Raw genomic sequence first — 72,089 nt, forward strand, 5'->3', positions numbered from 1 at the left:
TCTTAATAGTTGTATACATAAAAATAATATTTTTTAACAAAACAAGAGCAACTTATTTTATGAATGACATATTTATATTGGACTAAAAAAATATTTGTTTCTCTAGTTAATGAATGTATTTATGATTTTTTACAATGATATTTATAAGTTATCATGTGTCATGTAGAGATCCATCTTAACCAACATTTGGTCATTTGTTGATTTACATATGGATTAATTATTAACAATATATAATATACATATTTTGCAAGACTAAATCCTATAATCACAAGTACTATACCAACAACATGACCTGTATCGTACAAATACATTTTACAACTAAATCTTATAATCACAAGTGCTATACCAACAACATGACCTATATTGTACAAATATGTTTTAAGACTATATCTTATAATCACAAGTACTATACCAATAATAGGACTAACGCAATTAGTGGCCCTTCTCCCTTATCTATTGTCACAAGTCACATCAAAGAAATAAGTGATCACGTGGTGAAACACAAAACAATTAGTAAATACACCTTGATGCACATATTTCAATCTAAACTTTTTTGAGTATTTTTGAATCGTTAAAGGAAAATGTATTAATGTACATGAATTTGAAATAACAACTCTAAACACTTAATTATATATTAAAAAAATACCTTAATATTTTTTACAAATATTAGATACACTATTAAAAATACAAAATTCAATTCAAAAATTCTTATCTTGAAAGTGCTTCCTTCACATTTTTTATGTTGTAATTTAAAAAATAAAATAATATATGCATTTTTCTATTAAACAAAACTTAAGACTAGAACAATTTCTTCGCACTCATTTGTGGTTTAGGTATATAATGAATTAAAAAACTTGGATTTAAAAAATATGGAGTTAAGAAAGGACTTGTAGTTTTGGTCCATCGCTTGATTGTGGATAGTGGCAGCAACAATTGTTTGATTTCGTATGTTTCGATTAATTAATTATTAATACTGCAAGTGTGGAGAAATGGCACTCTGTTCTGTTGCGCATCCCCTACTCAATGTAAATATTTGTACTGCAAAACCACCAAAACTTAGTACTAGTTTCTCTTTACGGCCAATTCATCCATTTCTGAAATGCAGACAACGGGCAGTTTCATCTATGCCGCGAGCTCTCCTTGTAAGTTTCCTGTTTTCAAGCTTCCAATTACTGTCTATGTTGGCTGTAAAATCTTCTGGTGTAAAAAGAAAGATATAGTCATGTTTATAGATAGCAACATAGTGTAATCCAGATAAAGGATTTTCGGTTTAAAAATAACAATGAAGTTCTATTGAGAGAGATAAGAATAGTACTGAAGGTTGGAGTTGCAGGGAGAAGCGGGGCGGAGGGGGTACACATCTGTGTTGATTGTACCCACGGGAGTGGGGGCCGCCATTGGGGGCTTTGCAGGGGATGCTCTTCCTGTTGCTCGAGCCATGGCTTCCGTTGTCGACTGTCTTATTTCACATCCAAACGTAAATTTTTCTTGCCACTGTCTTTCATTTACAAGCTTGGAATTAAATACCTGATTTTGTTTAAGAGAATTTAAAATTATCTGTATCCGGTTGTCTGTTTTTAGCTATTTGTAGATTGAGTAATTGTGTTATTTGCGAACGCAATTGTTACTGTAAATCTGCTGAACTGCTATACATTAGGTTTTCATAGATGGGTTGGTTTAATCTTATGACATTTATCTAGAATACATTTATATTCTTTCGAGTTATTTAGGGGAGGAGATCTAGTAGTTGAGCATCCTAATTTTACATTTCTCAAAATTTCATGTAGACATTTCAAATCACTTTCAATTTTTTTTGCAGTGGTTTACTTGGTAAGTCCCCTGCTTATAACTAAGATTTCAGACCCACATCATCTATGATGCCACATCAACATGGTTTTTTCGCCAAGGTGTTCGAAAAGGTCAAAAGAAAAAGTGAGACCTATACTTGTGCACTAAGTCATGTTTTATTGGTGCCATCACATGATTTGTTGCTTTTTAAATCTAAGGAATACATTTCATTCAATTGTGGGTAGTCATCTTAACACGAACAATGTTAAAGTCACAACCGTGGGTGCAATATTGACAAAAATATTGGACATGAAATCAGTAAGTGCAATTTTAGGCAACTCTCATACCTCTTAAAGAGGGCCTTAGGTTGTGTTGTGACGTTTTCACACATCGCCCCATTGCAAATGGGGACCCCCACTTTTTTCTGTTTTCTAGGTTAGTTGTAGAGTCTTTAGCTATTGACCTTGTGCTTGGAAGAGGTTTAATATCTTAGGTGGCCAGGAGGTGATCAAGTCATGTCTCTCTGTTTAGGATGAAGTGAGGTCAGTTAATTCTCAAGGCTTGCGAAATGAACATTTTCTTGATAATCATTCCATTTGATCATAATCATCATTTACTTGCAAAATGAGAGTTGAAGTGCTAAAATTTGGCTAAGGCAAGTTGATTTCAAGGGTCAATATTCTAAGGAAAGAAGGAGGTAGAGTTCAATTATCACGAGAAGCTTGGAACAAATGGATTAAGATAGCTAAGTTGCCATTTTTGGAGGACTTCTGATGAAGACCCAAAAGCACGAACTAAGACTTCCAGTGAGGCATCAAAATCACGAACTAAGCTTTGGGACTTCCTATGACCCCTTAAATCAGCAAACTAAGCTTTTTTCATTGCATTGTTTGAAATGAGATCATGATCTTGCTGGGTGCGTTGCTAGGAAGATATTGCAAGATTAAGTAATAGCAATTTAGGAAGGAAATTGATCACTTCCAATGAAGGCTCAAATCCACGAACTAAGGAATGATGACTTTCGATGAAGCCTCAAAAGCACGACCTAAGGATTTTCACTTCCAATGAAGGCTCAAATCCACGAACTAAGGAATGATGACTTCCAATGAAGCCTCAAAAGCACGACCTAAGGATTTTCACTTCCAATGAGGCCTTCAAAGCATGACCAAAGGAATGACTACTTCCGATGAAGACTCCAATCCATGAACTAAGCATTTCCACTTCCAATGAAGCCTATAATCAGCGACCTAAGGATTGATCATTTCCATTGAGGCCTTTAAAGAGTGAACTAAGGATTTCGACTTCCAATGAAGCCTCCAATCCACTAACTAAGGATTTTATCACTTCCAGTGAGGCCTTCAAAGCACAAACTAATCATTTGTTACTTCCTATCAACCCTCCAAAGGGCGACTTAAGGCATAAGTGTTGGCAACAATGCAACAAACTGAGAGGGGGGGGGGTGTGAATCAGTTTGCTCACAAACTCTACACAACTCACACTTAAATTCAGATTTGATGATTAGCAACGAAAGCACAAATCAACACCACATCAGTAACACACATAACACCAAGATTTTTGACGTGGAAAACCCGGTTAAGTGAAAAACCACGGTGGGAACCTACCCACAATGAGATAATACCCTATTAGGAGTAAATGAAATATTACATTGTGAAATGCACATGCATTTAGACACACTGCTCAAATCACAAAACAAAAAGGGCTACAACCCTTGGGAAGGCTCACTACCTTACAAAAACATTCAGATTACATTCAGAGGATCATGAACTGATGAAATAGCATCTCCTCATGTCTAGTTACAATTTCGGGTAAGCACATAACACAAACTCTGCTCTTTCGCACTTCTTCACACTTTTTCGCACTTCTCCTTTGCTATTGAAAGATAAAATCAATGTTCGCACAGGCAGATCATATCTCTCACATGATTATTACATATATTTATACAAATCATCAACCTATATTTCAAGGTCGACTCAACCCTTAACACAAATTACAAAATAATATCCATACGCGCTACATCAATACATGCGAACCAAAACAATGTTGGCTAAGACATAGTCTAGACCTAAATCAACACTTCGCACATGCAGCACCATCAAGAATTATGCCACGAACATCTGCAACATGATACACTCATCATGAATGTCACATAACACGAAGAAACACCATTGGATCAGGAAAATGATCAATAACACGCACAATGATCAATGCAGACCATCAACACAGATAACACACAATAACATCCACAAGCAACGTGAATCACCACAACAACAACCGCAACATCACCACTTACTAGAATCTTCATCATCATTATACCGAACCTCAAGAACATCAACTCAACTGACTGTCAAACTGAAAGATTCACTTGCGGACTTCCAAATCACAAACCATTTGGATTGAGGACACATATGAACGTCCCAAACACTCTGCCAAAACCGCAAACCAAGATATTGCGATTCTAGAGCAATGTGAAGCAGAATCCAGAACACTGAATAACACGAACAACTGAGAAACCAACCTCAATACCGGATCACATAACTCGATCAAATCACCATGTGGACCTTTGAGACTTCCGCCCATTAAACCACAACAACTCATCTGCAACACACTAGCCAAACCAACTCATCCAATTTGTCTGCAACACTAGAATACATAGAAGAATATGTTGATATCAATGACAACACATCATTCCAGCAAACTTCTCAACAATATCCAACAATAAGCACTTCTTTCCACTTCCACTTCCATTTCCTTCCTTCCACTTCCTTCACCACTTGAAACCTATGCAAATCAGGCCTGTCCCAGACCTGAAACCTATCAAATCAGGCATATAAAAGTGAGAAATCAGACATAAATCAGGTGTGAGACACAAAATCAGACTCAAATTGATGAGATTTAAGCAAAAAAAAAAGGGGGAAATCAGACTTAAAATCAGATGTTTGATGTTCAAAAAACTCATTTCTAGATTTAAAGAAGGTGGTAGGAAGCTTGATTAGGTACTTTTTACAATGTTTTGATTCAAGTTATGTTTGTTTTCAGGTTTGATGCTAGTGGGATGAACTAACAAAAGAATGTGAAGAAGGTCAAGACTTCATGGAGTGAAGGTCAAGACTTCATGCACATGTTTCTCACATACAACATCAAGATTTCACCTCATAAGCAAAGACAACAGCCCAAGTAAGACATTGCAACACTTCAAGTCTCAAGCTCATACAAGGCAGCTGATGGGATCATCATCACAGACTATAAGGCAAGAGTAGGAGTCATCTACATCAAGGGTGGGCACAAGAATGCTCTAGGCTTGGAATGAAGGATTGCCACCGCATGAAGAAGATAATATTATATAATGAAGATCAATGCATTCGAGGAAAGAAGGAAGCATCAAGCACAAACTTCCCAAGGTCTACATTCAATGCAGCACTAAGGTGGAACTCCCAAACAAGAAGATGAAGGATGAAATGACTATCAAGAGATATGCCTCATTCATTTACAACTTGTGATGAGTGACAAAGACCAAGCAAGATGAGGTGGCGCCAAGTCATCACCTATCCAATCATATTATTTCAAGCTAAGGCGTCCAGATTCAATGTACTTGACTCATCCATCAAAGAAGATAACTACCACATGTGGGCACAAAGTCCGATCCACCTATCGTCGTCATCTATTGACCAATTATTCAAGGAAGGACATGTCTCCCATCAAATGTAATTTTATCATTGATCAAGCATTAAATGCTTTGTAATGGGTGTAACAAATCCTAAGTAGGGTTTCTATCTTTTGATCTTGGCCATTGATTGTGAATCCATTTGAGCCACTCAATTGCAATGAGAGCACTATATGAGGCTCCACTCTTTCATTTGTAAAGGGGAATAGTAATAAAAAATAGTGAATAGTAAATAGATAATAGAAAATAGTAGATAGCAGTTAGAGTAGAGTAGGAAGAGAAGGCAAAGATTGTTGCCAAGACATTGTTGTGAGAAGCATGTAAACTTCATTGAAGATATGGTGAAATTCATATGTTGATTCAACAATTTGCATGGTTTCTACTTCTTGTTTGATTTTCATGTTGTTTAAATGAATGGAAGAACTTTGCGTATGATTAATGGTGAAATTCGTACATCCATACTACTAACACTTTGCTGATTGTAAAGTGTCTCGTGTAGTCAAGTGGATCCATCTTAGCCAAGCTTAACTTCAATTATGGCTCCTTTATTGATATGCTTCACCTTGAAGGTATCTATATGCTTGTAGTGGTGATTTCAAAATCGTCAAGCTATCCCTAGAAGATCACACTAGCCTTGTGGAGATGTTCGTTGCATGTCAAAGCAAAGCTTAGTTGAATTTCATTAAAGATTGTCCATTGCTCTTACATTCCTAGGATTAGAGTAGCTTCCTAAACCCTGTCCTTTTGCTCTTTTTTTTAGTCAAGTGAAATTTCAATGTTTCAACGATATTCAAAGCATTCAAGATTCAACGTAAGCCCACCTTGTGATTCCAGCAGTATCACATCATAGCAACTGAGTCTATCCAAGAGCACGCCAAGACCTGGCATTTAGAACCTTGGAGTCATCCCATTTGATCATGTAGCTTAGCATTTGGGAGGATTTTGTTCAAGAGATGATAGAATGCTCAGTATTTTATTTTGTGTTGCATAGTGCGTAAAAACACCATCAACAGGTTGGTCCTCGTAGAAGGCCCTTACTTACATAGCGAAGGTGTAAAGCCTACTGAGGGTCCTCCTAACAATGTTCTCATGGAATGGATGTACACATCTTTGAGGGTCCTCCTAACCATGCTTTCATGAAACGAGTATGCACATGTTGGTGAACCTATTTGCTTTGACAAAAAGACTGTCAGACCTACTCCATAACTTTGCCAAACCTTTAACAAAGTTCGTGGAGATGCTCATCTTTTTCCTTATCATTAAAGGGTGAAAGAAGATGCAGCCATGCCTTCGCACTCTTTATATACTATTTTTTTTGTATTCTATTGTAGTGAAATAGGGATAGTAGCGCCAAAAGGTTGTAGTTCAATTGGTTGAGTGTTTTTGGTGAGGGCGATGGTATGTTCTTTGAATATCTTTCGCTATGGTTGAAACCCTTGAATATATGGTATAAGGAATGAGGTTGGGATCATGTCTCAGATGACTTTGGCAGAATGGCTACCCCTTAGTCCTTGACTATTACTCAAAGAAGTATTAGATAGGCTTGTGCTCTTGTATTGGATAGCAAAAATGAACTCGTGGATGATATAAAATTCCCCATAAAAAATGATAAAAAGAAGGATAGCAAAGGGGGCATCTGTGCAAGAAAATAAAACAATATAAAATTACAAAATTAAGAAATTTAGAGATTAAAATAAATTTAACAAAGACAAATTAGATGTTGTCATTTTTTCTAATAAATGGCAGCAAACCAAAAGTTAAAATGATAATACGATTATCAATTTAATTTTTGGCATATACTTCCTCTCATAGATTAGTGAAGGAAGTGTACTTCACACCTTAGCTTCCTTCTATTTGATATCAAAGCATGATCACCTCAGGTCCTAGGTGTGAGGGACTAGGTTTTTTATCTAATCTTATTTGAATGGGACCTGTGTAGAAGGAGATCATGTTGCAAGACAATGCAAGCACATCAAGCATAGAGATGGTCAGGCGCATCGACACTAACTTTTGTGGAAGCTCAATATTGAGGATATGCTTGTAGAGAAATGCGTGGGTTGCTATGTCTAGATCCAAACCGACTATAATGTCACAGGCTGATTGGGATCTGTTGGATAGAAAAGTGAAGGACATCATTAGACTTTGCTTGGCAGATTTAGTGTTGTTGAATATACATGAAGAACCCACTACATAAGCTGCTAGAAGAAGTTGAGAGATTTGTACTAGGCTAAATCCCTAGTTAATAACTTTTTTCCTAAGAAAGATGTTCTATACCTTAAGAATGGATGATGGTGGTTCTATGGCTAAGCAATTGAATGTGTTCAATGTGATTGTGACCAAGTTGCATTTTGTTGGAGTGAAAATGGAGGAGGGTACTTTTATGACACTTATGTTTTTGTTAGACTCGTGGCTTCATGTAATGTCCCTTTCTTGAAATAAGATTTAATAATACATAAATAATAATAAAATTAAAATATAAAATAATAATAATAAAATATCATATAATATAATTACAAGTTAATTAATTTTAATGAAAGGTTAGGAGGCATGACATGAAGAGTTGTGACTCCCTCAAACATAAGATATAAAAGGGAGAAGAATTCATTTGAAAGAGGGGAGAGGAAGGAAGAGAGAATGGAGGACAGGAATAAAAGAAGGATAAATTGAAGAAGAAGAAATGAGGAGGCAATGAAGGGTTGCACACTTTCAAAGGGTGCTAATGGTGAAAGGTTGTGTCTCTTTTAGAGGACATAAACTATGAAGGGTTGTACTATTTCAAAGGGGGCAATTGTGAAGGATTGTGTCTTTTGCCAAAGGGCATACATGATGAAGAGGTGTGACCTCTCCCTTATTTGGGAGATATAAAAGGGAAGGGGATCAAATGGAATGAGGGAAAGGAAGTGGAATCGGAGGAGATCTAGAGCAAATTCATAGCATAAATATATGGAGGGATCTTAAATGAGTTTTGAGAAGGAAAGAAGAAAATAAGACATGTAGATCTAGAAGAGGAAGATATGCAGACCCTAAATGGGATATATGCAGATTTGAAAAGCAGTAAAGACAGATTTGAGAAGTGAGAGATAGGGGAAGATTAAATAAGTAAAAGAGCAACGGTTTTGTCAAACAGATGTATCTTTTCATAACCAAAAGATCTGACCCTTTGTCTCCATGAAGGGTGTAAAGTGAAGGAGACATCATTTGAAGAAGGCATCAAACCAAGAAGAAGATCAATCGATCCATTCAAGGGAGCATTGAACTTCATAACCGATTTCAGAATTCATAAAGAGAGGAAGCAAGCAGTTTTGATAATAATAAGGGCAAGATTTAGGGTAATCCCAGTAGGGGATTGTTGTGACGTATTCACACATCGCCCCATTGCAAATGGGGACCCTTGCTTTTTTGCTTTCTAGGGTTTGCTTTCTAGGTCTTTTAGGGTTTTGTTTGTTAGCCTTTGGAGGATGAGTGCTGTCGAGGGGATTATTGAATGGCAGGCTCTGCTTGAGCCAGGGTGAGTCTGCAGGGCCCCAGAATTAGGGTTTCCTTGAGAATCTTCCTTAGGGCTTGGTTTTGCTCTTGTTGTTAATTGTGTCTTGCTTGGTGAGCGAGTATCATTCTTGGAGGTCCGAGCTAGGTCAAGCTAGTGAGTGATAAAGTTTGGAATGTCATCCTGATCTTCAAATGCCCTGAAATTTGGCTGTCTAGAATGTCCTGATCCTGAAATTTGACTAAGTCTGGAAAACTGAAGAATCCTCCAAAAACTAGATTTTGCAATATAACTCCTGGAGGTCCGAAACCACTCTCAAACATCTTGAAAGTATATATGGAATATAACTTAAAGTATAAGACTTATACTTAAATGTTATATTCCATAAAATGATCCTGACGGAGAGTTCAAAAAGTCAAATTTCGCTCTTGACCCTTTCAAAGGGTCCAAAGCGAATTTCGCTCCTGACCCTTCCAAATGGTCCAGAGCGAAATTCTCCATAGGACATTCTACTTTGACCAAAACCTAGAGCTAACGCATTCCCAGGCTTGAATGAAGGTAAAAAACGCTTGTTTGAATGAAGAAATGTGAAAATGAAGTCAGGATCTTGGCCAAGAAAGAATTTTCGCTCCTGACCCTTCCAAAGGGTCCAGAGCGAAAATCTTTATAACTCTTGTTTTCCTCCTTATTTTGGCTAGGCGTTGGCTTGATGGGAGATGAATGGGTATGTTTTGCCTTGAGAGGGAGTTTGATTGATTTTGAAGAACAAGATTTTGGCCAAGAAAGAATTTTCGCTCTTGACCCTTCCAAAGGGTCCAGGGCGAAATTCCCAAAAGGCTCTTATTTTGCAATGAAGAAGGTCAAGTTTTTGACATGAAGGGAAGAAGAATAGCTTGTTTTTGCCTCTTGAAGAAGTTTCAACTTTGAAGGATGAAGGATTTTGCTTAAAACCTAATTTTCGCTCCTGACCCTTCCAAAGGGTCCAGAGCGAAAATCTCTATGAGGGATATTTCTTGCTTGGTTTGGTCAAATTGAGGAGTCTAAGGCATCATGAAAGGAAGAATGAGCATATTCAAACCCTTAGGCATGTTTAGAAGTCATGAAAATGAAGGATTTTGGCCAGGAAAGGCAATTTCGCTCCTGACCCTTCCAAAGGGTCCAGAGTGAAATTCCTTATAAACACATTTTTTAGCCTTTCTTGGACATGAAATTCTATTCCTAGCATAATGAAAGATGAAATCCCACTTGGCAAAGAGGTTTCAAGGTGAAAAATGAAGGATTTTGGTCAAGATTGAGAATTTCGCTCCTGACCCTTCCAAAGGGTCCAGAGCGAAATTCCTAAAAACACCTATTTTCTTTGCAAGGTCAAAACAATTTTTTGGTTTTTATGGCTTGAATGGGTGTGAGGAAGTGTGTTTTTTCCTTTTGAAGATGATTGAGGTTGAAAGGATGAAGGAATTGAGCCTAAGAGAGAAATTCGCTCCTGACCCTTCCAGAGGGTCCAGGGCGAAAATCCTAAAACCTATCTTTTCTTCCAAAGATTGGACTAGACCAAGCTTAGACATGGGTTTGAGAGGACTTTTGAATTGCCTTGAAGTGGAATTGGATTGCTAAGAATGAAACTTTTGAAGCCAAGAGGGAAATTCGCTCCTGACCCTTCCAAAGGGTCTAGAGCGAAATTTCCAAATTCTCCTTTTTTCGTGCAAATTTAAGACAAGATTTTGCTATTCATGACTTGGATGGGAGTGAGGCGTGATGTTCCATGCCTTGGAAATGATTTGAAGATGAAAGGATGAAGGAATTGCCCTAAAACCTAAAAATCGCTCCTGACCCTTCCAAAGGGTCCAGAGCGAAAAATCCAAAACCAGTGCATTCCTTTCAAGTTTGTGCTAAGACAAGGCTAAACCAAGCCGGAAATTGCCCTTGAGACCACCTTTGAGTGGATGTTTGTTCCAAAAAATGATGATTCTAGGTCAGAGAAGGATTTTCGCTCCTGACCCTTCCAAAGGGTCTAGGGCGAAAATCTCAAAATCCCCTATTTTGCCTTGCAGGAACAAACCAAGCTTGGATTGAGTGAATGAGGAAGACCATTGCCTAGTCTTGGGAGGTGGATTGAAGACAGAATGATGGAGGAGTAAGCCTAAGCAAGGAAAATCGCTCCTGACCCTTCCAAAGGGTCTAGGGCGAAAAACATCAAAGTCACCTTTTCCTCCAAAATTCAAGTGAAACTAGGCCTGGGCTATAGTAAAAGATGCCATTTGGAATGCCTTGAAGAAATTTAGACCTTCACAAAATGAGAATTTTGAGCTCAGGAGAGAATTTCGCTCCTGACCCTTCCAAAGGGTCCAGAGTGAAATTCCCAAAAATGCAATATTTCCTTCAAAGTTTTGATGAGCTAACCCAGTAATGGAGATAAATGAACCCTGGAGATTGCTTTGGAGGAGGTCAACAATCAAACTAAGGTGAATTTTGACCTAATAAGCAAAAATCGCTCCTGACCTTTCCAAAGGGTCCAGGGCGAAATTTACATTTTCACCTAATTTCCTCATGTGAAATGATAAAAGTTTGAAATGCAAGACTTTGATTAGGTCAAAGCAAACATAAGCTCGCCTTCCGAGAGATTTTGGAGTCGAGAAACAAGGTATTCAGGACCTAATTTGAAAAATTGCTCTTGACCCTTCCAAAGGGTCCAGGGCGAAATTCTTGAAAACACCTATTATTCACCTTGTTCAGGCTAAGTTGAAGGCAAAATGCAAAATTGTGATGGCAAACCTAGGTTGTGAAGATTTTGATTCATGAAGCAAACTAGCCTAGATGAGAATTCAAACAAGTCTTGAAATTATTTAGGCCTTCATCACTTTGGATATTTCAGTGCCTAAGAAGCAAAGAGCCTTCATAAGCCTTGATCAAACCTTGATATTCCTCAATTTTCACTAAATTAGCCAAATTCAAGACATTTGGGGAGTCTAAATCAAGTTCGCATGAATTAAGGCATTTGCAATTTAATTAATTAAATTCTAGGCCTTGAAATAATTGAAAAAATCCACCTTTGAGCTTTGGAATTAATTTAAAAAATTAAAAAATTATGCTTGAGCGCTCAAAAATCATTATTGTGCCTTTACAAACAAGTTGGCCATCTTTTGAGAGGAGTTTTATTTTATTTTATTCCCTATTTGCCAAGTCGGCCTTGAGGGAAATCAAGGTGAGCGCCCTATATAAGGGAGGTGTATTGTAGCATATTCAAATCATTCTTTCATTATCTCTCATGCGAACTTGAAGAGCATATTTGGAGGTGCGAAATTGAGCAAGTTGGAGGATAATTTCCAGATTTTGGAAGGTGTTTGAAGGCGAATTTCCAGATTTTGAGAAGCTAGTGGAAGGCGAAGCTTTTTGAAGGCTAATTGAGGCGTAATTCATCCAAAGGAAGACCACAATTCAATCCTTATCCAGCAAAATCTGATCTTCTTTCTTCATTTTTCAAGGTTCATAGTTAGGCTTCAAAGGAGAAGGTATGAAGAATCCTTTTTGAAGTTCTTATTCAAGACTTGTTTTGATTTCATAGCAGTCTTTTAAAGTTTAAGTCTTGAAAAATCTAATTTCTATTCATAATTAATTTGAAAATTTAGAATCTTTGAATTTATTTTGTCATTTTCAAATTAATGTCTAATATGTTCCCTTGAAAGGTCTTAGATCCTATGCTATAAGATATTATACTCAAAGACTAACTTTAATCTTTTGTGTAGGCATCAAATGATGACCCCCAAAGCTGGAGGATCAACTACTTGGCAGACCCTCATCAAAGAAGATCAAGTCAAGACAAGGACGATCTCCCCCAGTCCAGCATCATTAAGGACGACCTTCTCCATCTATCTTCCAGTCCAACATTTGAAGGAAGGCATCACCAAATTGGCATCAACCAAGTGTTTGACAAGGTGGCATCCCAGTCATCACTCCTCCATTCGGATTGGTCCACCTCAGCATGTCCAGATTCAATGTACCTGGCTCATTAAAGATGGCACAAACTCCGATGTACCTACCCCAGCTATCCATTGGTCGAATATTCCAGAGAAGACATGTGTCCAAATAATGCAATTATTTCATTGGTCAGAATTAAGTTTGTTGTAACAAACCCTAATTAGGGTTTCATTGTAGAATCTTGGCCATTGATCTCAAATTGATCTTAGCCATTGAATTGTTTCATGGGCACTATATAAGCCCTGGCTCCTCATTTGTAAAGGCTAATAGTTAGTCAGTAGTTAAAAGGTGAATAGTTAGCTAATAGTGAATAGTCAGTTGATAGAATAGCAATTAGAGTAGAATTGAAAGAGAAGGCAAAGATTGTTGCCAAGATGTTGTTGTAAAAGACTTGTAAACTTCATTGAAGAAATGGTGAAATCTATGGGTCGATTCAACAATTTGCATGGTCTCTATACTTCTCAGATTTGATTTCATGTTATTAGATGAGTGGAAGAAATGTGTTTGATTGATGGTGAAATTTGTATATCCATACTACTAGCAGTTTGTTGATTGTAGACTTGCCTTGTGTAGTCAACTGGAATCGTTCAGCTTAAGCTTAACTTCAATTGTCGCTTCTTCACTGATATGCATCAGCCTGATGGTGTCTATGCCTGTAGCGATGATCTGAACATCATAAAGCTTTTCCTCCGAAGATCGCACTAACCTTGTGGAGATGGTCCTGGGATGTCAAAACAAGACTTAGTTAGAATTTCATCAAAGGTTATTCATTGCTCCTACATTCTTAGTGTTAGAATTAGATCCTTTCCTCGCCCTAATCCTTTTTCTTTTTTTTCAAAATCTAGACTAGTGAAATCCTGTGTTCTAGTAACATTCAAAGCAAATCAGATGTTCAGTCATCAAGTGTAAGTCCCCTTGTGATTCCAGCAAAATCACATCATACCACAGAGAGCTTATCCATGAGTAGAGAAGCTACAACAAAGAACCTTGAAGTCATCCCGATTGATCCTTTTCGCGACATCTTCAGCATTCGGAGACTTTAATCAAGAGAGGATAAGGTACCTTTAGGTATTTTATTCTGTGTTTGGTCGTGTACAAAATACACATCAACAGGGACTTTACACATCACTTCATGTTAGCAATTGGGAGCACTACTTTGAAACTCAAAATGGATGAAACCGTGGTTGTTTTACTCTCAATGGAGATGCAACAAAAAGTTTTCGATCCTATTAAGGAGGTCCTAGCCATTCAAAGAAGAGTGAAGGAGAAAGATAAGATGAGCAAGAAGAAAGATAATTCTAGGTCCAAATTTTCTGCGAAGTCCAAGGCTTAGTGTTGGAATTGCAAAGAGGAGAAAAAGGAATAGAGAAGTGATTTTAATAATGAGTATAGAGTCTCAAGATGATGCAGATGCCTTTGTTGCAACCTTGACAACTCATGCATAAGGAGGTGCATGATTGATAAATTATGGAGCTTCCTTCCTTATGGCTTCCTATTGAGGGTGGCTTTCAAAGTACAAAAAATATGCTGGTGGAAAGGTGTACCTTGGTGAAAATTCTCATTTGAGAATAGCTGGCCATGTTAGAGTCTAGATTTTATTTCCTAATGGTTGAGTGAAGGGGATTGATGGTGTTTTGCACATCCTTAGTTTGGCATGTAACTTTTTTCAAGTTTACAAACATAATGATGTGAGTGGGCATGCGGTCTTATTTAGTGGAGGGTTGAAAATGGCATGAGGAGCTTTGTAATCACTAAGGGGATTCATGTGGGTACTCTGTTTTAGCTAGATGCATGCATTGTATAGTGCAATAATTCATCTTTTCTAGTAGTGAAAAGATTTGTAGAATCTACACCTTTGCCATTGGAGCCAACAATAATAAGTATTATGTCTACTTCTAATGGTTGTGCTTTTTGGATACCCAAGTAAGCTTTTGTTTTAGAGAGCACACTATCCAGAGAGAAAACAACGCTATGGCACCAATGAATGGGCCATATACGTGAGAAGGATCTCAAGACCTCAAAAAATAAAAATCTTGTTGAAGGGATGAACGATTGTACTCTTGAATGTATTTGTCTTGTTAACGCTTTTCTAATTTCTAAATCTTTAATGTATGTTTTATAGATGGTTATTCTATAGGGACATGGGTGTATTTACTAAGGAATAAATTTGAGTCTTTAGTTCTTTTAAAGTGTTAAAGGCTCTTTGGAAATTTATGCTAGTAGGAAGATTAAGATTTTGAGGACTAACAAAGGTGTGAGTTTTGCTTTGTAGATTTTGGTAAATTGTGTAAAGAGCATGGGATTGGAGAGACATAAGACAAGTCCACATATCCTTTAATAGAATGGAGATGTATACATTCTACCCTTTAATAGAATGGAGATGTAGAAAGAATGTATAGAAAATTGATGGAGAAGGCTAGGATTATGCTTAATTAACTTGGAACAAAATTTTTGGGTAGAGGTATTTGTTATGACCTCTTACTTGGTTAATAAGTCTCCTTTATTAACACCATTGATAAGATCTCAATGGAGGCATGGATAGGCAAAAGCCCTCATAAGCATTGACTTGGTGATCAGCACCTCCTTGGGGACTTGTGACATGGCTTAACTGCCCCTTGTGGGTCGGGTTAAATCTGGCGTTTGTATCGAGTGTTGATAGTTCAAGCTTTTGGCGCAACGACAAACAATTCCAACAATTGGTATCAGAGCCTTGGGTCACAGGTTTGAGTCTCCCTTCAGTGGGTGCTAAAGGCTCAGTCAGTGTTGAGGGGGAGATTATTGACTTGGTGGTCAGCACCTCCTTGGGGACTCGTGACATGGCTTAACTGCCTCCCATGGGTCGGGTTAAATCTGGTGTTTGTATCGAGCGTTGATAGTTTGAGCTTTTGGCACAACGACAAACAATTCCAGCAATAAGAACATGTTCAAGTTTTTGGTTGTGATGCATATGCACATCTACATTGGCAAAGTTAGAGAAAGCAACGAAATGCATCTTCATTGGGTATGGTCTTGTCATGAAAGGGTACAAGCATTGTGATCCTATGTCCAAGAGAGTTTTGTAGAATGAAAGTGTTATTTGTAGAGATATTAAACTTTCTTCCACAATATTGCAGCCAAAAAAGGATGGGAAAAAAGATGCGGTTCAATTACCTCCAAAGATCAAAGGTTGAACTAGAAGTTTGTGAAGGACTTGAAGAGCAAGAGACCTTAGTTTTGAGAGCTCCAAAGAGGGAGTTAGAACCTCCACCTTAGCTCCTGAGGTCCACTTGGCAAGGATAGCAACTAGAAAGGTATACTCCTCATAATTGAAGGCATGTAAACTCAAAGTATAGAAATTGAAAACTCTAATTGGAATGAAAATGGAAACTAACATATAGAGATATAGATGAGGAAAAGGAAAAATGATACCAAATGACAACAAAAGGATGGGGAATAGATCTTAGATGACAAGGGATTAGTGCAGAAAGGGAATGAGGGAAAATATGTAGAAATTGGATAAATCCTAATAGAATTATGAAGGTAAAATAGCTAGGGTATGGAAAAATAAAGGAAATAAATACTGATGAAGAGAAAAATGCTTGTGGAAATGTCCATGAGCCTAAAAAGTTACTACAAAACTTCAAAGGGAAGTCACCATGTTACTACAAAGATCAATAGCTTCAAAAATGCTAGTGCAAGAGAAGAGCTTGCTCCAATGCAAGAAATAATAGGAAATTGATAACATCATGAGTTAAAATGAGGGAGAGGAGTGTTAGTGTATATATGCATTCTAGCACATGGTTATGCACATGGAGTTCAGTCTAGCTAGGTGTCTTAGAGCTAGTTAACTTGCCACCTCTTGCAAGTTTTGAGGAAGCTAACTTGTCACTAGTGGGACTTGACTCCCTCGTCTTCTCCACTAATTGTATTGGCAGTTGTCTCTTTCCTTGGTATAAGCACACCTCCCACTTGGCTTAATTTACATATTGATTCAATCAATTCCATGTCTTTCATCTTGCATTGCTTTTTTGTGTTTTCTTCTTGCATGGCTCAATCCGATACCAACATTCAGGTAAAGTTGTTGGCAAATTCTACATAGTATTAGAGCAAATCTTTATTTGGGTCTTGTTGGTGTGCGTTTTAAGACACTATATCCTCTCTTGAACAAAATCACAGCATATGCTAAGATTGCGAGAAGATCATATGGCGATTCCAAGGTTTCTTTTGTCAGGTCTTGATGGGTTTTGGAAACCCTAATTAGGGTTTTGATACTTTGATCTGGGCCCTTGATCACTGTTTGCTCTCGATTGTTCATTTCTTTTCTGGTGCCTATATAAGACTCCCTCCTCTCATTTGGAGAGTGTGAGGTTTTTGTTAAATTGTTGCAAGAAATCGCATTGATAATAGAGTTTCTTATGTGCTTATGGGCTTTGGAACATATATTGTCTAAGTGGTTTGCATGGTTTACATTTTCTTCAACAAGTAGAGTAGAATTTGATTAATGTTGTTAGATGAGATACAAGATTTGACAAGTGTTGGTTAAAGGTAAAACCTATTTGCTCATACTTTTGTTAAGTATGAGCATCCCATAGCTTTCATGAGCTCACCACTCAAGGATGTAGAGTTGAGATATCCCAACATTGAAAAACAAGCCTATGCATTGATGAAGGCTATCAAAAAATTCAGACACTATATTTTGAGAAATAAAGTCTTTGCCATTGTTCCTGATGGAGCTGTTAAAACACTCTTGATGCAGAATGAGCTAGGGGAGAGAAGAGGAAAGTGGGTCACCACTATCCAAGAATATGATATTGAATTACAACCAATGAAGCTAGTCTGCGGGCAAGCTTTAACTCAGACTATGGCCATTGAAGGACCCGACCTAGTACAAAAAACATATGTATTGACCGACACCTCCCCAAAGGAGTGGTATTACGACATCACCTCATACCTGATAAGTCACAAGTGTCCTACACAGATGAACCCAACACAAAAACAAGCCTTCAGGCTCAAGTGCCAACACTATATGCTTCAAGGGTCAGTACTTTATAGAAAGAATCACGAAGGAATTTACCTAAGGTGTGTTGGAAAGGACGAAGCCAAAAGAATTATGGAGCATTTCCACTGCAAATTTGGGACAGGTTATGGGGGAAGTCAGGCAACGACTTACCAAATTCCAAGAGCAGGGTGCTATTGGCCCTCTGTTTTCAAAGATGCATATGAGCATGTCATGACTTGTCACACTTGCCAAGTTACTGCGACCCGTGAGAAGAATCCTGCTATGCCACTCCAACCCATCACGAAAATGAAACCGTTTGCAATGTGGGGATTGGATTTCATAGGCATGATAAATTTGTTGTCATCGGCACAACATAGATACATTTTGACTGCTACTAACTATTCCACCAGGTGGTCCGAAGCCCAAGCATTGAAGAATTGCATGACAGATGCAGTGATCAAATTCTTAGAAGAGCACATTATCACTAGATTTAGTTGTCCTAATGCTCTAGTGTGTGATAATGGTTCTGCTTTCACTTCTCTTAAGTTTTCCAATTGGGCATTTGACTATGGGATCATCTTGAAGTTTTCATCAAATTATTACCCCCAGGGTAATGGGTTGGCAGAGTCGAAGAATAAAAATTTGCTCAATGTAATCAATAAGTTGCTAGAAAAGAATCCAAGAGATTGGCATACTTAGCTTAGGTTTGCTCTATGGGCAGACAAAACAAGAGCCAAGAAGTCATTGGGAACCTCCCCATATCACTTAGTCTATGGACAAGACTCTGTCTTTCCCATTCAATTAAGGATCCCAACATTAAAGTTTATGCAAGAATACTTGGATCCAGAAGACAATTCAAATTCGGCTTTCGTAGCTGCTACTATTGGAGGAACAGAGAGATCAAGCCCTCAAAAATTTTGCCAATCACCAAGGGGTTGTCAAAAGATGGTTCGACGGACGTGCTACAACAAAGTCCTTCAGGATCTCTAATCTAGTCCTTTATTGGGACAAAGCTCATGAAGGAAGAGGAGATCATGATAAGTTTAACAACCTATGGAAATGACTATACTAGATTGCCAAGATATTGGGGGAGAACGCGTTTAAACTTAAAACATTGACAGGAGAGGACATCCCATTGCCCGTCATCGGGCAATTTTTGAAGCATTATTTCAAACCTTATGTTCCTTGAGTGGACTTGTTTGTACATAGTTAGAGTAGTTTCTTTCTAAGTTCTGCTTGCTTTTGTTTTGTTAGTTTAGTTGTCTTTGCTTTCTTAGATTAGTTTGCTTTCGTTTGCCTTAGGTTTGGGTTGCTTAGGTTAGTTTTGAATAAAAGGGTTTCACACTTGTGAGAAGGGTGATGTTGTTTACACGCACACTTCAGTTGACCCTGCTAATTTGTGTTTGGAGTATTCCTTCGATAAATATTTGTGGAGAACCTTTGAATCCTAGATTAATTGTTTCTTAAGTATCTTAAAGTTAAGATTAGTACATGACTAGAAAGGGAATCATCTATTGTATCTTGACACTGAGTCTTGCAATTATTATATCTTGCACACTTAATAAATTCTTCGAGTCATTATGGTTTCTTAGGTGAAGTCATGGCTAAACAACAAAAAGTTATCAAAGGTCTTACTTCAGTGCCACTATAATGCTCAAGCCCATGTGAGCTTCATTGCTTACAAGCCAGAGTGTGGAATATGTGAAAATGAGAAAAAAAATAAATATATATATATATATATAAAAGAATTTCGGACTTCTTGGGGGATTTCATCTACAATCCCAAATCTATTGAAGCAATCGGGGCAACTTCTTGAAGGGTTTCATCTCCTGAAGAATCGAAGACAAGCTCCAAATCAGAATCAGATGGTGACAAGAAGAGTATTCCAAACAAATTTCCATACTTAGACAATTTCTTGACACAAATTGGAGAATTCAGAGGAATAACATCAATCCAGTTCAAGTAGGAGGAATTTCAAAACAATCAAGAAAGAAAATTTTAATAACTTCAAGTCCAGGCATCTGCTCCAAGGGGGGACTTCCATAAAGATTCAAATGCAGGTGAGAAGAAGAGATCAAAATCTCGAAAGGAATCCAAGATTGAAGCTAGAAAGAAGTAGGCTCAAAGGACAAAGTCGTTGGCAAGGAAAGATATTCTAAGGCAAGTACGTTGAAGAAGAACAAAGTGACCAAGGAGGACATCCAACATGCTGAGGTGACGCCTCATCATCTTCCAACCAATCAGATTGTTCCAAGTCAACATGTCCAGGTTCATTGAATTTGACTTATCCACGGAGGCTTCTAGAAGACACTCCACAATGCAACAAATTTCTATTTAATTATTGGTTTATATTTAGCAGGAGGACAAATGTACCCAAACGTAATTTTCTCATTGGTCGAGGGGTAGTTAGTTGTAACAAACCCTAATTAGGGTTTTATTTTGTAATCTTGACCGTTGATTCGAAATCAATCCTAGCCATTGAATTGTAATTGAGAAGGCTATAAATTGAGCTCGCTCCTCATTTGTAAAACATGGGAGCATGTTGCAAAACACGTTGAGATAAGCAAATTGTTGCGTACGACTGCCAAAGTAATAAGTAATACATTGTTCGAATTGATGGTGATTACTTCTCTTATTTTGGAGTTTGCATGGTTCTTATCCCTCATCATAGTTTAGATTTTATTTCATGTATGTTAGATGAATGCAAGATCTGATAAGTATTGATTTATGGTGAATCTTTTACTCATACTTTTGATGAACAAATGATTTTTGTTCGTTGTGTAAAGTTAGTCTGAGCTTACTTTGTGGATGCTTGACTTCAATCTCGATGAATATTGTTCGATTTGATGGTATTTATTCATGATGTGAAAATCATAAGCACATTCCTTGAAGATTGCACCCACTTTGTCCCCAGTGTGGCGAAGCAAAGTGTGGTTATTGGTTTCATCTAGTCAATACCATCTCTTAAATTCTTAGGAATAGATTAGAACTTCTAAACCCTTATCTCCTTTTCAAGTTTCTTGAAGTCCATGATCCAAGACCCAAACGATAGAGCTTCATTGTCTAGACCTTCATTGTGAATTGAACGAACCAAGCGTAAGTCCCTTTGTGTACTACCGACATATAAGAACGCCCATTGAGCTTATCCACACGTCAAGACTTGACAAAAAAAACCTTGGAACTGCCATATGATCTTCTTGCAATCTTAGCATATGCGGTGATTTTGTTCAAGAGAGGATAGAGTGTCTTTGGACATTTTATTCTGTGTTCGGTGGGTAATAAAACGCACACCAACAGGTCCTAGTTCAATTTATTTTGTGAATTATTTTTTTTTGAAAATAGTGTGCATGCAAATTGGTTGCTGTGTGTTTGTGTTTTTGTGTGCATTGGCAGAGGTCATTTATCTCTTTCTAGGCATAGAGAGTTCATGGATATGTCTTGTTGCAGGTAGTTTGAGACTGATTTAAGTATAAGAAAGGGATACAATTTGTGTCTAGGTGAGTTTGATCTCCATTCTATCTGCCTACAACCAACGTGATCTTATCTCTGTTAGGGTAGAGTGCAAATCTGTGGTTAAGGTTGTAGAAAACACACAAAAATTGTGTGTAGAATGTAATGTCCCCTTCTCAACAGTGAGAAGTGCAAGTGGCCATTAGCCTATTTTGGAGACGCGTAGGCTAACTGGAAGTGGAAATTAGGGTTTCCTATTTTTTAGGAGAACTCCTTGCTGTTTTCAGGGATGAATTTGTTGGAGTTTGGCAGTATGGATTTCAGTTTCCTTCTGGGTTTTCTGAGAGCTTTGCAGAGGTGTGACATACATTCAGTTCAGGGAAGTTTGCAAAACTTACTATTTTTAGTAAGTTGTGGCAACCGTCAAGATTTTTGGGTTTCTAGAGTTCATCCACAGGGTTCGAAGAGCAATCTTTTTGAGATGTTTTCAGGACTTACTATTTTTAGTAAGTACTATAACCAACAATGCTATTTTTAGCAGTTCGGTTCAGTGCTCCAACCCAGTTTTGATTTGGTGATTTCCAGTACTTCAGTTTCCGGCTCAATTTGGCTTTTGAGAAGATGGTATTTTTAATATATTAATACCTTAGGCATGAGGTTTTAATAATTGATTATTTTTTGATGGACAACTTAGGAAGGAAAAAAATATTATTTTTATCCTAAGTCTCATATTTTCCCTAAGTTAGGTGGCCCCAAGAATTCATATTATTTATGCTTTGTAATGTTGATATTTTATAATATCTTGGCCATTTAAAAAGTATGCCTAGGAGTCTTGGAGTTGGGCGCCAAGTCTAGATGTGGACTTGGAATGAAATGAAATGAAGAGTAGTGAGTGTGGGCGCCATTTGGATTTGAATTTGAGCCTCTAGAATCTATAAATATGAGTGCTGGCCTCTCATTTGGGATCTTTGAGCAAATTTATAACGAAGTGCTGTCAAAATGTAGAGTGAAGCTTCGGGGAACGCTTACCTCCTAGCCATTGCTTGATTTTTTGCTTGCAATATAGCAACTAGTCGAGCCAGAGCCTGCTCTTCATTCAAAGGAGTGGATTGAAGATACTGTTGCAGATTTATGTATTGTTTTCTGTTCTTTGGAAGTGCTTTAGATTGTCTAGGTTGCTGTTCGTGTGGTGTGCTGAAGAAGGTTTTTGTTCTTAAGTCTCATTTTGTTCTTCTTCTCGTTCTGGGTATTTCCTCTCTCTCATTTTGGTTTAGGCGATGCATTTTGTGAGTTTATAGAGCTTAATTTGGTGCCTTGGATTTTATTTTGCAAATTGCCCCCTTAGCTGGCCGTACCATGTGGCTGAGTGCTTTGGGATGTGTGCGTTATTTATTTGGGTCAGTTTGCAGTGGTTTGTTGTTCTAGGCTTGATCGCCTGCTTCGTAGGAGTCATATGCTTTCAGTCTCGTCATTTTGTTAAGATTTGAGGGAGTTGTGAGTGTTTTAGTGGGATTTGGTGTTGCTGGTCTGTGTGTTTTCAGCGTGCTGGAAGTTTATCAGATTTAGAGTTTTCTGAGTTTGGAGTTATTTTCTTGTGTGGAGAGTCCCTTGTACCTTGTGGAGCAGATTGAGCAATATGTGCAGCTGTGTTTAGTGATTTACCCTTGTTGCAGACATGATAATTATTGTAATGCTGAATAGTAGTACTATCAGCAAGTTGTATTTGGAATTGCTCTTCATTTCCCACTGAATAAGTGGAAGAGGTTGGTTTACCACCTTGCATTGTTATTTATCTTTCCAGCTACAATCTTCAATTAATAATGTACTACTCCCACTGCATAAGTGGTTAAGTGATCTATTCCATGATTGTAATTTCCAGTCCTCCTGCTGAATAAGTGGTTGAGTGATTGTTTGCTTCATTTTCTTGGTTTTGTTCTGGCTGGTTTACCGCCAAGTGTTATCAGCACTTCTATCACCCGCTGGATAAGCGGTAGGGGCTGGCTTGCCGCCCAAGCATTGTAATATTTCCAGTTGTTGAAGCTAACGATCCCCTCAACACAGTATGCTCTCACCTTCCCATATTGGGCTCTTGGTGATAAGAAAGTGGAAGGGTTACAATTCCAACATTATTGTATTTTCATTTCCTAACCTTAATGGGTTCTTGTTGTCTTGTAACTGGAAATTAATTAAAAAAAATATTGCGGGGATACCACATAGAAGCATTGTGATCTATGTGGATCATGATCTTTGTTTGGGGTTGTAGACTTATGGCTTAATTTGTGTTGTCGGCGGCCTGATATTCGTGGGCAGTTGAGCAAAAAACCCACAAAAAATTTGTGCAAAAGCATTTTGATTTAGGTGTGTCGTGATCTCTATTTGGGCTTGTAGACCTGTAGCTTAATTTATGCTTTTGGCAGCCTGATGTTCATAGGTGCATTGTGTAGTGTATGCAAAACTCAAAGATCAACAAGACAGGTGCAACATTGACACAACAAAACTTGTAGATCAGTAAGATAGGCATCACATTGAAACAACACAGTGATGGCTAGGCAAGAGTCAATTTAAATCAAGTGGGTAGGTGCTATATTCATCTTCAAAAAGAAGCCACTAAAAATTTTAGCCCTTGGTCACTTGAATGAGGGTTAAAAACTTAAACACTATGATTCCTATTTTGATTTTTGTAAGGCTTTTTTTTTAATATTTTGAAGTGCAAAATTAGACAATAGGCAAAATAGTAAAATTATTGTAACTTTTGACTGACAACTTGAAATTGTGTTCTGTTTTTTATGAAAGATAATAATATTTTGTGCCTGATCCATTGGGAAGGTTATTGCACTAAAATCATAAAGTATAAAGCGCCTTTTTCGTTCCAATTTCACTTGTCTATGCACTGATTATATAAAGTGCCAAAATCCGGGGGAGATCCAATATTGAATCAAAGGAGGTTGTTATGTGTTGTGTTTTGAACACTTCCTACGTTCCTTCCAGTTTTTCATTTCTGCAACAATTCTGTTTCTGGCACAGATTCAAATCAAGTCATCATGCTATTGACACCCTTTAACAATCATGATTGGAAACTAATAATATTTAATGAACTATGCTTCCTTGAAACTAAGATAAAAGTTTTAATTTTTATGAATTAGGACTTTAATTTAATTTAATATTTATTAATTATTATTGATATTTAACATGTTGAGAAAATAAATTTAATATATTTTAGCTTCATATTAATTTAGTATAGTTTTTAGGCTGCAAATATGTACATATTTATGGTTTTTATGTGGACATAGACTAATTTTTTTACTGTACCAGCACATTGTACTCACATACCCATACCCTTAACCAATTCCAATTCGATAACTTAGCTATCCTCCTATTTGTAGTTCACATTATCTTGAACCCTCAATCACTGAGGTGTCTCTAGAGACAACTTGATATTTTAGGATTGTTTTGTGATGAGCATCAACTGAGGTTAATTTGGGGAAAACAATACTTATGGCTTTCAACATTTTCAAATAGAAGGCACATGAGGTAATTCTTACCTACAAAGATGAGAAGGTTGAGGTTTTTTTCATATGTTTACTTGGGAGTCCTCTTTGTTGGCCCGTCCTTTAGCTTAATTCCAACGATTGAGTTAAGACTAAGCAAGGGATAAGTTGCTCTTACCACCCTTGGAAAGCAATGCTTTCAAGTTCAGTTTCCTGACATTCAAACAAAGAACAGCCTATTTCATTCAATGGTCACACCTATCCTTGTATGTTTGTGAGATTTGGGGCCCATACTTTCGGGTTGTGGATCGGAATCACATTGAGAGTATTGGTTATGATTCTCTCTAAACATATTCATGCTAAGAAATTGATCCCTCAAGCTATCATCTTTGCAGAATTTGCCACAACTCTTGTTAGTCCAAGATCATTCCATGCAATCAATATGGTACTCAAGTTGAGACTAATGGCCACCTCCCACATTGGCTATCTTAGGTATCCTTGTCTTGTTCTTAGATCCTCAGTGGCATTGGTAGGTTATAGGTTTGAGTCTCGTTGGTATGCAAGACCTCCCTATTGCACCTCATTAACCTTGATATTGCTAGACCATTGCTACAAATTTCTTTAGTGAATGTTTGTGATTTCTCCAAAGGGCAAATTAGCAAGGGCATTTGTATTGATATTTATAGAGCATACCTTCAATCCACATGGATTCCACCTAGAGAGCTACCGTCTTCAAAATTTCATTGCTACTTAGATCTATATCTCTAGCTTAGTGATGGACTTATCTCTCCTTAGAGTATACCAGATTCCAGCTACCTTGCAGCCTAAGGGTTTCTCTTGCACAACTCAAGAGTTTTCTCCTAACAACTTTGCATTGAGATAGACCACTATCCCTCTGGAATGTTTTATTTGCTAGATATGCTCCTTGGAACCAGAGATGGACAAAATTTAAGTATTCAGATGCTCTCCCTATTAGTAGGTCAAAGGATGTCTCTTTTGGTCTGTTAGAGATTCTCTTGGTTTTCTCTATGTTCTCATGGCTTTATGAAGATCAGAGGTGCCTTGCTTCCTTCTTGCAGGAGGTGTTTGACCTCCGTCAACAACCTTCCAAAGGCACATCTATTAGAGGGGCTCATACTAAATTGATTACTTCATTTCCAGCCCTCTTACTATAGTAGGAAGAGGTCCCCTAGCCAACTTCCATGTTCATATTGTAGATCTATGAGGTGTCACCAACCTAGTGACCTTCATGGCGTCACATTCATTACTCACTTTTTTAGGGTCTTGAATGTCAGAAATGCTACCTAATTCCTTCAAAAAATTTCTTTGTTCATGCTGTCAGTTTCCTTTGTTACATTGCTCACTTTTTGTTTTGTATTTTATTTTTCTTGGGATGTGCCCTTGCACTTGCCCTGTCCTCTCTACATTGTATCTCTTTCAGTCCCATGGACCGATTTTCGTCTTTCATGGACATTAAAAAAAAAAATTACATTTACACCAGGAAGCGATGAACTGTATATTCGAGTTAATGGACAGAACTGGCCTGAAGAGATTGTGGTGTAATGGTAATGGCTGACTTTTATAAGTGGTGACCCTATCTGAAGAGTGGAAATAGAAATTCTGTGTGAAGCAAGTGTAGTGGAGGTAATTATCTCACACCTAATTTGTAATGGTTGATATCTGCACATAAACTAGATACTTCAAAAAAAAAATTAAACTAGATGGATTAGAACAACATGAGCACATGTTCAAACAAAAAATTTGTTCTGATTGCCAACATCATGCACCAAATTATTAAGAAACCTACTATGGGAGTGCTAGGTAAAACTAGAGCTACAGGATCATGTGCTACGTACACTGTGTGCTGTGGTGTCAAATTAAGAATGAACACAACCTTTAGAGAAACAGATAGGATAGAAGTTTATAAAAGGGCATGCCAAGCACTTTTAAGCATTACTAAAAGTTGTGAATTTATCAAACTCTAATCAACTCTTGACCTGAACTGAGTAGTTTTATAGATTGAACAAAACAAAAATATGAATAATTTATTTTCTTAGTAAACTGTAACAACATTGTCATGATACAATTACTAATATAATTCCCCCCGACAACCTAATTTTATCCACCTTCCATGCAGGTTCTAAATGCAGCAATGCTTTACTGGCCAATGCCTAATGCACTGTATGTAGAAGGTTATGCCCTCGATAGGTTTGCCGAAGGATTATGGGGACTTCAAGCTGTTCATCAGAACAAGGTGTGCCTTAAATATACTCATATATATTTTATTTGTAATGTTGGTCATACTTTTACGATTTGTCATATTAAGATCAGTGTTGCATGAATCATCCATTGGAACTGTGATTTTGCATTTAGTATATATCCATATTTATTTTTTGTATTTTCAATTAACGCAGATTGGACTAGTTCTAGATGCTGGAATTGAAGACGATTTACGGGTACGACATTTGCAAGTAGCTGATGCTGCTCGAGCATCTTTAGGTCTACCTGTTATGGAATATGTAACAACAGATGTTCCTTTACAGGTATTCATATGCATAAGTGAAGTTAGATTATGAGTGGAAATTCTGATACATCATCTATTTTGTGAAAACAAACTACTAATATGATTCATGCGATTCATCTATGCACATGTTTCCAATCTATTTTATAGAATATCACTTAGGGAACTGTTGATGTGTATTTTGTACACGACCAAACACAGAATAAAATACCCAGAGGTATCTTATCCTCTCTTGAATAAAGTCTCCGAATGCTGAAGATGTCGCGAAAAGGATCAATCGGGATGACTTCAAGGTTCTTTTTTGTAGGATCTCTACGTGTGGATAAGCACCAGTGGTCGTTACGTTTGCTGTTTCTTCAAGGGGCCTTATGCACTTTCAGAGAAAGCTTGTCCGTGCTACTTCCTTTCAAATGAGGGAACATGATTTTTCTAACACTAACAGATTTTCAAAAAATGTCAAAAGATAAGGGTTTTGGGGAATAGAGACTTAAACTGATCCTAAGAATGACTCAATGAAGGCTAGACTTGATAAGATTCTACCAATTTCAGTATCGCCAAGAAATTACAACTCTACTAGAATTGATGCGATCTTCTAAGGGGATTCAATAACTTTCAAATCATCAAGGATATAGATACTATCATAGAGATACATATCAATACTTCCAATAATGATTGAATTCTCAATCAATCTTAATGTTTCCAGTTGACCACACAAGGCGTCCTCACAATCAGTAAGAAGCTAGTGGTTTGGAATGTGAATCTTATCAAAGATCAAGCACAACAATTCATCCTTCAAACTTAAAATTTAAATGCTATTTCAACTGAGAGTGATTCAAGAAGATAAACAATCATAAAGATAGCCACAAGTATTGCAATAAAACACCATAACTTCAATATTTTATTGATCTCATAGCCAAATGGACAACAATTGTTCAAAATCCTTTCTTCACTACTCAATCTTGCTACAAACAATGACTAATTTCTCTCCCACTTTCTAACTTTCTAAACTTCTAAACTCTTTTTCTAACCCCTTTTAAAATGAAAATTAGTGAGGGCTTATATAGCATCCTCAAGTACAATGAACGGCTTGGATCAATTCGAGATCAATGGCCAAGATTTTACAATGAAACCCTAATTAGAATTTGTTACAACAAACTTAATTCTGACCAATGAAATAATTGCGTTAGTTGGACACATGTCTTCTCTGGAATATTCGACCAATGGATAGCTGGGGTAGGTACATTGAAGTTTGTGCCATCTTTAATGAGTCAGGTACATTGAATTTGAACATGTTGAGGTGGACCAACCCGACTGGAGGAGTGATGATTGGGATGCCACCTTGTCCAACACTTGGTTGATGCTCAATTTGGTGATGCTTTCCTTCAAATGCTGGACTGGAAGATAGATGGAGAAGGTCGTCCTTAATGAAACTAGAGTGGAGGAGGTTGTCCTTAATGATGCTAGACTGGAGGAGATTGTCCTTGTCCTGGCTTGATCTTCTTTAGATGAGAGTCTGCCAAGTAGTTGATCCTCCGGCTTTGGGGATCGTCATTTGATGCCTACACAAAAGATTAAAGTTAGTCTTTGAGTATAATATCTTAAAGCATAGGATCTAAGACCTTTCAAGGGAATAATTTAGACATCAATTTGAAAATGACATGATAAATCCAAGAATTATAAACTTTCAAATTAACTATGAGCTTGAAATCAGATTTTACAAGACTTAGATTTTTAAAAGATTGTTATGAAATCAAAATAAGTCTTGAATAGAAATTTCAAAAATTTGATTCTTCATACCTCCTTCTTTGAAAGCTTAACTATGAACCTTGGAAAATGGAAGAAAGAAGATCAGATTTTGCTGGATAAGGATTGAATTTTGGTCTCCCTTTGGATGAATTATGCCTCAATCAATCTTCAAAAGAACTTTGCTTTCCACTAGCCTCCAACCACTTAGCAAATTCTGGAAATTAGCCTCCAATTTAGCAAGAAATTCGCCTCCAATCTAGTATAATTCGCTCCTCCAATCTGCTCTTGAAATTCGTATGAGAAGAATAATGAATGAATGATTTGAAAATGCTACAACACTCTTCTCTTATATAGGGCGCTCACCCTAATTAACCATGAGGCCAACCTAACAAATTAGCAATAAAACAAGATAAAATCCCTTTAGAAGGAGGCCGACTTGCTTATAAAAGCAAAGAAATGGATTTTGAGCGCTCCCCTTCATTTTAAAAATTTTAAAATTAATTTCAAGGCTTCCAAGGTGGATTTTATATTTATATTAAGGCTTAAAAATTAATTAATTAAATGGTAAAGGCCTTAATTTATGTGAATTTGATCTAGCTTCCCCAAATGTCTTAATTTTGGCAAATTTAGTGAAAATTGAGGAATATTGAGGCTTAATGAAGTTTCCTTTCTCCCTTGGGCATTGAAATATCCAAGATGATGAAGGTCTAAACCACTTCAAGGCTTGTTCATTTCATAAATTGAAATTTTCACAACCTATATTTGCAAATTTCCATGTCTTTGTCTTCACAATCTTGCAATTTGTCCTTGACTCAATCTAACAAGGTTGAATGATAGGCTTTTTGATGATTTCGCCCTAGACCCTTTGGAAGGGTCAGGAGCGATTTTTCAAATTAAGACTTGAATACCTTATTTTCTTGACTCCAAAATCTCCCAGAAGGTGAGCTCATGCTTGTTTTGACCTAATCAAAGTCTTGCATTTCAAATTTTAGCATTTCTCATGAGGAAATTAGGTGAAAATGTGATTTTCGCCCTGGACCCTTTGGAAGGGTCAGGAGCGATTTTCCTTGCTTAGGCTTACTCCTCCATCATTCTGACTTCAATCCACCCCTCAAGGCTAGGCAATGGTCTTCTTCATTCACTCCACCCAAGCTTGGTTTGTTCTTGCAAGGCAAAATAGGGGATTTTGAGATTTTCGCCCTGGACCCTTTGGAAGGGTCAGGAGCGAAAATCTTTCTCTGACCTAGAATCATCATTTTTTGAAACAAACATCCACTCAAAGGTGGTCTCAAGGGCAATTTCTACCTTGGTCCAGTCTTGTCTTAGCACAAACTTGAAAGGAACATGTTGGTTTTAGGATTTTCGCTCTGGACCCTTTGGAAGGGTCAGGAGTGAAAATCAGGTTTTTAGGGCAATTTTCAAATCCTTTCATCTTCAAATTACTTCCAAGGCATAGAACATCTTGCCTCACTCCTCTCCAAGTCATGAAAAGCAAAATCTTGTCTTAAATTTGCAAGGAAAAAGGAGGATTTGGAAATTTCGCTTTGGACCCTTTGGAAGGGTCAGGAGTGAATTTCTCCCTTGGCTTCAAAACTGGCATTTTAGCAACCCAATTCCACTCTAAGGCAATCCAAATTCTCTCCTCACACCCTTGTCCAAGCTTAGTTTTGTCCAAAATTTGGAATAAAGGATAGTTTTTAGGATTTTCGCTCTGGACCCTTTGGAAGGGTCAGGAGCGAAAATCATGTTCTAGGCTCAATTGCTTCCTCTCTTCAACCTCAATCATCTTCAAAAGGAAAAAACACACTTCCTCACACCCATTCAAGCCATAAAAACCAAAAAGTTGTCTTGATTTTGCAAGAAAAATAGGTGATTGAAGAATTTTCGCCCTGGACCCTTTGGAAGGGTCAGGAGCGAAATTCACTATTTGGCTCAATTCCTTCACTTTTCAATGATCTCTTAGCACTTCAAGTCACTCCCAGGGGCAATTCCTTCTTGGTTTTACCTTATCCCACACTTGTCCTAGCAAAACTTGATAGCCAAAAGAAGTTTTGAGAAAATTCGCTCTGGACCCTTTGGAAGGGTCAGGAGCGAAATTCTCAATCTTGACCAAAAATCTTCATTTTTTCACCTTGAAACTTCTTTGCTAGGTGGGATTTCATCTTTCATCGTGCTAGGAATAAAGTTTCATGTCCAAGAAAGGCTAAAAAATAGGTTTATAAGGAATTTCGCTCTGGACCCTTTGGAAGGGTCAGGAGCGAAATTTCCTTTCCTGGCCAGAATCCTTCATTTTCATGACTTCTAAACATGCCCAAGGGTTTCAACATGCTCTTTCTTCCTTTCATCATGTCTTAGACACCTCAATTTGACCAAACAAGGCAAAAAATATCTCTTATAGAGATTTTCGCTCTGGACCCTTTGGAAGGGTCAGGAGCGAATTTCTCATTTTAGGCCTATTCCATCATCATTTCAAGTTGAATTCATCTCTCAAAGGAAGAAAACACTACTCCTCTCTCATCCAAGCCATAAAAACCAAAACTTGACTTGATTTTGCAAGAAAAATAGGTGATTGAGGAATTTTCGCCTTGGACCCTTTGGAAGGGTCAGGAGCGAAATTCTCCTTTTGGGCAAAATCCTTCATTTTTCCAAGTTAAAACATCTTCAAGAGGCAAAAGCAAGTTGTTCTTGTTTCATTTATGCCAAAAACTTGACCTTCTTCACTGCACAATAAGAGCTTTTGGGAATTTCGCTCTGGACCCTTTGGAAGGGTCAGGAGCGAAATTCACCATTTTGTCCAAAGTTCTTCATTTTTACATGCTTCCAAATCTTCAAAGGTATCAAATAAAGTCCAATCTTCATTCCAAGAGACCTTGCACATCAAAACTTAGCCAAAGTTAGGAAGAAATAAGCTCTAATAAGATTTTCGCTCTGGACCCTTTGGAAGGGTCAGGAGCGAAATCTCCATTCCAGGCCAAATTGCTCAGTTTTCAAGTTTCAAACCACCTCACAAGGCAAAGTTAGGTCTTTTCCAAGCTAGGAACAAGATTGCAAATCTATCCACGACAAGAAATAGGGTTTAGGATGAAATTCACTCTGGACCCTTTGGAAGGGTCAGGAGCGAAATTCTCCTTCAGGCATCATCTTGCTCTTCAAAAATCAATCAAGTCCCTCTCCAGGCAAGAACATATCAATCTACCCTCAAACATGCCCTAGAAAGCATCATTCAGTCAAAAATGAGAAGAAAAAAGAGGTTTACAATGATTTTCGCCCTGGACCCTTTGGAAGGGTCAGGAGCGAAAATCCTATTTTAGGCTTGATTTTGGACATTGAACTCCAATTTTCCTTAAAAGGCAAACATAGACTTTTCCTCATGTATCTCCATCAAGATCCTGCTTTTTACTTAGGCAAAAATGAGAGCTTTTCAAAATTTCGCTCTGGACCCTTTGGAAGGGTCAGGAGCGAAATTGACATTTTCAGGCTAGATGTTACCTTGATTCGCTTTATCCTCCATCAAACTTGATCAAACCAACTCCTTTTCTTCACTGGTTCTTGCTCAATTGACTTAGACAGGGAAACAAACAGGACTCTGACAAGAAAACCCTCAAATCTAGTCCTGACCTGACCTGAGGCCTATTCACCTTGTTCCTTGATCAAACCAACTTGACTCCCCTGAAAGGCATGCTTCATTATAGCAATCTTGAGGTTTCAGGCAGACGACTAACAACTCTAAAAAGCAAGGCTAGACTCAACTTGAAAGAAACCCTAAAACGAGCTTTAGAGATTAGCCCTAATCTAGCCAGCCCAGGCAAACCACTCACTCACTAAAAAACCTAGAAAGCAGAGAGAAAAACAAGCAAAGAGAAAGCAAAACCTAAAGCAAAAGAGGGGGTCCCCATTCTAATGGGGCGATGTGTGAAATGGTCACAACAGGAACTCGTCATATTGAAATGGTTTTTCAATTTTTTTTTCAAGATTACCTTTGTATACATTTATTTCCAATGCACTGCATTAGACACAAGAGTGTATTTCATAGTCACCAGGGGAAGAGGGTTTAGGGATGCTGATTTCAAGATATTGGTTATGCTGAAAGAAATAAAAATTTAGTATTTATATATTTAAATTTCTTAAAACTAAAATACATCAAATTCTGAAGTCATATGACATAAGCATTGAACAATGAAATAAAGTTCAGAAAGATACAAAAATTCATAGAACATTTAGCAAATTTCATGAGAAGCCGAAGAAAGTAGAAATTACATTCACCATAAACTTCCAAGTTCTGCTTGAAGTGTTGAGAGTGCAAGAATTTCTTGTTTCACATTTTAGTTGTTTCATATGTTTTGTAAATTGTTTTTTCTTTTCTTTTAGTCTTTTAGGAAATGGGGATTTCCCTAGGAGACATCCTTGGAAAATGCAGGAGACTCCAAATGAAGTCGGCGAGACCTAGGATACATCTTGATATTGTTGGATATTCCATCATTTACTTGTATAGTTTGGTTTGCCATTGTTTATCTATTTGTAAATAGTTTGTTTATTTATTAGTAATTTGTTTTAGGTTGTTACTCTATATTAAATACTATTTGTTATTTGTTAGTTTTATATGGAACTTGTAAGTTCCTAATTTGCAACTATTTTATAGCTATATATATCTATTATTATGTAATTTGAATTCAATTAGCCTCATAAACTCTGATATGGTATCAGAGCCTTGCACCTATATTGTGGTTTTAGAAGCGAGATTCCAATAGTTTATAACTAGGTGCTGAAGGGATAGGCGATGGTGAGTTAGAAGGAAGAGGTTAGGGAGATTTGAAGATCTGCACTTGCTATCTATCAGAGCTTGATATCAAAGCTAGAAGAAGTCACACCTTTGATTGATCCAATCCACTTATTTGTGACGAGCCATTATCTTGAGCTTTGCACTTGAAATACCTTATTCCAACCTTAGCTATGGAGCTATCTTCCATGGTTTTCTCTATAAAATCCAGATTTTCTGGATTGTAAGAGCCACTAAAGTGGACGGTGTTGTGAAATATGGATCGAAGAATAATGACAGCGATTCTGGAAGACTGATTGCCATGAGTTATTGATCGTCTCCATCATTGAATCCGGTTTAAATACAAGAGGAAAGGTTGCCTACGTAGGGACATGTCCATATGTGGCAGTTGCCACGTATGGACATGTCCCTACGGAGGCAACCATTCATAACAATTAGTTTGTTTATGTTTAATTTCCAAACTGTATGCTTTGTTAATATATCACTCTCTAGATGATAACCGATTTACCATCAGTTAGATTCACGAGGGCTATATCTTAACACTCCCTCTTAGCAGGAGTGGATCTAAGTAATTTTCTTGGGAGCATATTCTGTCATGACTTCCGACACAATTCGGGACAACATTTAATATAGTCTTGTCATGACAATAAACTCAATATCATGATATCCGGCTCAGTCCGGGACAATCACTTAAGAAGTCAATCATGAGATGATCACATGCTTTAGGATCAAGATATCCGGCACAGTCCGGGACAACAACTTAATGTAGTCAATCTTGACACTTGGTCAACTATTGTCAAGATCGTCACCTTGAAATAGTAACCTTAAACATAAGAAGATCGTCATCTTCTTGAACACAGTTGCAATATACATTTTATTTATTTATTCATGAACAAATTACACATGGTAGGAATTTCATCCTAATAATCTCAATTATAATCTAGTCATACCAAGTTTACTTCTGAAGTATTCTATCTTCAATCTTGCAAGTGGCTTGGTGAAGATATCAACATTTTGTTCTTCAATACTGATGTACACTAGTTTTATGACGTTTCGATCTACCATATCTCTTATGTAGTGATAAGGGATCTCAATATGTTTGGATCGATTGTGAAAAACTGGATTTACTGAGAGCTTGATACAGCTCTGATTATCACAGTGAATTATTGTTGAATTCAAAGTTTTTCCAAATAATCCAAATAATAACTTTCTTAGCCATACCACTTCACGAGCTCCCATGGAGGCTGCCATATATTCTGCTTCGGTGGAGCTTTGTGCAACTGCTGATTGTTTTCTGCTGAACCAAGATATCATAGCAGAACCAAGACTGAAGCAACACCCTGTAGTACTTTTCCGGTCAATGGTACTTCCGGCCCAATCAGAATCAGAATATCCTTCAAGTTGAATCTCAACATTTTCATACTTTAAGCCAAGTCCGATTGTGCCTCGTAAATATCTTAGAATGTGTTTAGCAGCCATTAGATGTATCTTCTTAGGTTCACACATGAAGTGGCTTACTACATTTGTAGCATAGCAGATATCAGGACGAGTATTTACCAAATACATGAGTGAACCGACGATTTGTCTATAGAGTGTGGGATCTGTAGGTTCTGAATCTTCTGCCTCAATTTTCAGCTTGTGCAAATTAGTTTCCATTGGTGTAGCTAATGGCTTACACTCCGTCATACCAAATCTAGTTAGAATATCTGTGGTGTACTTTCCTTGATTTAGGAAGATGTAGTTTTTCTTCTGCCATACTGCTAATCCCAGAAAATAATGTAGAAGCCCTAGATCCTTCATATTGAATTCTGCTGCCAGATCTTGCTTACATTTCTCAATGAGATTATCCTCTCCTGTTATCAAAAGACCATCCACGTAAAGGACCAATATAATCATATTGCCATTTGAAGCCTTGAAGTAGATGTTGGAATCTGCTAGGTTCTTGGAGTACCCTAGTTTGGAGAGATAGTTGTCTATCCTTGCATACTAGGCCCTAGGTGCTTGTTTTAACCCATAGAGAGCTTTCTTTAGTTTACAAACATAGCAATTCTTATCACGTATGGTGAATCCTTCTGGTTGTTCTATATATACTTCTTCTTCAATTGAACCATTTAGGAAGGCAGTCTTTATGTCCATTTGGTGAATTTTCCATCCTTTGGATGCTGCAATTGCAATGATTGTTCTTACTGACGTATATCGGGCAACTGGGGCAAATGTCTCTTCATAATCAATTCCTGCTTTTTGAGAGAATCCCCTGGCCACAAAGCGAGCTTTATGTTTTTCAATGCTGCCATTAGATGCATATTTGATCTTGAATAACCACTTGGATGAGACAACTGATTTGTCTTTTGGTCTAGGCACTATATCCCAAACATCATTCTTTAGTATAGATTGATATTCTTCAACCATAGCATCTTTCCAAGCCTGTTTTGATAAGGCTTCTTTGACATTTGTTGGTTCAAAATTTGTGAGTTCGGTTAGAAGTGCAGCATAACATTTTAGAGTTCTTGTTCTCTTATTTTCTTTGGAAATTTCATTTGGTTCTACATTATTCTCTTCAATCATTTTCCTTGCCCATAGAGGTCTTTTCTTGTTATTGAGTGTTTCAATATTTTCATCAACAAGAGGTTCAGAAGCTCTTATGATGTCCTCCCTCTCAGTGTTTGAAGGTTTGGAATTTTCTACGATATTCTCCCTCTCAATCTCAGTTATGTGATCTTCTTCTTCTTTAGTAATGTTATCATCCTCAGGTTCTTTGAGTGTAGTGTTTTCTTCAAACTTTACATCTCTACTTATCTCAACAGATTTTTTCCTTGGAATGTAAATGCGATATCCTTTAGTATTTTCACTATAGCCAATGAAGATACCTCTTTTTCCGGATGCTTCTAGTTTTGTCCTCTTTTCTTTAGGAACATGTATATATACGGGACAGCCAAATATCCTTAAATGACTTAAGTCTGGTTTGTTCCCTGTTAAAGCTTCTTCAGGAGTTATGTTTTCTAGAACTGAGTGCGGACATTTGTTTTGAATGTAGATTGCTGTATTTGAAGCTTCTGCCCAGAATGAAGTGTGTAAGTTTTGGTCATGCATCATGGCTTTTGCTGCTTCAATTATGGTTCTGTTCTTTCTTTCTGCTACTCCATTCTGTTGTGGATTATATGGTACAGTATACTCCCTCTTAATCCCAACAAAATTACAAAAGTCTTTGAAGTTGTCAGATGTATATTCTCCCCCATTGTCGGATCTTAACACCTTAATTTTCTTCCCTGACTGGTTTTCCACTAGTGCCTTGGATTCTTTGAACTTAGATAGTACTTCATTTGAGTCTTTGCACTTTAGAAAATATATCCATGTTTTTCGAGAGTAGTCGTCAACAAAGATTATGTAGTATAAGGATCCAGTTAGGGATGGTGTTGACATGGGACCGCATAGGTCTGAGTGAATTAGTTCTAAAATAACTTTTGATTTGTGCTCACTTGAGGGAAAAGAAACTTTCACATTCTTTCCCAGGGCACATCCTTTGCAAATGCCTGTGTGTTCAGATTTTAGTTGGGGCAGTCCTGAAGTAATCTTCTTTATGTTGGATAGAGCACTATATCTTAGGTGTCCTAATCTTTTGTGCCATAATTCATTATTATTTGAAACTTCAAGATTTAGTGCTTCCTTTTGATCACTGCATAGTTTGTATAGGCTACCATCTCTTGAACCTACTGTTATGACATTTTTGATATTTGTATTTTTAGGCCAGAGTAGAACTTTATCTTCATTGAAGGTAACCCGATATCCTTGATTAGCTAGGCCTGAGATTGAGACTAGATTTCTTTTTATTCCAGGTACAAACAAAACATCCTTTAATTGTAGAGATAGTCCATTTCTTAGTTTGATAGTACAGGTCCCAATTCCTTTCACAGGATATGTGGAGTTATCTCCAATAGTAACCTCTTCACTTGAGTGCCCGTTAAAGTGTTTCAAACTGATTTCTGAATCCAATTATATGCCTTGATGCTCCACTGTCTACGATCCAAGTGTTTTTATTTGTATTTATTTCGCTTGATAGGGCTAAGAAGAAAAGTGAGTTTTCTCCTTTGACTTCGGCTAGAGTAGCTTGTGTTTTCTTCCTTTCTGGACAATTCCTGTGAGTGTGCCCATATTTGTCGCATTTGTAACACTGAATTTTAGACATATCTCTTTTCTGATGGTTTTTATTTCCTCTCTTCCATTTGGAGAACTTTTTATTTTTGTTGAAGGTATTTGTATTAAGTGCTTGGATTTCTCCTTCTTTATTTGTCCCTAATCCTCTTGAGATTAGTTGAGATTCCTCTTGAATGCACTCATTCTTAAGTTGTTCAAATTTGGGTAAGGGGGGTGTTTTGCTAATACATTGAATGTAGGATTCCCATGAAATTGGTAATCCTCTTAGGGCTATGAGAGAGATTTCTTGATCATCTACCTCATTTCCAATAGTTTGTAATTGGTCTTTTACTTCAGATATCCTTGAAAAGTATGTAGATATTGTATCATCTTTATGTTTAAAAGTTGTTTCAAGGTTAACATTCTGCTCGCATTGTTAACTTCATATGTATTTTTGATGGTTTTAAATACTTCATATGCTTTAGGCAGTCTGGCTATAGATGGAAGAATATGATCTTTGACTGAGTCAATAATTATTTTCTTTGCTTTATTATTACGCCTTTTCCAGGTAGATTTCTCTGGTTCATCATTTGGCATGTCTAGATTTTCTTCTATGTAAGACTCTAATTCTAGTTCTTCAAGAATGGCAATGATTCGTATCTTCAGGAAACAAAGTTGGAGGCTCCTTCAAGTCTATCTTCCGCTCTCATATTACTTGACCTTTTGAATATTTTCTTAGTCGGATATATCCTCTATGTATATAGCCTCTGCGTTGATTTGTTATTTACTTCCGATAAATGCTTATGAGTAATATGGCTGTCTAATTTATTCTCTTAATATGCTGGCTCTGATACCATGTTGTGAAATATGGATCGAAAAATAATGACAGCGATTCTGGAAGACTGATTGCCGTGAGTTATTGATCGTCTCCATCATTGAATCTGGTTTAAATACAAGAGGAAAGGTTGCCTACGTAGGGACATGTCCATACGTGGCAGTTGCCACGTATGGACATGTCCCTACGGAGGCAACCGTTCATAACAATTAGTTTGTTTATGTTTAATTTCCAAACTGTATGCTCTGTTAATATATCACTCTCCAGATAATAACCGATTTACCATCAGTTAGATTCACGAGGGCTATATCTTAACAGACGGATGCCCCATTTCACTGCATGGGCCTTGTAGGAAGGAATGGCTTTTGTAAAAGCAATCCAGGGTTTGCTAAATTGGTCATCATTTCTACAGTAATATTGGCAGACAAAACTTTGATCGACTCTGCCCATTTGAGGCGAGAACTAGTATTTGGATTCCACATTTCTTTTTATGAATAAACCATTTTTTGGCATATGACTGTGAGAGGATCTGCAAACTTGCATGCTTTGTTTGATAGCTTGTGGCAAGGAAAAGACATCAAAAGAGGTGCAGAAAGTTGTGGCCAAATGTGTCTCTTTGTTTTTTACAGCCTATTGCATGGATAGATGTATGCAAGTGCATCCTTTTGTTGCTTCAGCTGTGCAAAGGAGAGCATCATTTTGTTACCTTGATTGTTAGTTGATGTGGTAATTTTATTTCAGGTAAATATAGTATTCAAACTTCCCGAACAGGAAAATATTTGGGCATTGCAGAATTTGAAGAGGTGGGGTTCAATGCTGCAAGAGCCAGGTTGGCAGATCAGTGCAACATAGTAAAATTTTGGAGAAGTTAAAAAGAATTTACAAAGCTGAATTGGAGGGTTTGAATGTAAGATTGCTATTCATCTAGCAGACCAGATTCCCAACACAATGTAAAGCGTTTCCTTGGTCCTCTTTTACTGCCTCCTACAGGTGTTCTGTCATCTTATTGGCTAAGAAAAGGCTCTGAGCTTTGATATCTTTGTTCCTCATTTCCGTAAGTTTGCAATTAAATGTTGATTAGTGCCATAGATCTGTCCTGCTCTATGTTCATGCTTTCAAGATATTTGTTTCATTCAATTTTAGTGTAATTTATACTATGAAAAACACCATAGAAAGTAAAGAACATAGGTATGGAGATTCTGCCTTTTTGAATTTCATATAATGGCAAAGATTTAGCTCAAGACTTAGCTTTGGTAGGATGACATATTAGAAATTTCAGAACTACAAATGATCGATATATGAATGAATTTTGTGATAAGTTGGTGAGTTTTTTTTAAGGTGTTATAGGTGACTATTCAACTTGGCTATTTTTTTAAGTGTTATTTTTCTTCCTATATTATCCTCTCATCTGCAGCAAATTGCTGATTTGAGTGACAAGAAATAGGATAAAATAACATCTATAACTAGCTAACAAAATGTCAAGTAGTTCTCGTAAATTCCTTCTTCCAGATTCCCAGTTGTGTGGGAATAATTATTCTGCATGGAAGATCAAACTCAAAACTCGAGTTTGAGGAAGTTTGGAATGTGGTCACTTGCACCACGACATAACATAAGACTGATGCTGATGAGCAAAAGAAATTTGATCAAGCCAATAGAAAGGCCAAATTGATCATTATGTTTAGTGTGTCTAATGAAGTTCAGCTCTTTATTTGAGACTTGTCCATAGCCAAAGATGCATAGGACAAGCTCATGGTAGTATATGAGGCAAAGAAGCAGAATCAGATCCTAAATTTGTAGAGTCAGCTACATAGTTTGAAGATGAATGGAGAATAGTTAGAATCCTTTCTCAAAGGGATTGCTTTGTTGACAGCTTGGCTACAAGCTTTGGGTGAAACAATTGAGGATGCTGTCTTAGTGCCCATTGTATTGTGAGCTCCACCTTCAAAATACAATGTTTGTGACAACTTTGAATGTCATAGAACAAACACCCATTTTTGAGAAGCTCATGAATTTACTACAAAAAGAAGAGTCTTTGAGTCATGAACATGGTGAGGAGGATCATGCAATGACCACACACCACAAAGACAAGAAGCCTAAGAAGCAGTTTGGTGGATCTCCCAAATTTTGTAATAAGAAGTGTTCAATATGTGAAAGGATTGGACATGATGTAAAAAATTGTTGGCACAATTCCTTGGCCAAAGGATCATCCAACAATAAATCACATTCTAAGAAGCCATTTCAAAGTGGCAATACACGATGGGAGTAAAAGCACAAACAAAAACAACATGGTAGTGTGGTTGAAGAAGAAGACTCTCAAGAAGAGGAATATGTGTTTTCTTCAGCTCACACATCAAAAGATAGTTCACAATCAAATTCTATTTGGTATGTGGACTCGTGCTACAAAACACATGACTAGATAGGAGTGGTTTCTCACATTGAAACCCCATCATAGTAAAGTCTCTCTTGTAGATGATACCACCTATGACATCCAAGGTGTTGGTGACATCTCCGAGTAGCTTGGCATACATGGTTGCAGGCTCACTGAATTTTTCGCATGTGCCAAGACTTACCAAAAATATCCTAATCAATTTCTTGATCACAACTTGAGGATTGACTTTGACAAAATTGATGATAAAAAGGTATGTCTCATTAGAGATAAGTCTAAAAGATCAAAGATTGTTGCAAGTGCCTCTAGAACTAGTAAAATGGTCAGGCTTGATACAATTGACAATAATCAAGCCTTAGTAAGGATAGTGATCTTGCTATGTTATGGCATAGCTGATTTGGTCACTTAAGCACTAGTTATTTGCTTACACTTAGTAAGAAAGGCATGGTCAAAGGGCTTCCCTCACTTCAAAAGTTTAGTGTTATTTGTTCCAGTTGTACTGCTAGAAAAGTGAAAACAACATCAAGCACCCTTCTATCCTAGTGAGCATCGTGCCAGCCAATCTTTGCACTTGGTGCATATTGTATGGGCCAATGACACCTAGTCACAATGGATTTAGGTACTTTCAACCTTTTTAATTGATGATCACACAAGGAAAACATGGGTATATTGCTTGCAAACTAAAGATGAAGCATTTTCCTACTTCAAAGAGTTTTGTGCTCTTGTGTAGAAAGATCATCATGGAGATGGTACATAGCATGTTGAAGGATTCTCACTTGACATGCTTATTGGGCTGAAGTTGTGCATGCAACAATTTATATTTTGAATCAAGGCATCACACCAGAAGAAGCATGGATAGGGGTAAAGTCATCTATCTCTCATCTCCATGTATTTGGTTGCACAACGCACATGCACATTCCTAAACAACAAAGAAAGAAGCTTGATGAAAAATATATAAAATGTATTCTTCCTGGGTATAGTAATTAGTCTAAGAGTCTTAAGGCCTATTGTCTTATTAATCCTACCATAAAGAAGATATATATTGGCAGAGATGTCATTTTTGATGAGAAGAGTGAGTTAAGTTCTCCCACATCATCACTTGCTCTAGATAGTGCTCCTATTTTCAACTTGGATGGGAATGTTGACAGTCAATCTAATTCATCACCCACAAATGTTACTAGACCTATGCCTAAGTGGTATACTAGTACCATTCACAATGCAAAGCTAGATGGAGTCCTAGACACTTCAATTTTAGGGTTGAGGGCTCGTAGCATGGCTCACAATGAGGTAAATCTAGCACCAATGAGTTCAATTGTTGATAATTTTGAACCATCTAATGTTCAAGAAGCAGTAGAATCAAAGCCTTAGAAAGAGCCTATGGATGCAGAGTATCAATCTCTAATGAAAAACAAGACTTGGAAGCTTGTCGATCTACCATCAAGTAAGAACGCCATTGGATGTAAATGGATATTCAAAACCAAGTATACGACAGATGGTATTATAGATAAGCATAAGGCTAGAATTGTGGCTAAGGGTTATGCCTAGAAAGAAGGGATTGATTATGAAGAAGCATTTGCCCCCACAACAAAGATCAAAACCCTCAGAATGAATTTTTCTTTAGTTGCACAAATTGGATGGAAGCTATATAAATTGGATGTAAAGAGTGCCTTTCTCAATGGAGACCTGTTGATGTGTTTTTTATGCACATGCGAACACAGAATAAAATACCAAGGTATCTTATCCTCTCTTGAACAAAGTCTCTCATATGCTATGCTTCGCGATCAAATGAGACAACTCCAAGGTTACGAAATGTCAGGTCTTGACTTGTGGATAAGTTCAGTGGTTTGATGTGATAATGCTGGAATCACAAGGGGACTTACGTTGTACATGAATGCACAATCTTATCATGGATCAGGATAGGTATGCCGATAACTTAGGATTTGGCAATGAAGCTCCAGACTTAATTCTTAATAAAAAAAGGGCAAAAGGAATAGGGTTCAGGAAATCTATTCTAAGCCTAGGAATGCAAGAAATGATGAATGGATCTAGTGGAATCAAACTAGGCAAGGTCTCACAATCAGGTATTGACACAAGCTTAGTGCAATTGTTTAAGGTATACTTAAAGATTTTCAGGCTATCACCATCAAACGTTGACACCATCCAAGTTGATGCTTGTCAAAGGACGCGTAATAGTTGAAGTTAAGCTTACTTAAAATTCCAGTTGACCACACAAGGCGCACTTACCAGCGGCAAGAGGCTAGTGGTATGGATTAAGTAATCCACACAAATAAATTCAACAAATCTTTCACTCAATCTAACATACATGAAAATAAATTCTAATCTTAAAATCTAATCTAACTTGGAGGAATTGAGAACCATGAATGCAAATACAACACTTGAAGAGAAAAATCATCAACAATTGAGCAATGATTAGGATTCAAATAGCTGCAGCATATACCAACAATTCTACAAAAACTCTCCCTTACAAATGAGAGACAAGGAGGCATATATAGAGCCTCAAAAGAAATGAATGACTCAAATTGATTCAAGATCAACGACCAAGATTACAAGATAAAACCCTAATTAGGGTTTGTACAACCACCATTACATTGGCCAATAAGAAACGAGGGTAGGTAAGATAAATAATATTTGATGTAGCGCCATGTGTCACCTATTCCCTCCTTGAATGAATGTTGACTTGGTACCCTTTGATTGAACGAGTGGTGACTAGGATGCCACCTCAGCTTGCCTTATACACTTAACCAATTTGCCTTGTACATTCTTCATCTTCACAATGTTTGGAATCCCTTATGATACTTTACATTCCATCCTTATGTTAAGGACTTCCATGAATTGTTCCCTCCTTATGTTTGGAAAATTTTCCAATCTTGGAATCCTGAAATATTTCCCTCCTTGACGCACTTTGATATTGAAATTCCTTGATGTAGTTATGGATTTCTTGATGTAAAATCCTTTGTGTTCATTTCTTGAACTTGCTTTCCTTCATTTGTTCACCATCAAAGTGAAGTCTTCTTCATGATTGATCCAGTCCTCACCTTCGCCTTTTGGAATCTCTATCCGGAAATCCTCATTGCATGCATCCTCCTTCACCTCAAGCCCTGATCATTGTACTTCCTTCCCTCGTAACAGTTCTGCAAAACAAACAAGCATTGAATCAAACATCCATGTGATAAACTTGATTTCAACCTTGGTGGGAAATCCATCCGCATATGAACTGATCATTCCTCAAAACCATCCGCATTATCCTTGTCCATTCTTCAATTGGTGGAAATTTGATGCCTATCTGGACAACTTCCTTCCTTTGTAATTCCGCCCTGCAGTGGAAATCCGACCCTCATCCAGACTCACTGTCCTTGAAAATCTTGTGTTGACTGGATCACCATTCCATGGAGTGGAAATCCGGACACCATCAGGACTTTGTTCCTGACATTTGTCCCAACATGCGATAGGTAGTCTTAGAAAATTGTAGCACCAACTCTGGAAAATATGAAGGTCCGGATTAAAGTCTGGAAGGTTTTCCTTAAGAAAAACCGATTTTGAGACTTAGGATAAGTCTGATCATAATTGCTAAGTCTGAAGACACCCATGTAAACTCAGAAAATCAAGTATTTGGAGCCCAAAAATGAATGTCCAGGTCTAGAAATATCACTTGGAGGTCTGAAAACACTCAGAAAGTGACTGATTTTTTATATCAAAGTTGTAATAAAACTCTGATTTTCTGAGGACAAAGTCTGAATATGCCCTCCAATGTCTGAAAATACTCAGAAAATGGTGTATTGAAGTCTGATTTTCTGATTCTTAAGTCTGAATACACCCTCTGAAAGTCTGAAAATGGCTCCAAAAAGTCTGAAGACACTCTGAAAATGATGAATATCAATGGCCGGAAGTGGTCACAGCCATGTCACATGCTTGCATTTGAATTATTTTGACCTTCAAAACTCAGAAATAGTCACATCTGGGTACAACTATGTGGCTGGAAATGAAGTTTCAGTTTGAAGACAACCTGGTATACTTAGAAAAATATCAAAAATGGTGCTCGGAAGTATACCACAATTCTGAAAATGCTTGGAAAAGGGTGTGGAAAAGTCCGACTTTTAGTTCTTAAAGTCTGAAGACACCCTTCCAAGCCCCAAGGTCCAACAATGGCTGCCCAATGTCTAAAGACAACCTGCAACTTAAATAAATCAGTCATTTAAACTTGTCACAGTCATAGGAAACACCTGTATTTGATGAATTTCACCTTCCCAAAGTGAAGTTTGTCAAATCTAGGCACAAACAAAGGGCTGGTAAAAAATATCTAAGTTTGAAGACAAATCTGAAAATGGAGTTTCAGACTTAGATCAACAATGGAAGCTCCACCAAATGCCCAAAAAACTCATAAGAAATGATGCCCAAGTAAAATTTTTCAAGTTGGCAATTGGCTGGAAATGAAAATCAGTCTGAAGACAACCTGCAACTATGGAGTTTCAGACTGTAACAACAATGTCAGCCCTTGAAAATGCACTGAAAACTGCTCCAAACAACCCTTAACCAAAATCGCCTTAGTGTGGATGAGCTGGGCAATGAAGAATAATTCTGAAAGTGTTCCCAGCCAACAATGGAGGTCAAATCACTCCTAGCAATGGTGCCCAGCAAGGTCTGAAAATAATGGCAGCCACCAAGCATGAAGAAAATCACCCCAAACAACGGTGTTTACCTCACTGGGTAAACAGGAAGAATACAGAAACTGAACAGTAATGCACAATGCAAATACAAGAGAAGTACCAGAATAAGCTTGCCATTAATGTCAAAGGATGTTCATATTATAATCTGTCGTCAATATTACATGTCCTCCAACACCCGGAGATGGTACAATATATGATAGCCGAAGGGGTGCGACACAACCGTCGCGACTCCAACTACCCACCCGTCGGCTAACTAACTGACCGCCGTAACACATTATTACCGACGACAACATAAACATAACAACATAACATAATGATTATTCCCGACAACATCATCCCCCCCAAGAAAAGAAGTCGACTCCGACGACTTAATACAAAATAGAGATGAACGGCAGGAACTACTGACGCCAGTCGGGCCCGGATCTTATACACTTGCTGCGTCCTCGCCTGAAAACCTTTTCTGCTACCAACCGATGCTCAAGTGCGGATTTCACCAATATTGCTTCCTTTGCCATCACAGTCCTCTTGTGCCTAACCCAAACTTGTCTACAAAACACGTTTTTCAGTCTCAGCTTCCACCAACTGCTACTCAATTGATATTGTCTCCCTAGCCAATTTATCCTCGATAGCCACCCGTGCTGCTCTCCCGACATCCAACTCCTGGGTACGCTGAACTAAGTCTCACGCGACTAGTGCCTCCAACCTGGTGGTCAGCTCCTCCCGAGCCCTCTATGCATCCACCACGGCAACCTCACGTCCCGCCGAGACATAGTCCGAGTTCCTCAAAGCGTACCAGTCATGCCTGGAGGTGGCCACAATCCGTTGGCACAAATGCTAGGAGCCACCTCAAATCATCCATCACACTCCCCAAAGGCTAAAAACTGAACTGAATAACTCCCTGGTGTCATACAACTGCACAGACTTGCAATGCCTTCCGTCAAACTCTGTTTGTTCCCAACCTCCAAATCCGTCTCCCTCTACGGCTTATGGCTTCCCTGCCAATGCTTAGCTGCAGGCACAACACTTCCCGTGGTCTTCTGTAGCTCAAAATAAACTGGGGGTCGAGGGGCAGCGCCCCAGGTGCGCTCCCTGTCGCAGTACAGGGCAGGGTCGAGGGGCAGCGCCCCGCCACCAACACCAATTTACAACCTTCAGAACCCCACGAAAGTCCATGGCGCGCATCATTTCTGTGATATTTTATGATGTCAAAACCCTTCTTCTACACTCCAATATTTTCAGTGTCTAGGCTCCAGATGTCATCGAATCATTTTTCAATCCGTCGTCGTTTCTTTTTTTTTTTTTTTTTAAGGCACTGTAATGTCTCGCCATACCACCTCCAATCGTGTGGCTGCTTGGTCTACCTGTGGCGATCGTTTTGCCCTTACGTGGCTGTGTGGAATTGTGCGAAATCCCGCTCTCCCTAAGCGGCGGATCAATCTGTAAGAACCCTCGACCCCATCCATCCGCTTCACTCCCTGCGGTAGCTCGTGGGCTGTGTGTATTGATCCGGCCGTGCGGTGCGTCCCTTTCCCTGGCTGCGCGGTGATGTGCCTTCGGCCGTGTTCGGTGTCTTCTTCCTCCGCGGGGTTTTATTGCCAAGGTCGGTTGTGCGGTGTGGTCGCTTCTTCCTTTCCTCAACGGTGTGCGGCGTTTTATATCCTTGCGCGGCCTTCGGTGGCTCCCACCGCACGTTGTGACCACCGCACGATGGTTCCACCGCACGGTGGTCCCACCGCACGATGGTTCCACCGCACGGTGGTGTCACCACACGGTGATTCCACCGCACGGTGGTGTCACCGTCGGTGATTCCATGCACGGTGGTGTCACCTTGTCACCTTGGCCCCACCGTACGGTGGCCATTTTCCCCTTCTTTTTTTCTTTTTTCTTTTTTTTTTTTGACCGTACGGTCGGTATCATACGACCGTGCGATTTTTATTTTTTTTAAAGTTGTCTAGAGAGTCTTCGGCTCGGGTCCCCTGTCTCTGAGATCGCCCTTCATCCTTCTCGGTTTTTCTCGCCCAAAAGTCTCCTGCTTTTGTCCCGTGCCTCTCGAGTTGCTTGCCCAGCCTCTTAGGTCCCCTTCCATCCTCTCGGGTCCCCCTCCGGGCTCTCGAGTGTCTGTCTGGCCTCTCGGGTCCCCTGCGCACTTCGCGTGGTAAGGTTTCAATTTGTACCCGTTGGTGGCCAATCTATTTTCACTGGTCATTGAAAGACCTGGAACCACAAATTCTACAGGGACCACGACCTCCTTCCCGTACATAAGAAGAAGAAGGATAATAAAGATTTTGAAGGCTGCGGCCTTCCACACAGGGTTCCAATCGGTGCCAACACTCTTCGGATTATTTACGTCGCCAGGGTTTGGGGCGTCTCCCTTCCAATATTCTTTGTATTCCGGCAGGTACACCTTTGTTGGTTGCTCTGGTTCCTCTACTTCGAGCCTGTAGCTTTGGAACATTTCGTAATCCTCCATTTGCCAGTGGAAGAGCCCGTTAGTCGAGCATACCTCATCTTCAGAACATCCCTCCAATTCTAGCACCCCTTCACTGTTTGGCTCCATCGCGTTCTTGCCCTTACTTTCATCGGGACCCCCTTCCCCTTTATTAGAGTCCTCCGAGTCGGAAGAGGCGAGCTCTTCGCCGACATTTTGGGTGTGTAGGTCAATGGTATATTTTCGCCCTCCCTTCTCCATGGAAAGTGTATTTTTCTTCCAGTTGTGGTTTACCCTTGCGTTGATCAACCACACTCTCCCCAGGATGGCGTCATAGCCTTTCTTCTTCGAGGGAATAACCACGAAATCTAACAAGAATGGTTGCGTACCAATTGTCACTTGCTGGGCCATCAACAGGCCGAGTGGCTTAATGCCGTGTTGGTCCGCTCCCACCAGGTTGAATGTGGGTGGCCACAGGGTGGGCTTCCCCAGCCGCTTCCATGTTTCTTCTGGTAGTACATTCACCCCAGATCCTCCGTCCACAATGGTGTCCTTCAAAATGGTCCCACGGATACGCATTTCTACCACAGCTGGGTGTCTACCACTGCTCACGGCTAGTAACATCGAGTCAGTCGAAGGGCTGACGGAAACCTCCACCTGTGGTGTACTCTTCGTAGCGGTGGCGGGAACCCCTACCTGTGGTGCACTCGACGATGCGGTGCTTTGCACATTGGTGAGGATGGCAGTCCTCAATTGTGGCATAGAGTCTAGAAGGTCTTTTACCTTTATCGGCACCTCTATCTGCAAGATTTGCTCAATGATGTTATTTTCCGCTTCCGTACGGAATGATGTACTCGCCACCTCGTTGTCCCGTCGTTCGGTCGTCATCTCACGTTCAATATTGGCCTTTGCCTCCCGTAATCGCTCCTTCTCCGTACGGGGGTCGGGATAAGTGGCTTTTTTCGTCTGGGCGCGGGTGATCGCCAATACTTCTTTCTCACCAGTCTTCTCAGCCTTCTCAATGTTGAGGAGATTAACCCCTGCCTGCGGGCAATTTGTGTCCTCATGGTCGCCTGGCCCACACCAACGGCAGAGGTGCTGAGGGGTGGCTTCCTTCGTGCAATCACGGGCGAAGTGCCCCCACTGATTACAGGCCCTACATTGGATAATTGGCCGGCCCTTGGCGTCATACTGGATACGGCTTCCGTTATTGTTATTGTTGCCTCTTCCTCGCCTGTTGTTTCGGTAGCCGCCAGACGAGGCGTTGTTGCTCACAGGCTGGGACGTGCCGGCTGACGCAGATGGTTCTGTAAAGAGAACCTGTTGGTTACGGGTCCTCATATTGTACGGACACTCCTTGGTAAGGTGTCCGGCAATCTGGCAAATATCGCAAAATGCTTTTTTCGGACAAGACCCCTTGGTGTGTCCGTTGGTACGGCAATCCGTGCACCATAAATCCCCTTCGTCGCCTTTGCTTGTGCTTCCTTTGGTTGCCTTTATCTCTCTCATCATTCGCTCCATATCTTTCTGGAGAGCCCGTACCTTCCGATTAGAGTCGTCATCACTGCTATCACTTTTGTCAGAAGAGGAATCATCCTCTGACGAGGATTTATTTTTCTTCTTCTTGGACGTCTTTTGTTCACTTTCTAAATCCATTGCCCTGTTATAGGCGTCGGAGTATGAAGAGGGAGGTACTATCTTCATTTTTCGTCTAAGGGATTTCTTTAGACCTTCCACGAACCACCGTTTTTTCAGTCCGTCTGCTGGCTGGTTCTCCATCTTTCCTAGCAGCTCTTTGAGCCGCAGGCTGTAGGTTCGAACAGTCTCGTCCTTTCTCTATTTCGTGCCGTAGATTTCGGCTACGATCTCATTATCGTCTCTTAGGAGACGAAACTCTGCTTGAAATTCCTTCTTCAAGTCTGCCCATGTGCTAATTTTAGCCTTATCCATATCCGAAAACCAGTCGATGGCTACGCCCCTCAGGGTTGCGGGAAACTGTGTTACCCACTCGTCCTCATCGGTAACACCATTCGCTCCCCAAATTGTTTCACAAGTGCGACAGTGGCAGACAGGGTCTTCTTTCCCATCCCCATGGAACTTTGGAAGTTTTTGTTTTTGTGCCATACCTTGCCTTTTTACTGCTGGTGGCTGTTGTCCTACTCCGGATGGGTCAGATCCTATAAGGGGTGCTTGACAGCCGTGCCCCGGTGTCCCTCCGACACTCCTGGCAGCCCCGGTGTCTTCTCCTTCTTCTGCCTCCTCCCCACTCCTTGGAGTTTTCCTAGCCTCTGGTGTGTGTGGCAAGTCCCTCAAATCCTTCAACTGAGTTTTGGTACACTCTATCCTACGGCGGGTTTCCGCAAGTAACTCCTCCTGACTCCGTGGGTGGCCGCTGGCCTCACCGTCCCCTTCGGAGCGTTCCTCCTCTCTTCGCTTATACCTCTGTCGCCTTTCCGCTTGCTGTTCAAGGATCAAGGCACGTTGGGCTACTGCACGTTCATCTATATATTGTTGCTTATTTTTGTCTTTATTCAGTGTATTGGGCATTAATTCCCAACAGCTTTCTATATACTTAATGACATAAAAAGTAGAACACTTTTATTCATTCATAATGTGGAAGACAAGTTTATGCCAACAATATGACATAATTATTACAATAAGTGTTCTTTATTCCGTCCCGTATGGCTCACGGTTCAAATGCCCCTGACCTGGCGCCATCTAGTTCTGCTTCCCGTTCCTCGTACTGTTGCAAAATTTCTTGGCGTCGCTCCTCCCGGGCAATTTCCTCCACGCGAGCTTGTTGTGCCAACGATGCTTGTGCTAGCAATCGGGGGAGATGGTTCATCAACCGATTTACCTCCGGACTCACTTCCAACGCTGTCCACACGGCACTTAGTGGGACTTCCGCCTCCGCTGCCTCTCGTCGCACGTAGGTCTGAATGGCTACTTGGAGTAGAATTGAAAATTCTCTTGTCGTGGTGTCTTCTCCTACGTAGAGTTCTGTTTGGGCATCGTCGACCTCCGGGTTCACCTCACCAACGGGTAGGCCCATTGTGTCTGTGCGCCATCCGTGTCTCCTGTTCCCGAGTTCGTGTCGGCAACGGCGCCAAATGTTTACCTCACTGGGTAAACAGGAAGAATACAGAAACTGAACAGTAATGCACAATGCAAATACAAGAGAAGTACCAGAATAAGCTTGCCATTAATGTCAAAGGATGTTCATATTATAATCTGTCGTCAATATTACATGTCCTCCAACACCCGGAGATGGTACAATATATGACAGCCGAAGGGGTGCGACACAACCGTTGCGACTCCAACTACCCACCCGTCGGCTAACTGACTGACCGCCGTAACACATTATTACCGACGACAACATAAACATAACAACATAACATAATGATTATTCCCGACAACAAACGGCACAAAGCACTCCCAAATAAAAATCGAAACTTTCCCAGCTATGGCACCATTCCAAAATTCTGAAAATGTTTTCGATGGCAGCTCGGATCTACAACAATGGAGGTTGGAACAGCCAAGCTGGAAAAAATGGAGGAGGAAAGAATCCTCAACCCAACACTTCACTTCAGCACTTTGCAAAAACATTCGCCAATAAGGGAGAAAAATCACCTTTCATGGAGACACCTGGTAGATTTAATAATAAAATAATGCTAAGGCTCCTCTCTTATACTTGGTTTTACCTCTCACTTTCACCGTACAAGCAATGTGGGATAAAACACTTGCTTAAATACTTGCTTGGTGGAAAACTAACTTGCCTCTAGAAGGTTCAAAATATTAAATGATTATTGCAAGTTATTTAATTTTGCTTTAAAAATTTTAAATAATCATTAATCATTATTTAAAAGCAATTAAAATGGGGCTTACTTATTAAAATATTGCAATTTAAGTCCAAATTAAGCCTTCAGGGGAAAATCGACTTGGGTTGGGATTGAAAAATCTCTTTAAAAATCATTAAAATTGTCAAAAATTCCCCATAAGGGAAAATCAATCCTAGCTAAGATAAAAATCCATGCATATTTTCATAAAAAATGCACACAAAACTCCCCAGGGGAAAATCAATGGTAGTCTGGATTGAAAAATCCATACTCCAAACTCACTTTGCTTGGAAAAAAACTCCCTGGTGGAAAATCGACCTTAGTCTAGATGAAAATCCAGACTCAAAATTCATTAAAATGCTCTCAGTGGAAAATCGATTTCTGTCTAGATGAAAATCCGGACAAAAATCCGCAGTCACTTGTCACAAAACATCCTGGCGGAAAATCGACCCAGTCATGGAATCATCCTTAACATTGTCTGCACTTTAGTCCGCACTCCTAGTGGAAAATCGATGGTAGTTTGGATAAATCTTGACACTTAGCCAAATGTTAGCACTTCCGGGGAAAATTGACCAAGGCATGGATAAATAGTGGGGGAAAATAGTAGCCAGTATGGATTTTAGGGGAAACCCATGTGTAGTGTGGATTTTGAGTGGGGGAATGGGTTGGGTAGTCTGGAATGTGAGGGGAAAAGCACCTGTAGCATGGAATTTGACCTTTTTACCCTTGGAATAAGGATTTCCCTTAGGATTTTATCATTTTAACCACTCAAAATCACTTAGAAACTTTAAATTTAGACTGGACTTAGGCAAATTTTCCAAAAATATGAGCAAAACGCTAGGAAAATATTGGAATAAAGTGCGAAATCAATTTAAATAATACCTTAGGAGCGAGAAAACAACTCCAAAAAGTCTGGGAATACCTTGGCACTTTAAAATCACCGATGTGCGTGTTTAAAAACACGTTAACGCTCAAAAGGTCATCACTTAGACAAAATTTAGGATCACTCTAACATTTTGATATTTTAAACACATGATCCTATTCAAGATTCAAAAACCCTCTCATCGGCAAAGGCAAACACTAGGAAATTAGGCAAAACTTCTACTCTAAAAAGCAAAAAGTGGGGGGTCCCCATTTGCAATGGGGCGATGTGTGAAGACGTCACAACAAGACCTTAAGGAGGAAGTCTATATGACCCATTTAGAGGGATACATTGCACTTGCTACAACATGGATTTAGTAGGCATCCGTATGATCCAAATCTCTACCTCAAGGAACAAGGGGGGGGGAGATTGTCATTATTAATGTACATGTTGATGACCTAGTTATTATAGGCAACTCAGAAACATTGGTTGAGACAACCAAAAATGATCTCTAGAAAGTATTTGATATGACAGATTTCAGGCTACTACACTATTGTCTTGGCTTAGAGGTATGGCAAACTAATCACCATATTTTTGTAACTCAAAGAAAATATGCCAAGACATTGTTCGAGAAGTTTAGAATGATGGATTTCAAACCCATGTCTACATCTATACAATCGAGATTGCAGTTATCTATTTCTGATCTGTCTCTTGAGGTAAATGCAACTCTCTATTGACAGATGATCTAAGTTTTGTTTACTTGACTTACATTGGACTAGATAACAATTTTGTTGTTAATTATCTTTCACGATTAACCAAAGATATGTCATTGGAAAGAAGCAAAATGGGTACTAAGGTATATCCATGGTACAATGAATCATGGTTTGGAATATAAAAAGAATGATTAATTTATCTTGATTGGTTATACAAATGTAGAGTATGCGGGTTTTGTTGATGATAGAAAACTCACATCTAGATTTATTTTCTTTTTAGATCAGGTCCTATTTCTTGGGGAAATAAGAAATAGTCCACAATTACTTGTTCCTCAACATAATTAGAATATTGTGCAGTAGGTGCAACAGTTTGTGAAGCGGTTTGGCTGTGTCACATATTAGAAGGAATCAAAGTACCTCAAAATCAAACCATAATCCTTGATTTGTGACATTCAAAGTGTTGTCAAGCTTGTTCGCAATCCAATGTTTCATGAATGAACTTAGCATTTGAAGTTGATTGCCACTTCATATAAGAACATGTTCAACAAAACAATATTCAACTCCAATTCTGCTCTACTTAGGAACAATGTGCTGACATCTTCACCATGCCTTTTGGACGTGTGAAGTTTGATACTTTTTAGAATTCTCTAATCAGTAGTTTAAAACAATGATGTAATAAGGGGGCAATTTTGAATATTCCATCATTTTCCAATATGGTCTGTTCCATTTTGTTTGTTTGTTTTCGTTTGTTAGGAATTTGAAGAACATGTGAATGCATGGTTAGTCATTTCTTTCATGTATAAATCTATCTCATAATACAAATCAAAGCAGTCTTTTGCATCCTTTGATAGATACCTATCTTGCTTCTCTGAGATGTGTCCCCATATCTGTGATGGTCTCAAGTACTAGTAGATGTGTCTCTTGGACTCAATGGTGTAATGCTACATTAGTTTGTTAGCAGCAAGTCTATGATGGGTGATTTGAAAAACTAACTTTATTCATTGGGTTTATTTCAAACTAGCCACCTGGGAAACCCTGTCCGAAGTAGGGGGAGAAAAATCTTACCTCTTAATCAGTTCACATGGCCGTTGACTCAGAATCATGACCACTCCAGACAAACTAAAATCTTAACCACTTCAGACAAACTATGTTGCCAGAAACCCAGCATCTGATTGACATTTTTTTCTAGATGAGAAATTTTTCTACTTTGTGGGACAAAACAACCATTTCTTAGCCGTCCACTCTATTTTACAGCTTCAAAAATTTGTTTTTTGGTGGATGCAGAACCTGCCCATTTTCGACATTTTCTCCTGTTATGGGCTGCTTCCAAGTTGTTTTTAATTAATTTTGATATATTTGTTCCTTGAAATATATCCTCATTAGACATGATGCGTGGTGTCCACATTGTAGAAATTAATGGCTGTTGCTTTATACTCGTTTATGTGATCATTTGTAGAAATTAAAATGTTTTATTTGAATGCTTATAAAAGTTCAAACTTTTTTGGGGATTTGAAGTTTCGGTTTTGGAGGGAAAAGGTTTCAAATTGAAGGATGGCCTATATATACATGTTTGGAGCTCTCATTTCTATATGCTTACTTTGACAACTTAATGTCATGCTGTTGGAATGAGCTCAGGGAGTTCTTTTTCTGGTTGAGGACGAAAACCCTCTTCTTGTTTGCTGGTTTCGGTGGTGAAACATCCAACCTAGCTGGTTGGTGGTCTTGGTTTTGATTTGTCAGCAATTTTAGCTTGGTTTGGTGTGATGGTTTTGAAGATATCAAAGATATATGAAGTATTTTGATGTGGGTATTGTGATTTTGGTGAGTGGTGAGCCTTTTTGAAGTGCTATTTGAATTTGATGAAGTTTGGAAGCAATTTCAGTGTGCTGGTGTGAAATTTTTGAGTAGCTGGAAATCAGATTTATGCTCATAATTCAGTGGGTCTGCTTAGTTTCATTCTGGGTATCATTTCATTGCATTCCTCATAGCTTGGCGCCTTTCTTCAAGGTATTATATGCCTCTTTTGGTGAAGGACTGATTTGTTATTACAAATCGCTCTCCTAGGGAAAAGATCCAATCTTGCCTTGGCATGTGGGAGCTGATTGTGGGAATTTCTGAGCATTGTGGTCTGTGAATTCTTCCCAAAGCTTGCTGTTGCAGACTTCCCGAGACACGTTTCTGAGTATTCTGAGCCTTTGTTCTTGTATTTATGACTGGTGATAAATTGGGAACTTCATGGCAGATGTGTAGCTACTTGTATGAGCATTTTGAAGGTGTATCAGACCTAAGACAGCAAGTAGAGTTACCTTTCTGAAGGCATATTGCGCTTAGTCTTTCTTGTCAAGTGTTTACTTGTAATATAAAGTTGAAAGACAAAGAATTCTGATTTTATGATCACCAGCACTTGTAGCTCTTATATTTCAGTTTTGATGAGGTTTATGTTGCTTTCTATATATGTATGCTTGCTTTGAATGCTTGGGACACCATCAAATCAGATGATTACTTGCAATTCCTTTGTATTGGTAAACCATTGCATGCTAAAATTTACATTAGTGAAGACCAAGAAAAATATCAGGGGTGGACATTACAGTGGTATCAGAGCATAAGTTTTCCCTGCCAGCCTGTTGGGTAGTGGTCGTTAGTATCAGAAATTTTGGGAAACAAAGAAATTTAACACACGACAAATATGTTTCTTCAATTCATCTATTTTTTCAAATGAGGTATTAGAAATATATAGGAGTTAAATCTCCTAATTTATATGAGGAACTCTTATAATTGCTTCTATATTTAGATGAGTCTTTCTAACAACTCAACGAACAAACAAACCTCAACAAATAATTATTTTCACATCTGTAATAGCTACATGAGTTGTGTTTCCAACTCACATAATTAACTTACGTGAACACTAACAATACATTTCCCAAGATTCCCCCCCTTAGTGTGAACATGGTAAGAACTCACACCCTTCATCTGCAGTAAGCCCAACTCTTCTGGCTTATGATCTTGATTTAAACAAAAGGCACCTCTCATCAACCTTTCATGGTTTCAACACAGGTTTACCACAAACTTGGACATGAGTAGGAACATGCTCATCTGTTTACCTCATATGGTTTTCTGGATCACCACTAACCTCTTCAAGATCCATGAATTGCATTACACTAGTGTATTTGTTCATTACACTATTTACACTAGGAGGTTACATAAGAAAACAACACACTTATAAAAATAGCCACTGTTGTTGATCGTGTCACTCAATCTCCAACAACATCTAGGAAATTGTCACTGCCATTGGAGATAGAATACTGATGTTTTATCCCCCCTTAATGTGAAAATTTCCAATTATTAAAAACATAGAAAATAGAAGCAAAGAATGATATTCCTTTTATATGAGCTAAACACACATACAAAAACTTGTATAGGCATTAGATCAAGGTATACTGGTTTTAGTGTGGTAACAATTTTGCATGTGGTTTGCAGGTAGAAAAATGGGTTGATGCACACACTGGGCAGTCCACAGGACGAATTGGACATCCCGATTCTCTGCTGAGGGCAGTTGACACTCTTATCAATTGTGCAGGTGTGAATGCTGTAGCAGTTGTTGGTCGGTTTCCAGATGATAATCTGGATGAGTTGGAGGACTACCGACAAGGGAAGGTCAGGTTTAATCAAGCTCATGCAGTTGGGCCCTTCTCCTCTTCAAACTCATGAAGTATATTTATCATTTTTTCTTGAGCAAATCCTCAGGAATTTATTTTCCTTGAATGCATGGAAAGTTTGATTCTAATGAAATTTATGCTTGTGAGAGATGGTATCATTGTCTCTGCGTTGTAAAAGCTTTTCTGTGAGAGTTGTTGCTGCATGAATATGGATCCAATAGGCGATACGTGGAAGTTTATTTCGTTCTATTGATTATTGCTTTTGTTTTATGTTTCCATCTTCAGTAGCTCTTTTAGTTAGGAATAATAGCATGTTGGGTGGCATACTGTCCATTGTGTTGTCAATGTTCTATCAGAAAACCTTATCATCAAAATGATAATTATCTTAGTTCTGTGTCTTTAACAGGGAGTGGACATCTTGGCAGGCGTAGAGGCTATAATAAGCCACCTTGTGGTAAAGGAATTCCACATTCCTTGTGCACATGCTCCTGCATTATTACCTCTTCCCTTAGATTCATCGCTTTGTCCTAGGTCTGCTGCAGAAGAGGTACAATAACAACAGAAAAACATACATCCGGAAAGTAAAGGTGTTTTTCACTTTCATATCTTTCTTAAAATTTGAAAACTTTGGGCTTTTTCATGTTAAATGGAATGATTGCTTTTTATTATATGGATGCGTTAGATTGGATATACCTTCTTGCCATCTGTACTAGCTGGTCTAAGCAAGGCACCCCAGTATGTTGTAAAAAAGGAAGAATATCCTGGTTTTGTCTCAAGGCATGGTTGTCTATGGGCAGATGTTGTAGACAGTGTTGTTGTTCCTATTGATGCTTGTGGTGGGTCTGGAATTCTTGCATTTGGAAAAAAAGTAGGATATAAGGTAAGAAGGAAAACCTATCCTTAACTTATGTAAAAGGTCATTTTGTAAATGCATCAGCTGTATTTCAATATATTTCTTTCTCGGTATGGAGGAAAATATATTGTGATAACTCATTCCTTGTGTTTAAAATTTTCAGCCACTGATTATTGGAGTTGAGGAGAATGAAACAGTTCTGGACGACACTCCTGATAAACTAGGTCTTAATGTGGTATGACATAATTGCTGCAAATCTATAGTTTCTGTAAGATATATAAATTAAGTAAATTGTTATATATTTTTTCAGAAAGATCAAAGAAGGCTTTGACATTATTAAAATTTTTATGATAGAAACGATTATAGGAGTAAGTGAATATAAGCTGAATTCTGGTACTCTGGTTATATTATTTGAGGATTAATTAGATGCCATTTCTTACAAACTAATTATTGTTTCTGCAGTTGAAAGTTGCGAACTATTGGGAAGCATTGGGTGTCATTGCTGCCCATAAGTCGGGGATTGATCCTAAATCTCTCCGTAGAGATGGGGTGAAACACATTCAATTTTCATCGTCGATGCTCCAGCAGAATTTTATTCCAGATTCTGGACTACAGAATTCCACTGTTTTACATTGACTTTGCGTTGAAGAATGTTTTATCTTTCCAGATTCAAGTACTTTGATCTTCATCAACAGGGAAGGTGCATGAAGTGTGTCATTTCGAGGACCAACTTCAACTTATTTGCTTCATGCACGTGATTTTCAATGCTGAGAGGGACAAGTTATTTTGAAGTGACCATGTTTTTAAGAAACTGGTACAGGTAAATACCACACTGTTCAGCTGCACAATTTCAACTTTACACTTTCAACATTTCATGCTACTGATACTGCCATGATGTCTAAATTTACATTCCCGTGGAATTAAGCATTGCAATGCATCTCCTTTCAAGGTGTTACATATTTACATGCGAGAACTAAAATCATAGTATATCTTTTGCCAAGGTGTAGGAGAAGATGATTACAATAGTTTTTTCTTTATTTTCAATTTGAATTTGTATCTCACATGGCCTTGTTGATTGGAATACAGACTACTGGAATGTCCTTATAAGTTTTATCTAAAAACATTGCAAAACAGAGGGGCTGTTTCTGCACGAGGAAAAAATCTATGAAGTGCATATGTTGCTGCAGAAGAATTAAGGATTTTTTCATAGTCAAACCTTCATTACATGCTGACTATGCATTTGTATTATCTACCTTATCAAATCACCAGGGAAGTATCAATCTCTGTTAAATACAACATTATATTATATTTTGAGAGATCAGAATGAGCAGCTTTTCTTCAATCTTTTTAATTGAAGCGATGTTGTTTATTATTTTGCATTCTTATATTTTCTTGAAATAAACACCAAATTATTGAGTTGTACCATGGAAATGTAATTTGGAATTTTCTTGAAATTGTTATAATTTAACACACTTTTGATCTGGAACTTGGAAAGTAGAGATTGTATTAACTTGTTTGAACCTAGTATGATATTTTTTAATGATGAGTACAAGAGGCTTGTTGGTGGCCCTTATTCCTATATCAAAAGATAAACAAGAAGAAACTGCCAATCTAATTATAAAGCATCTGTGCATTAAGAATAAAAAACAAGGATGTATTCCATCCATTATCTTTGGAAAAACAATTGCACAACTGTGGTTGAGTAATTTTCATCCAAACATGTTACCGACTCCAAGATAACATTGGTTTATAGTTGTGCTCTCCGTCCCTGCAATCGTTGGTTCTTCCCACGCTTTATCTGTTGCAGGGTCTCTAGGGTGCGTTGATCCCTCTGTTGACGCTGCTGCGGACTCGGCTGCCGTTGCTGCTCCTGGCGTTGGTTTGGCTCGCCCGTGTGTTGCTCCCTGCAGTTCCCCTGTTCCACCTGTGGCCTTGCCTTTGGCAGAGGGTGGTTCTGCCCCCCGCGTGGGTGCCTCTGTGCCCACTGGTGCTACCCTTTTGGTGGAAGGTTTTCCTTCTGGTTCCTCCCGTGCTGCGATCGTTGGTGCTTCCCACTCTTTCTCTGTTGCACGGTCTCTAGGGTGCGTTGATCCCTCTGTTGACGTTGCTAGAGACTCGACTGTCGTTGCTGCTCCTGGCGTTGGTTCAGCCTGCCCGTGTGTTGCTCCCTGCGGTTCCCCTGTTCCCCCCGTGGCCTTGCCTTTGGCAGAGGGTGGTTCTGCCCCTCGCGTGGGTGCCTCTGTGCCCACTGGTGGTACCCTTTCGGTGGAAGGTTTGTGCCCTCCCCCTTTCGTAGATGCCCTTCCGGGGAGTGTTGTTGTTGCAGACTCTCAAGCTCTTGTCGTTGCTTCTCAACCGACTATTATTGATGTTGTGGGTACTAAGGTTCCGCCTAGGCCTTCCTTTGCTAGCAAACGCAACTTTGCTCGTGTGGCCAGATCTACTGCCCAACCTTTTGTTAGGATAATGGGTGAACAACTGAGGGGTGGGGGGGGTGAATCAGTTGTTAGCAGATTATATCAATTAATCCACTTAATAACCTTTAACCAGATGAAGTACCGGAACAACAAAAACAGATACCGGTAAGCAATGAAACTTACCAATAAAGCAGATAATCAACACAATGCAACCATACCACATAACACCATGATTTGTACGTGGAAAACCCGGAAAGGGAAAAACCACAATGGGAAGCCTACCCACAGTCAGATGATACTTATGCAGAAAGTATGTGATACAATGAGGGGCCTGCACATGCAGGAAGGCACACTGCCTAGAGCGTACTGCTCATTACAAAAGAGTCTCACTGACTACATAGAGGTTATAACCACCTCAAGATAAATGGACAACAATCCAGAATAATGAACTGCCAGAGATAGCATCTACCATGCTTGATTACAGTCTCGGTTAAGCTCAATACCAGAGGCCTTTAACCTCTTCCTTAATCCCAATTTGATCATCTATGATTGACCAAATGTCCTTCGCATATGATATTGCATTTCAAGACCACGACACTTATTCCCCATGATCTACAATGAGATCTTACATCATTTTATACCAACCCTAAGGCCTAAGCCAATTAGGTCGGCCACCTAAAAGATATTACAATAAGATCATTACATAAATCCATATTACAATGATATGCCATGTCGCCTTAAGACCAAAACAACAATAACCAATCCATAGAACATCCCAGTTCATCCCAGTAACGTGTAGAGTACACGTTAACATAATACCGGTCCATAACCTAGAAGGTACCGAATCTATTCTGGGTCCACCACACCAAAGCAATGTCTTCAAGCAGTTGAAGTAAGATCAGAGAACACCTTCAACATCCTGAAAGCTGCACCAACACTACTTATGCATCCTGTCAAGATTCCTCAGTGAAAGCTTTGCTGGTTAAACCTTAAACCAATACCGGTAAGGGTTTACAAGAGTGTATGATAGCATCCGATTACCAAGTCAATACCAACTGACCAAAACATGCTCCAGGAACATGTAACACATAAAATCAAACATACTCCATTGATCCAAACATGTTGGAAGTGTCCAACAGATAGTCTCTTCTGTTGGTAACACTAGATCTTCTACCGATAACCAAAACCCGTTTGCCGGTAACCAACCATAACAACTAGTGTTGACATTAATGACAAAACATCAATGCAACACATAATCAATTCATCCATAATGCCAACACCTTCCAAGGGGGTTCGTCCTCTTCCCTTTGCCAAATCCTCCCCTATGTTGGTTTGTGGGCAGGATGTTGTGGACAACATTGGGTTCTACCAAAGCTGTGCTTTAGTGTGTAGATTCTTTAGGCTCTGGCCTTCACTACTGGACCTCCCTCATTGGGTGAGTAACTCCTGGAGGCCTTTGGTAGCTCATAATATTGAGCTTTTTCCTTGTGCTAAAGGTGTTTTCATTGCTTTTTTTACATCTTTAGATGATTGGGATTTGGTTTTGAGCAATTTGTGGGCTTGGAGAGTTCACTCCCTCTCTATCAAGCATTGGACAACCTCTTTCAACCCTCTCACTAAACTGCTTAATGTGTGCCCAGTTTGGATTCGCCTTTCGAATCTCCCTCTTCATTTTTGGGAGCATTCTTGCAACGAGGCCATTGGTAACTCTTTTGGTCGTTTCTTAAAGGTTGATGATGTCACATCTTCTATGGGCCACACTACCTTTGCCCACATCCTAGTCGATATTGACATATCCTTGCCTCTCTCGAGAGATGTGGTTCTCATGGTTGGTGATCGGCCTTGGACTCAACCTTTGGATTTTGAGGGCCTTCCCTTTCACTGTCGGAAATGCTTCTCTACGGGTCATCTTGCTTCAGACTGCTCTATTTCACACCACAAAGGTGCTGCTACTTGGTGGAAGGATGCTACTGATGATCACTTGACCATCTATCCTGTTGATTCTGATTCGAATGGCTCCTCTCAAGAGGATGAGGTGCCTTGTAATGTTGCTAATGTTGTTGCCAATTCCACCGTTTTGGCTCCTCCTGTCCTGACGGGTTCAACTCCTGTTGCCTCTAACTTACAGTTCCACTCTTCACCTACTAATTCTGCTCCTGAAGACGTCTCTCCACTGCAGCGTATTGTTGTTTTGCAACAACCCCTTGTTGTTTTGCAACAGTAGGTTGTAGGCTCGCAAATGCTCTCTGATGGCTCCACTATTGGTAACATTATGAGATCCTTACCACTTTATGTTGGTTCCAATGACAGTATCGTCTGGACTGTTGTTTTTTGCAGGCGGAAGGGGAAGTCCTCCCTGTCCCCCCATGCCCCTCCTTGTGTTGGGTATGGGTCATAGATGGTTAGACAAGTTTTCTTTGATTGTCTCTGACTATGTAAAAGGGCTGACACTCTAGTTAACATTGTTTTTTTAATAAAAAACATTTGTTTATAGATCATATTCATTACCATTGAAGAAAATCAATTGAACTCTTTGGTTGACAGCCTAAGTCCTAACACTATCCTTGAAACTTATTGAGCTCTTCAAAGTACAACATAAAGAAAGTGAGATCTTCTAGACATTGGGCCTTTTCCTGTCTCATAGGTAGCCTTGGACTACTCCATAGTCATGGTGCTGAAAGAACTTAGTCAAGGGGTTCTGTCTAGTGCTATGATGAGCCTTGCCTTTAGTTCTCACGAAAGGATCTAAAGATATAATATATGATTCAATCTTGGCAAACTGCTAAGAAAGTGGAAACCTACGAAGCGGGAAACCTTTGATCTTCATCTTTATAATCTTTATTCTCTAGACATGCCATTCCAATGTACTTGTACTTGACTAAATTTCTAGATGAAACATTGCCACTGTGTGTGTGGTCCATAGAGAAAGAGAGGAAGTGTCTTCAAAGGCCACTAGGCATTCAATCTAGCGAGAGGAATAATAAAGTGCATCATTGAGACTTCCATCAAAGGATACTTGCTACTATAAGATTACCTGAAAAAGTGTCCAAACATATACTCTATAGTGTTGGACTAGGGCATAACAAGAATTTTCATTAAGCCAAAGATCTATCTAGAGGGCACCATCAAAATTTACTTGTGATTGCACCATGTCACTTCGAGCGAAACATATTCCACTCCCACATTCAGAAATAAGTGCTAACATTTAAGATTGTTGGGCAAATCTAAGGTTGGTCAAGAAGTCGAACCCATTATCATGCCTATGAAAGCCAAACCATTTTTACATCTTTTTCTATTACAACATGTAATTTTATGTTGCTACTTTCTTGGGAATGACATATAAGGATTTAGTGGCTTCTACCATTGATTTGTATAACATAATCCTACTCAATGTTGAGTTTTTAGCTTGGAAAGGAACTTTCACACAAGTTTAGTTTGCATGTGCATGGAAAAGTTCAAGTGGTTCCAGTTAGCCTATTTTGCATTTCCCTTTGAAGGACTAAGTAAAAGTCTTATATGCATTAATGATTTAAATTATCTTCTATCTTCTTTATAAGTGATTATGACGTTTTCCTATAAATAATGTTGATTTTTGGGAGATTAGATTTTTAGCTGAATTAATATAAAGATACGAGCAAGATACTAGTTTGATATACAAATTGTCATTTGAAAGAATGAAAGAAAATTTTTCAAATGACTGAAAATTTGTATGTAACATAGTTCGTGTTGTTGATTTCTATGTAGTTGTGAGTTGTATTAGTTGCATTGATCCCACATTGTATAGGTAGTTGCTAGGTTCTGCGATGTATTTTTGTCAATGCCAAACCAAATATATGTTTTGCAACGAACGTCTTGAGTTAGTTCATGGTGGAGACCAAGCATGAGTGTTAGCAAGAAAATGGGGAAACATAGATCATAGTTTTGAGCCCCAAGTAATTTTTGCATGTTATATTTATATCCTAGAACTAGTTGTACAAGAGGGGTAAGGAACTAGTTAACATTATATATATATAGCTCATGTTGTTGATTTCAATGTGCTTGTGAGTTGTATTAGTTGCATTGATCCCACGTTGTATAGGTTCCTTGATGTATTTGGTCAATGGCAAATCAAATATATGTTTTGAGATGAACACCTTGAGTTAGTTCATGGTGGAGCCCAAGCACGAGTGTTAGCAAGAAAATGGGGAAATATAGACCAAAGTTCTGAGCCTCAAGTAATTTTTGTATGTTGTATTTATGTAACAACATCTATCTTGGCATTTTATCTTGTTGCTTAGTTATGGTGGATGAAGGAGTGGTGCTCTGCGTGATCTTGGGCTAGGGCTCGCGCCCTCGTCGTTGTGTGTATGTGTGTGGGGAGGTTTGTGCGAGAGATTGCGGGAGTGGGTGTGCTATTGACAGGGCGTTGTGTAGGAGGTTTGCATGGGCGACAAGTGCAGTGTGGTGTTTGGCTGTGTTTGGAGTTTTTGTGCGGGGTTTTGTTCGTGTTGTTCTGTGTCCTTTGTCGGGGTTATCTTAGTCTATTATTCTGATGGAGGAGAATAGGGTTTCGAATAGTCTAGTGGTTGTTGTCGCTTCTTCCGTCCATGGAGCTTCTTCGGATGTGCATGCAAGGCCATCAGACTCCTTTTACGTTGGGGCGAGCTCCAAACTGAATAAAGTTAATGGTTGTCTTCCGAGGAGCCATGATCGGCCTATCCTTGTGATTCTTCCTGAATCGGTTATGGAGGATGTGGCCTATTGGAGCCAAGATGCCTTGATTTGTAAATTTCTTGGAGTTAGAATTTCTTTGGCGGCTTTGGAAGCCTGGATCTGTCGCTCATGGCAGGTTGAGGGAGATATGGATATAATGCTTGCTGTGAATAGCTACTTTTTGGTCGTGATCTCCTGCATGTCTGATCAGAATTGTGTTTTTGAAGGCAGACCATATTTTTACAATCATGTGGGCTTGTTTGTTAAACCCTGGCATGCGGGTTTCAATTCAGCAGAGGATCTGGCTTCAAGGGTTCCTGTTTGGGTCCGTCTGCCAGAACTTTGTTTAGAGTTTTGGAGGGAAGATATTTTGTGACAGATCGCCGCTTTGCTTGGGAAGCTGATTGCGATTGCTCAACAGACCCTGGATAAAAAGGTAATTTCCTTTGCTCCTATTTGTGTTGAGATTGATTTGAATGATCCACTGCCATATTCTTTGGAAATTTGTTTGGGCTCTTCTTCATGGGTGCAACAATTGGATTATGAATCTCTTCCTTTCTGTTGTCAGATATGTCATGAGTATGGACATCTTTAGCGTTAGTGTCCAAGGATTAATAAGGGGACTAGTGGCTCTGGTGGCGTTTCTCCCTCTTCTTTTGTTCCAAAGGTGGATAAAGAGGGTACATCGAAATCTCCAGTGATAGCAAATGGGCCTGATAAGGATGGTTTCGTACCTGTTAAGCCCCATTCTAAGGGGAGGGCACATAAGAGACCTTTCAGGGATAGGTAGATTGATGAGAGTTTTCATAAGTTTGAGATGCTAGATTCTATGGCTTTAGAGGAAGGGATTCCAGTTGAAGTCTCTTTTGGTGCGGCTAGTATGGATGTGGGGTTTGTGCATCAGGAGACTATTGTTATGAGACATGATGCTGTTACTCAACATGGAGTGCCCCCTACTGGTCTCGTGGTAGGGGTTTCAGGGGACCCTGTTAGTTTGCAGGATGATATTGTTTTGGCGGATTTAGTTAAGGAGGTTCAAGCTTCTAGTAAAAGTAAGTGGTCCTCTCCACCTTTGAGGTTTGCAACAAAGACCCCTTAAGAAAGTGTCTTTTGATACTTATTTGAAAGGTGGTTGTAAAAAGGATCAGGAGAAGACTAAACTAGCTGGGAAACTGCTGGTAGAATTTGGGTCTGTCAACCCCATTGAGGTTCACTTCTCCCACCCCCCTCAATGATTATTCTTTTATGGAATGTTAGGGGGTTGAATAACATCCCTCGACAAAAGGCTATTCATGATTTGGTGGGAGTTCATTCTTCGACTATTTTCTGTGTTCAGGAGACTAAGCTTTCAGCTGATTCTATGTTTCATTGTGCTTCTTCTATTTGGCGCCATGGTCAATGCCAGTGTATTGGTTCTCTGGGCTGCTCTGGAGGTTTGGCCCTTTTTTGGGACCCTAGGAAAATTGTTCCTATCTGGTGGATCTCTAGTCACTCAGCTCTCTCTCTACGGTTGCTTCTAGTTTGGAGACTGGGGAGATGATTTTGGTTACTAATGTGATTTTCATAGGAAAACCCTACTTTGGTCACACATTAGGTATGTTCGCTCATGTGCTCCTCTCCTTGGGTTTTAGTGGGTGATTTTAATTCAATGTTATGCCTGGAGGAGAAGAGGGGTGGGTTGGCTTGATTGGGTCCTTCCACTAAGCTATTCCATGTGAATGTGGACCTCCTAAATTTAATTGATATCAAGTCGGCTAATGGGATCTTCACTTGAAATAATAGAAGGGGTGGTGTTGATGCTATTTTTGAGCGGCTTGATAAATTTTTGGTGTCTTGTTTTTGGGTTGGTGGCTGGTTGAGTTCTTATTCTGAAATTCTTGATTGGAGGGGCTTAGATCATTGGCCTCTTAAATTTTCAACCTCTTCTATTGCAGCTCCTAAAAGTCCACCTTTTAAGTTCCAACTGATGTGGCTTCGTGATTCTTCCCTCCATGATTTAATGGCCCAATGGTGGAGAGATGAGGGCCCTGCTTATGGTACCGCTATGTGTTCTTTTGTTAAGAAATTGCAATTTGTTAAATGATAGCTCAAGAAGTGGAACAAATCCTGTTTTGGTAATCTTTATGCTAGGAAGAGGGAGGTTCAAGTACGCCTTGATGATATCACTCGTCAAATTTGAGATCTTGGCTTTACTGAGGATTTGTCCAGGGCAGAGTCTCAAGTAGCTAGTGAATTGGAGGAGTGGGATCTTAGGGAAGAGATTTTTTGGAAGGAGAAGACCAGGATTGATTAGCTCCAGGAGGGCGACATGAATACTGCTTTTTTTTGCAAATCCGTGCAAGCTCGTCGAAATAAGAGTTATATTTCCTCTTTGGTTAATTAAGATGGTATTTAATTGTCTTCCCAGCAAGCTCTATCTCGGGAAGCTACCAAGTACTATTCAACTTTATTTTTTGACAATTCACCTCCTGCTGAGGATGAGAAGAACTTGATCTTGGTTGATATTCCTTCTCTGGTTACTAATGTGATGAATGAGTACCTTATGCGTCCAATAAATTTGTCTAAATTGGAGGAGGTTGTTTTTGGGATGCAGAAAGGTAAAGCTCCAGATCATGATGGGTTTCCAGCATAATTTTTTCAGGAATTTTGGGATATTGTCAACATGGATTTGCTTGAGGTGGTTAGGGAATCTTATGTCAACAAGCAAATGCTCATGGCTTTGAATTCTACTTTTCTAGTTCTTATTCCTAAAAGAGAAGGTGTTGATCACCTGGATTTCTTTCGGCCTATTGCTCTGTGTAATGTGGTTTATAAAATTATTACTAAACTAATTGCTGAGAGGCTTAAGCCTTGGCTTCCTATATTGATTTCTGATGAGCAAGGGGGTTTTGTGGCTAGAAGATAGATTTTATATGGGGTTGTGATTGCCTCGGAAGCCATTCACTCTATGGCTACTTCTAAGGAGAAATCTACGTTTATCAAACTAGACATGGCTAAAGCTTATGATAGGGTTAAGTGGTGTTTTTTGCAGAATATTCTTCTTGCCTTTGGTTTTAGTCTCGAGTGGGTTACTTGGATTATGAGTTGCGTCACTTTGGCTTCCTTCTCTGTTATTTTTAATGGGGAGCCCTCTGAATTGTTTGGTGCCTCTAGGGGTCTTCGCCAAGGGGATCCTCTTTCTCCATATTTGTTTATTATTATAGCAGAAGGCCTTGGTAGACTCATTAAGTCTCGGGTTTCTCAGGATCTTATTCATGGCTGGAGTTGGGGAAATGGGTTGCAATTTGTGGATGATACTGCTCTTATGGGGCTTGCCTGATGGTGCGAGGCTGAGTCCTTCAGACATACGTTAGATATTTATTTAGCTTCTCTTTTGGTCAAAAAGTCAATGAGCATAAAACCTCTATCTATTTTTTCAATACTCTGCAGCCTATTCAGAGGAGGATTGCTACCATCTTGAGGTTTCAAATTGGGTCTCCCCCCCTTCTTTATTTGGGCATTCCTATTGCTATTGGTCGACAACCTAGGCTATTCTAGAAGGACTTGCTCGATAAGCTGCGTCGTAAAGTTAACAATTGGACTCATCGGTGGCTCTCTACTGCTGCTAGGGTGACCCTTCTTCAATTAGTGATTCGGGCTCTTCCCATTTACATAAGTTTGGTACAAGCAGCTCTTGTTTATTTTATCAAGGAATTTGATGCCCTTTTGCGCTAGTTTCTTTGGAGTGGTAATCTGCAACATTCGAAATGGAACTTAGTTAAGTGGAAATTAGTTTGTTGATCGAAGAAGGAGGGGGGTCTTGGCCTTTGTTCTGCTATCTTAAGTAGTCAGTCTTTAGCTGCTAAATTATACTGGCGTTGGTGTACCAGTCAGAATCATCTTTGGGCCCGTATTCTCATGCATAGTTTTTTACAAGGAGCCGACTCTTTGTATGTTACTGGATACCCTTTGGAGGGTAGGGGATCTTTGGTTTGGCATACTCTAAAAACTGGGGCTCAATTGATCAAGAAGGGCCTCTTTTGGATCTATAACAGGGGGTCAAAAGCTCTCTTTTGGTTGGACTCTTGGGATGGTCATCCCCCTCTTCTTTCTGTGTACTCGCACTTGGAGGCCCTCTGCGCTTTCTTTACAGCTGCTGGCTGGGATAAGGTTGTGCATTAGAAGATTGTTCATAATTTTGGTCGGGTTGTTGGGTATCAATGGAAGGACTCTTCTCAATGGCTGTCAGGTGGTTTGGAGAGGGATCGAAATGAGATGACTCAGATTCTTGCTTCTCATGAGTGCAACTCTCTTGTTGGTCCTAATATCCTTGCTTGGGGTAGTGACACGTCTGGAAAGTACTCCGTTGCTGCTGGGTACCTGGAGCTTACTAGGCAGTTGTTTGGTGGTATTGAGGTGCCTTGGTGGAAGCAAGTTTGGAACAAATTTTCCTGGCCTAAATGCAACTTTTTCATGTGGCTGGTGGTTCGAAACCATTGTCTTACTTGGGATAATTTATGCAGGCGGGGCTTTCATGGCCCCTCTATGTGTGTTTTGTGTCGTAATAGTGAGGAATTTATTTCTTACCTTTTCTTCCAATGTCCTTTTGCCAAGGAAGTGTAGCACTTTTGGTGGGGTGCTTGGGGTCAGCCTTGTTGGCATGTCTCCTCTTTGTCTGAGTTTTGGGCCCGCTGGAAAAAATCCCCTTCTACCACCTCTTTTCTTCAAATTCTGTGGGCTCTTGGTCCTTCTTTTATAGTTTGGCATGTTTGGCTAGAGAGAAATCGATGGATTTTTCAGGATGCTACGCTGATCACTATACACTTGTGGTGGAAAATTACTCACTCTCTTCGTGAGACTATTTTGGCTAAGTGTGATATGGATGGTGGTGTGGATCCTAGAGATATTTTTATTTGCAACCGTCTTAACTTTCCTCTTCATGGAGGTGCTCAGGGGTTTGTGGGTTTGGCCAGAGGTAGTAGATGCAAGCATCCTCTGCAACGGATCAATCGGGAGGGTCGTTGGACTCCTCCTCCCCATGGAGTTATTAAAATTAACACTAATGGTTCTTCTCGGGGGAATCTTGGACATGTTGGAATTGGTGGAGTTGGTCGAGATAGCTCTGGTGGTATTTAGTTTATTTTTTGGTTTATAAGGGCTTTCATACCAATAATTTTATGGAGGCTCTCGCCATTTTATATGTTGTAGAGCGGTGTTGTGCTCTTGGTTGGAAGAAGATTATGTGTGAATGTGATTCTCAGGTGGTGGTGACTTTGTTAACTCGGCAACAACTTGAGGGGGTTAGTTGGCACTTAGCTTTAGTTATTAAACAAATTCTCCATGTTTTTAGCTCACTGGAATCTGTTACCTTTATTCACATTCCTAGGGAGTGGAATAGTGTTGCTGATTGTCTGGCCAAAAGGGCTTCGGATTATATGTAGGATTGGAATATTGTGGATATGGGGCAATTACTTCTTGATATGCTCCATATGTTGGATCAACTAGTGGCTAGGGACAAGCTTCTGTAGTGCTCTCTTTGCTGGGCACTCTGTTCTTTTGTTTCTCTTTTATGTTTGAATAAATTTTTACCCCTCTTTTATTAAAAAACAACAAAATCTATCTTATAGTTTAAAACAAACTAAATAACAAAGTTTTCAACATATCATTATGAAATGAAAAGATGTGATCATCATATGTAGCAAGATACTATTATACAGTATTAAAAACTATAAACAGTAAAAAAAAATTTTGAAGTAAATACATCACATTTTTTGCATAAAATTTAGAACATACTATCTATATTGATTTTACTGAAAATGGAAGAGATAAGATATTACTTGTGTTAAGAAGTGATGTTGAAGTTCTAATATCTTTTCTTTTTGAGTTGGTCATTTAAGCTTGGGGAGGGAAAACATCATCAGGGCGCTTTTCCGCCCAACCACAGACTTTTCAGTCCCTCGTGTCTACCCACTGGTAGACCCGACCCTTCACAGTGAATTCAAGAGCTGGAGTCGTTATGCCATCTGAGACTGGTGTATCAACCCTATGTAACCCTAGTCAACCACACACTTAAGTTACTCCTACTTTGCATGACTTCTGATTGAGTTGGATATCCAGGTTAAACGAATTGACTAACGCTACACACAAGAGAAACCTTGGCCAAATGATTTAATTAATGCAAACACCTAGTGTGTAGTCAGGTTCATCATCCTACTCGGTTGATTGTAACCATTAATCAATTTTGTTTCCTTCACACTAGTCCTTAGCATACTGCTACTTGACTTCTATGTCCAGTAAGAAATTTATGGTTAAAATAACAAGACAAAGACATTCTCAAGTTCAAACTCTAGTTCAGGTATGAAATTAAATAAGAATCTACTGATCAAGTTTTGATTTATTTATTTAATATTCTCCTAGAGCTAAACATTCTCAAGGCTAGGGTTACAGTCTTAACAAAAAATGAATTGCTTGTCATAGAAGACTTCTCCTTGTTTCACATCATTAGACCATCTCACTTGTTTGTATATTCATTTTCATTTATTATAAAGATTCTAGAAATATTCCCGAGCTCTTGAACTAGCTTCCATCTCCTCTTAAGAGTTCAAAAGCATTTCCCAAATATTTCCCTCTATTGGAAATTGAAGCAGTCACCGATGAGGAGGGACCTCAAAGAGATCAATCCGGACCGGTCAGCAAGAGTAAACACAACGGAAACACATAGATATGA

At 39.0% G+C, this 72,089-nt stretch overlaps 1 protein-coding gene across 4 annotated transcripts; it reads left to right on the forward strand.

Annotated features, from left to right (window-relative positions):
* Positions 1–853: 853 nt before the first annotated feature.
* Positions 854–59,709, forward strand: LOC131070753 (uncharacterized). Of its 4 annotated transcripts, none has more exons than XM_058006384.2 (10): positions 856–1,142; positions 1,334–1,477; positions 26,983–27,099; positions 27,260–27,388; positions 57,243–57,443; positions 57,828–57,968; positions 58,104–58,301; positions 58,438–58,509; positions 58,737–59,094; positions 59,361–59,709. In XM_058006384.2, the coding sequence occupies exons 1-9, from the start codon at positions 990–992 to the stop codon at positions 58,908–58,910; spliced, it is 1,329 nt and encodes a 442-aa protein (XP_057862367.1). In that variant the 5' UTR covers positions 856–989; the 3' UTR covers positions 58,911–59,094; positions 59,361–59,709. The 4 variants fall into 4 exon arrangements, with proteins under 4 accessions (XP_057862369.1, XP_057862367.1, XP_057862370.1 ...); XM_058006385.2 differs by having other exon boundaries at positions 857–1,142; positions 57,243–57,419; XM_058006386.2 differs by lacking the exon at positions 27,260–27,388 and having other exon boundaries at positions 854–1,142.
* Positions 59,710–72,089: the final 12,380 nt, after the last annotated feature.

Source organism: Cryptomeria japonica, chromosome 2 (genome assembly GCF_030272615.1).
Source record: "Cryptomeria japonica chromosome 2, Sugi_1.0, whole genome shotgun sequence".
NCBI lineage: Eukaryota > Viridiplantae > Streptophyta > Pinopsida > Cupressales > Cupressaceae > Cryptomeria > Cryptomeria japonica.

Coding starts and splice junctions, on each gene's coding strand:
- LOC131070753 (XM_058006384.2), top strand. CDS start 990: ATGGCACTCTGTTCTGTTGCGCATCCCCTACTCAATGTAAATATTTGT. Junction 1,478..26,982: donor GTCTTATTTCACATCCAAAC/GTAAATTTTTCT, acceptor CCTTCCATGCAG/GTTCTAAATGCAGCAATGCT. Junction 57,969..58,103: donor CTAGGTCTGCTGCAGAAGAG/GTACAATAACAA, acceptor TGGATGCGTTAG/ATTGGATATACCTTCTTGCC.